The 72,089-nt window shown below is 37.3% G+C and overlaps 1 protein-coding gene and 1 long non-coding RNA gene across 3 annotated transcripts; one reads left to right on the top strand and one right to left on the bottom strand.

Moving 5' to 3' along the window:
• Positions 1-34,928: 34,928 nt before the first annotated feature.
• LOC110017254 lies at positions 34,929-54,013 on the bottom strand. Its single transcript, XR_002872412.1, has 3 exons — positions 53,196-54,013; positions 45,606-45,718; positions 34,929-38,854 (listed from the first exon to the last, which is right to left on the bottom strand). It is a non-coding gene; the product is annotated as an uncharacterized LOC110017254 (long non-coding RNA).
• A 4,253-nt stretch (positions 54,014-58,266) lies between these two features.
• Positions 58,267-66,675, top strand: slc35b3 (solute carrier family 35 member B3). Of its 2 annotated transcripts, none has more exons than XM_020712471.2 (10): positions 58,267-58,347; positions 59,748-59,981; positions 60,133-60,254; positions 60,350-60,504; positions 61,648-61,755; positions 63,073-63,170; positions 63,325-63,417; positions 63,613-63,724; positions 64,439-64,508; positions 65,723-66,675. In XM_020712471.2, the coding sequence occupies exons 1-10, from the start codon at positions 58,330-58,332 to the stop codon at positions 65,871-65,873; spliced, it is 1,161 nt and encodes a 386-aa protein (XP_020568130.1). In that variant the 5' UTR covers positions 58,267-58,329; the 3' UTR covers positions 65,874-66,675. The 2 variants fall into 2 exon arrangements, with proteins under 2 accessions (XP_020568130.1, XP_011487114.1); XM_011488812.3 differs by lacking the exon at positions 58,267-58,347 and adding an exon at positions 58,536-58,782.
• Positions 66,676-72,089: the final 5,414 nt, after the last annotated feature.

Below are 72,089 nucleotides of genomic sequence, written 5' to 3'. Positions count from 1 at the left end.
ACAATTTTCAAAATGCAAATTAGACAGTGATGTTACCCTAATCTCAGCCAAAAAGAAAAAGGAAAACCCATATTTAACTTTAACGATATCACATTTTTTTAATTTTGTTTTAATGTTGTTTTGATGGACTGAAACATGAAGCGAAAAATGATTAATTATTCTTTAACAATTAAAGCACTTAATTACTTGTAAATAAGAAAATGCAATATGCTTCAATTTTTCTCAATCTCATTAGAAGTTAGAAAATTTGCAAATAATCCAATCTGGGTTTCTGCCAGGAAACAGACAAAATGTATGACTTTAAAGAAGTGTGAACATCCATCCGTACATCCATCCTTCTTAATTTGCTGAATCCCTTTCAGGGTCTTTGGGCTCTCAGAGCCTAACCTGGCTGCTGTTGGGTGAAGGCGGAGTACACCCTGGACAGGTCACAAGCCCGTCGCAGTGCCACACAATCACACACCCATAAATGCTCACAGTCCAGAGGTGTGGATATTGACTTTGAATCAGAAGACATGTAGATTAACATGTGTTCTTTTTTTTGTTTCATTCGTTTTTTCACTTGAAGTTGTATGTGTCAAATACCAAAACCTACTAATATCAATTGATTGAAGGTGTGATTTTACAAACAAACAAAAAGTCTGACAAGTACCGGTAATGTGTACTCCTAACTGAAAATTATTAAAATATATGTTTATTTATCTTCCTGTATTTTTCTAGTTGTCTCTTCTATATGAGAGCTATCTGTGTTTGATTTTACTGTAAATTAGTGGGATGCTTACCAGTAAAAAAGTTTTGTTAAAATCACAGTTTTATTATTTACTTAGGGATCCCTTGAAGATGATCCAATACTGCGTTCAAAAAGTTACAAATTTCTTCTTTAATGCAGAGTAAAAATCACAATATTTCCCCCTAAACACCACATGGATGTTTTAAAAAGGTTTTTTATGATATCAAAATATAAATAAATGTTATATACTCATTAAAAAGTTCATCATTGAATTTGTATCCCCATCTTTAGATGAATGGGGTTTTGTAACCATTGTGTCAATTTAGAAAATACAGAAAATTCTTCTTGGTTCAGTTAGCTGATGCTGCCAAACTTTAGGTTACAGGGAGCCAGTTCATGGATGTACAACATATTTTCAAGTTGTGAGGCTACATGTAAGCAACATGTCGGTACTCAAAGTACAGAGGAAACTCTTTCCAGAAATGAGGGATTTCTTTTTTCTGTATATTTTCTGCATTGTTGATGCGGAACCTATTAGCGATATATCCGTTTGCTTTGAAAAGCCCCTTCATTTACTACACAGTGTAAGCTTTAAGACTCGATTGCTGTAAAAATTAAAATAAATTGTCCTTCGTCCAATGTCAACAAAAATCCTTTGGAGTTCTCATAAGCAACAAGATAGCATGCAATTCCAGTGTTTTTAGCATGCAGTCATTTTCACTGCTGTATTAGGTTGACAGAAGCCCTAGGCAAAGTTAGAAAGCACTAAATATATGCCATTATGGTTAATAGATTGAACAAAATCCAAGACTCTGAGATTATCTATTGACACGCTGTCAAACAGGAACAATGCATGCCATCACTGCATCCATTCACTTAGTACTACTGTACACCAATGCACCTTGGTGTGGAGAAACAGAGACAGAAACTCGGAAAAAACTAGTGGTAAAAATAAATATGGGCTATAGAGAAGCAACGGCTTCTTCTACACTGACAATCATACATTTTACATACATCTAGAATAGGATATACAGTGTGCGAGGGAATGGATGGTGTTAGAATTCTAATGCTGTTTCAACAGTTACAATTCTCCGCATTTTATAATCCATCATTCTTATAGTTGTTACAGAAATGCACATGTTGTAATTTTCCTGTCCAAAGGTCAATAGTGTAACATTCACAAAACAGACAAAACCTTCTTTATCTTTCAGTGACAATACAATGTTTAAAGTCCCCCTCTGATGAAAATTATGCTTTTGGAGTCTTTGACATGTATCATTTTTCTTACGAAAGAGAAATGTAAAAAGACAATTATTTCATTTTCGCATTTCGGACTATTTTTACTTTTAAACCACTGTCAATCAAGCAGTCGCAAAGACGCTTGGTTTGAATTAATGAGACGTTGTGATGTCACAACAGCCCAAAAGAGCAAGCGCATTGCACAAGCTTCCTGATCTGCCCCGTACAGCACGCACAAGTTCAGGTAGAGAAGATGGCCCATTGCTGCATTACGTATTCTAAGTGTGTCCTAGGCTGGATTTTGTTGTTAACTGCACATATTTAAAATGAAACTTCAAGTTAAAGCCTGAAATGCATTCTCCGCATTTGTGTTCTCTCTCTGACAGAGTTTGAAGGCTTGCTGTCCTGCATTAACCGGAGAGGGTAAAAATAAGAACAAGAATAAATCGGGGGATCTTTTTATTATTGCCTTGTTGAAAATAAGAAAAATATCATAAAGTTCAGAAGGCCTGAGCAGGCTGGCACCCCATCCCGCAGCGGGTCTCTGTCTGGCCACCAGCTCGCCTCCCGAGAGCCATCATAGTGATGGTGATCACTCCATCAGCTCTGCGACAGAGTGTCCCAGGGTATACCCGCCTTCACCCAACAGTAGCCGCGATGGATTTGGTTCAGACTGGTACCAAATCAGGCCCTGGCGCTGAAATCGCGTTGCTGCCAGACCTTTGCCTCACACCCGCCGCCCAAATCGCACTACAGGACCTCAGATCATTTTTTTACCAGTGACTTAACATTAAAACTGGCTGCCTCTGCCAGGTGGATCACATTGGGTCTGAACGCAGCTTAACTGTAACCCGTAATCTTAAACTTAACCTTTCCTCTAGGTCCATGTGGCCAAAAAAAGTTCAGAAATGGCTGCACATATTTCAAAAATTAAATGCTAACAGTTGCTTTCTTTATGGCATTTTTTTATTTTAGTTGCTGTGCAAGTCAATACAACAACTTGTATGTGCTAGCATCAAATCATTTCTGAGCCCCAGCTAGTGCTGCTGGTGCAATCTATCCTAAATTATAATATAATTCAAAGCATTTTCTTTTTCGTGTGTAATTTTATTAAACGGCAGGGTGTCATACACACATTCTTTCATCCCACGTATTGTTCAAAAAGTGTCGATTTGGACCACGTCTTCATTGCTAAAGATAAACTTTTCATAATATAGACTGTCAGTCTGTGCCGTTTGACCCCCCCTTCTGTCAAGCTCCCCACTCATGCAAGATGCAGCCTGCAGAAAGGGGGATCAAGGGCGGGGCTACTCTGCTCAGCATCGGCCAGGCCTATGCAGAGGAGATTTTGGAAACGGGCTTATTCATATAAACATGACATGTGGCTTTTTTAAAGCATTTAGCTTGTGGGATTTTGATTTAAAACCTCATTTTCATAATTAAAACACCACTGGAAATGGTTTTATAAAAAAAACTTGTCATGGGGGACTTTCAGGGTGTTTCCAGGCAGCAATAAAATAAAAATAAAGAATTACATAAATGGGCCTGGTCACTGCACAACATCTGTTACAAACCATGCAAAAACATGACGAGGTTAATTACCTGTTGTCCCCGCCTGTTGTATTGTAAGTAGTTTTAAGAAACAGATATAACGTTATCTCTGCAGAAATACATATAGCCTTTTTCTAAAACTAAAGGGTTTGGTCTATTTAAGAAGATTACTCATGTCTTAAATAATTCAAATACATAAACTTGAGAAACAAAACAGCAAAAAATATGAATTAATGTATTTTCTGCACTATATGATGCACTAGATTTTAAGGTGCCCTGTCAAAGAATGGTCAATTTTTGTACTTATGTCATATATAAGGTGCACTGAATGCATGCCCAAGAGGCCATTTCAATGAAAAGTCTATATAAACCCTATATAATATAATAATATAATTTATAATATATATATATATATATATATCATTTATCTATATAAAAATGGGCTTCTTCGGGCTTCCAAGAACATAGCTTAAGGCACATTAAACGAAAGAGTCAAAGATAAATCTGCATGTCAATTAGAATTTGTTAACTACATTCACAGTAAAACATCTTTGTAACACGCTACACGTTAGCCGCGTTAGAAGCATTAGTCGCTAAAACAACTGTCACTGTGACTATGCTAACTCCCAACCTTGTTAGTGAGACACGTTAGCCGAATTAGAGTTTTCACAATAACACCCAACCTTGTTTGCAACAGTACAACCAGAATTAAGTTACAGTACATTAAGTTATACATATAAAATTAGTTTCTTAACATTTCTATTATGAATATTGCATTTTGTAATGTGTCATCCTTGCTGACTTTCTACCACTAAAAACTGAGGTGACATATTCATTAATAAACCAGCCTCCAACAATGGCTTGTCTGGCTGCAAGTGTCCAAGCCTAACATGTTTAACCTTTTGCACAGAATTGGCCATCTTTGCGTTTAACTCAGCAGCACAGTGTCAGCCCTGTCGTAATGAAGACAGGGAAATCAATCGATTGACGAATGAAAGATTAGTCTATAGACAGACAGCTAATTAGAGCTGTTGGGGGGGCCAGAATAAAGCATGAACCTGGATAAATGGATTCCATGGCCATAATCAAGATCTAAGTCATCTCCCACCTCTAGGGACACAATAAGACTGAGTCTATGATTCTACCGTTCATATACATATGTGTGTGTGGATAATGGCAAAGGTAATGCTTGCTTTTTTTCTGCATTTATATATATATATATATATATATATATATATATATATATATATATATATATATATATATATATATATATATATATATATATATATATATATATATATATGTATTACAAATAATACTTACATAGTTGGGATTCACTTAATGCAGCAACTGTCCTTTGATGATCATGCCAGACCCATTTGGATTTAAAGCCTCTTATGCTGATGGAAACATGTACTGTTGTTGCTCACAGTTGGGGGCTATGTACTGTAAACAGCATGTGTTGAAAAAGATGATGAGAGGAACATCCATTTGTCTTCTTCATTTATTGTTTGATTTGCAAGAAGTGCAGTGCTAATGCAGTTACATGGGCGCAGGAAAAAAGCGTGTTTGTAGGAATAAAAGCGTTGTACTGTACACATTAACCACTTAATATTGTAATGTTGATTAACACAACAAAACACAGAATGACTAACTCCATGCATCCTATTGAAAGTGTGTGATTAATTAAGTCATGGCTGATCTGCAACACAAGGCTCCTTAGTGTAACTGATTTGTGAGAATTATGGCTCCAAACGGTCTTTTGACTATTCATAAATCATAAAAGTGCTGTTTTGGTAAAACAATGTGGTGACTAATGATATTGATGAAGTCTCCTCCGCTTACAGTTGTCTAGGGAAATGGATACATGACACTCGACAAAGCCCATTTCCTCAAATGCCAGACTTAAACGATTAGAATAATCATCTTTGTGCTAATAATCTGATAGTCAGAAACATGCCCCTGCTGATTGTGTGGTGCTGAGAGAAGGCAAGGATGTGCCTTCTCTGTCGCTGCTTCAGCTAATTTCCCATAATCCACTCTGATAAGGCCCCATGGTCTTCATCTACCTATGCTGCATAGCAATGTGATGCACATTAGTCAATTAATAGTGTGTTAAATGACAGAGGTTCCAGTCAATTGAGTTTCTCCAAGGAGAAGGGTTGCCATTGTCCTACAAAGCAAGACATGTAGAGATAAAGACAAAGATGGATGGAACTTGGGAAATATGTCTTTCCTTGTTCTAAATAATGATACAACATTCTGGTTTATTACTAGTCAATCCTTTTTCCACTTTTTAAAATTGCAACAATGCCACTTCATCCAGCATTGTTCAGTTGCAAGTGGGTCATATTCAGTAAGTTAGAAGTTAAGTATATAACACCTTTTATATTCAAATAGCCCAACCCCCAACCTCCATATACATCTCTGCCTCAGTCAAAAGGAGAGCAGTTTTCACACATCAAATGGGGATCTTTAGAGCCGAGCATTCCCGCTGGAGAAAGGGAAATGCTCCCTCTATTATGAGACCCTCAGACGAGGCCTTGCCTCCTGACAAGGGTATTAAAATGAAATAAATCAGCCATTAAGAAGCGGGCGCTGGCAATTGAAACCCTATTAATGCGGCAGGCAGGGAGAGGTAGCCCCGGCGTGATGTGACAATGGAGCAGCGCAGTGCCCTTTTAATTGCATTTCGGCCAGGTTTTTATTCCCAAGACCGGCTGAGGATGACAGGTGTACGCAGGAAAGGCGTGTGGACATTTACTTGAACTGTAATACACATACAGTAAATTAATGTTTTAGTGAATTTTGAAGGTTAAAAGCCCACAAGAGGGTCTCTATTGTTCCCTTTTCTGGCTCATAACTCCATACAGCTGTTAATAATGTGGTCACTCTTTCACCCATCAATACCTATGGTCATTTATTGTAAGCAGCCTGGTCCCATCAATGTTGCATAGGTTCCTTTCTCATTACCTTCACTGTTAGACTAGACACTGGGTGATGGATCATGGCCTCAACTGGACCTCATTTGGGTGATGTATCGCCAGCGTTTGCTTGCGATGTGTGTAGGTGATTATATGCGGACACAGACAAACACAAACAATAATACAAGGCAAAAAAAAAAGAAGTCAGCAAGAAATTCACAAGAATTTCATCAACTACTAAAGGAAATTTTGAGAACTAGAGAAAAGGCAGCATGAACTGACATTCATTTGGACCCTCAGTCTTTAGTACAAAAAAGTATGGAAAGTAGAAAAAACAAACATGCGTTAATGAATACCAGTATAATAGTGACTAATGAATGATGCAAGATTTAAAAGTAATATAGTCTAATGTTTCAGTAAATTATTATTAATAAATGCAAAGCTTTGTGTTGAGCTCATCTAAGAAACTAACAAGTTCATTAAAAGTGATACAGATGCTACAATCTTTTCTTTTTTATGCTACTTTCACTTTTGAAGAGAGAGCCACATAAAAATAAATGAAAACATACAAGAAAGGTGTTAGTGTTTATTTGAAATTTCATCAGAAGCACTTCTTCACCTGTCACTGGTTATTGATATATTCATTAGAGCCCCTATTCTCTTTTGCTAGTATCAGTTTCTCTTGACAGTAGCACTGTTGACAACATCACTCATTGAATCACTTTACAATTATGATTGTTGATGGTCCATGACACAAACTTGGAGGGGATGTCATTATTTGAACATTAAAGTGATACACAGTGATGCTGGGATGGGAGACCTGGTTGCTGGGAAGTTCCCTCCCCCCTCCTGTGCTTTGATGCCTTCCTTTAAAACAAGACTACTTCCTGGAAAGCTTCACAGTCTTTTTTATTAGTCATCATCTGATTCTAATTCATGTTTACATAATTATAAAGCAATTTATTAAGTACTGTGCTTTGTAGTGGTACTGTAAAAAAAAAAAAAACTACACCAATAAAAATTGACAGTAGCTTTTAAAGTCCAAGGGAACAACACTCTTAAACCTTTTTGAAGAAGTCAAGCTGCAGGAGAGAAAAGTCCAACTTTTAGTTGAACTCCAAATAAAGCAAGAACATTATGGCGATTATTCTGGTCATATTTCCAAATCAGCTCTGTACAAGAGGGGGGGTTGTCAATCCAAAGTACTATTTTGAGATCAGTGGGGAATTATACTACCACTCTGAAACACATGTTTTCAGTGAATGATTTCCATTTACACTTTAAAACAATCATTTATGATTTTTTTATGACATCAAATTTTCTATTCAAGCAAGTTGATCACTAATATAGCTCAAAATGCGTCCTTATATTTGGCCAAGTGGTTTGTTTCAGTCATATGGTTTCTAATGTCTGTTAATCCTAATTGAGCCATAAGAACATGACTGTGAACATGAAATGTTTTTCATCACACTTGAGCGACTGCAATGGCTGGGAGCCTTTTTCTGTTGAAATAAATGGTAACTATATTTTCATCACCACCAGATTGGTACAAAAAAGAACAAAGAAATTTTTTTCTTCACTGATATAAAGTATATATTTACCACGGTACCTTCTTGAAGGAAATGTCCACCAAGAAAGTACATTGATTAGTGTTTATGACATATAGATTGTCGGGAAAACCAATGTGTTTCATGTTAAAAGTTGTTTAAATGAGCCTGCATTCATCCAACCATATTTCAATGAGTTACTGTGTCTTATTGTTGCACCATGTTTGTCCGTGGCTCATGGTTTCCACATTCCTAATCTGTTTACATCCCATAATGCCCGGCTACGGTGGCCGCTACGGATCCTATTCAGACGTAAAAAAACAACTCAGAGCAAACCAGAGCTCAGTCCGATTGGAAACAAACCAAGACCACCTTGAAAGACAGGTCAGAGAGCGGTTCCTGGTCCCAGACCAGGGTCCGCTTGTGTTCATTTAGACTAAAAATGTGTTGCGGATTATTGGGAGAAACAAACTGTGGTTCACTTTAAGCGAACCAAATGTGTCCAGTCTTATATTTTGCTGCTGCTGCAAGTCCATTCAGAGTCTTATCTCATCTCTCTTTTCCCTTCTCTTCTTTTTCCCACTGTAGTTGCACAAACACACATCTAAACACACACACACACACACAGAGATAAAGACATGGCTGGCCTTGTTGCCATAGCAGACTAACGGGTTGCAGTTCTGGCAGATTTGATTGCCTGCTCTGCGCTGAAGTCAAGAAGAGGAGACAGCACTAAATGAAACTCCATCCATCTTAATGAAATACAATTATTTTCCACTTATTAATCATTGAAAAATCAATATGTCTCTTCTCAGCCCAGTGTCGCCTGGATTTGTCATTTGAGGCTGAGCTGTTATGTATCATCCTCTGTCGCCAGGACAGTCATGGGTTCAGTCACCTGTGTCCTTTAGGAAAAAGCGAGGTGAGCGCAGAGCAAAAGAGGAAAATGAAGTAGGGGATGGTTAGATGTTCAACTCAATGTTTGAAAGTGTAAGGAAAAAGTTATAAAAAAAGGAAAAAAACATATAAATAAATAAAAATAAAAAGGGCAGTCAGATGGAAGCTGCTCACTCATTCTCCTCTGCTTTCTAGGACAAATGAAAACTCATTAGTGGCTGTTGGTGAAGGTGTTTCTACACAGATCGATTTACTAAACACATTTTAATGGCTCATTATTAAACCCTAAGTTCTAGTATTGACTGCGGGAACTAATGCTAGGGTGAAAACTGAAAGACTTGTGGCCAAATACTTATTTTTAAAAGCAAAAGGCTAATATTTATTTTCTTAGTTTTTCCTCTTCAAAGTAGAAGCAGCCAGAATAAAGCAAACCATTTACTAATTAATCCCAGAAATATAGTATGAAATACTGTTACACACACATATGATAGATAGAGAGAGAGAGAGACAGAGACATAGAGAGATAGAGAGATAGAGAGATAGATAGAGAGATAGAGAGATAGAGAGATAGAGAGATAGAGAGATAGATAGATAGATACATAGATAGATAGAGAGAGAGAGAGAGAGAGAGAGAGAGAGAGAGAGAGAGAGAGAGAGAGAGAGAGAGAGAGAGAGAGAGAGAGAGAGAGAGAGAGAGAGAGAGAGAGAGAGATAGATAGATAGATAGATAGATAGATAGATAGATAGATAGATAGATAGATAGATAGATATGCAGAAGATGACTCCTGTAATTTGGAATGCATTTCTTTGTTACACCCGCCCTTCTGGATTTGTATTACATCTGAACCTCACTGTAATGATTATAAACATTAAGCAAATTGTTGCTTTATGCTGCTTCATGGTTTTACATACCCCCCCCCCCCCCCCTCTCTATAATCACCCCCCCCCCTTCTTTAACATCCCTCTCTCTTCTTCCCTCATTTCCTTTTCCGTCCGGTCAAACACAAAAGATTTTCAAATATGATAAAAATGAGAAAGTCTGGTCTAGATTACAAAGTTTATTCAGACATACCTCTGGTTTGTCAGAAGTAAAACCAGAGGTTTTTGTTAACTCTCCTGTTATGTTGCGGGTCAAATTGACCCAGGAACATCATCTCTGTTCATCACAAGTGAACATAACAGGAGGGTTAAAGTAAAATGTGTTGTTAAAGTAAAATATGTCCAACACAAGAGGCCTTCAGCTCTCATCTGTTTGCCGTTGAACGGCATAAGTTAAAAAAAAAAAAAACTTTTTTTCTTACACAACTAACCTTAACAAGAGTGATAAGGTTAAACTTTAGCCATTATGTCTTTTCAAGCTAAGCCAAGTTCAATGTACGCACAAATAAAACAAAAAAGTATTAATTTTCCTTTAGATTTATAAAAGACATTGGGTTTTAATTGATTTTTTGGAAGCAGAAAAAAGTATGAAAACATCAAGTGATTTTCAAGTAATTAACTTCTAAAAACAATTCCAAGAAAACTAAAAAATGAAAGCGTATATGATGTAATAAAAGTTGAAAGTAATATAAACAAATAGGAACACATAGGGTGTCTCTCAGTCTTATGATATCTTGTAATCAATAATGGGAAATCAGCTGAAGGGAAAATAGTTGGTGGGGTGAACAAGCTTATAAATCGGCCTTAAAAGAAATGTATCATAAACAGTCTATTCGACATCTAAACCATCTGTTTATCGCATAGCCTGCAAACTTAATCCTACATGTTTGATAAAAGGAGAGCGAACAATTATAATTTCAATTACTGTATTTAAAAAAAAATTGCTATTGCCATATCAACTTGTGAGATTTCATCACTGCAATGAATATTGTAAAATATTTGTACTATTTTCTCTTCGATGAGGTTTATTTGTTTGCAGACAAATTAAAGCACAAACATCTGATGAAGTTTTTAAAACAAATCACTTTTGCCATTTATACTTCCTTCTCTTGCAATTGAACAAATTGCATGTTTTTCTAATATAGAGCAATACTTCTTTGCCCCACATAAACTTGAATCTTAATCTTAATATACATGTAAAAGTTGTGATACTATTGGGAGAAACAATGAAAATAATACCACTATGCATAGTTGCAACTAATTATAGAGTTACAGGAAAATAAAGTAAGCATGGATATGCATTTGTTGAATTTAACTTTTGGGTTAATCATTTTAGCATTGCTCTTTCTGTATAAAACAGACCTGAAGAATAACAAGTATTCTCCTTGTTCTGTTTCTACTGTTGCTCACAAGCATGCAGGGAGGCATCCACACAGTGTCACGTCACTTCTCCAACTCTAAATATAGATAAACATGCAGATTTAAGTGTAAAAAATAATGCATACCCTGTTTTTCCACCTAGTTGGAGGAATGAAATGTACCAATCAACTATTCATCCCTTTTATCGGCTGTTTTCTCCTCTTTCACCCAAAAAAAACAAGAAAATAAACCAAAAAGGAAAGCTTTTGGTGCTGTTCTGAAAAATCTTTCAGAGGAAAAAAAATGATTCCAACTGGTTAAACCCTTTGTTTTCCCTCTCAATAAAACAAGTGACAAGGTTGGAGCTTGATGTATGAGCATCATGGGCGCCTGGGCATGCAGCAGAGTGCATAAGCAAAGCTCTGTTTGATAGCAAACAGAGCATTTTTTACAGTCACCACACCACCAGGATGAGAATATAATGTTCTATAGCACTCAAATGCTCCAGGTCAATACTTGATTTGTTTCAGCATGTTACAGAGCATCTACTCTGGAAAGGGTCTGGGGATGCATTAGGGGCCCGAAAACTGGACATAGAGATGAAGGGTTGAGGAGGGACATGGGGCTGAAGCTGATTCACAGACTTGTAACTGTAGTGTTGCCTGGGCCACATTCCTCTGAGCCCCTGAAATCATTTCCAGATATGCTGGTCTACGTTTGTGTGCAAGATTGAGATGTTTTTCAGAGTCATGTACGCACGATGTCATATAGCAAAGGAATTTAATAAAAACTTGTGAGAGTTATCAAAATAAATAGATAAATAAAAAGAAAAAAATTTGTTCGGTCTTTATGTCTAAGAATCTTTCGGAGAATCACATTCCACTGAAAGAAATGTAGCACTAATGTAAAAAATGAGGTAATTCATATTTCTTAAATTCACAGGTTTATCCAAATTCAAGTGCTCATCTAACAGAAAGCAGCTGTTACTCCAGGACTCGATCGCTGTGAGGTGTCATGAGCATCTCTGCTGCTACAGTATACGAGCTAAGATCTGGATGCTGTGTGTCACCAAGGGACAATAATCTGTGAGTGTCAGAGCACGCCCAAATAATGGATGAGGGCGAGACTAGCTGCTGAGGCTCCTTAAATATTAATGTTGTTGAACTGCAGTCCATCTCAACCTTGACACAGTGGTGAAAGAAAATCACTTGTCTTTCAGTGAGATTAAACACACTGTGGACATACCCACGTTCATGGGGTTCTATGTGTAGATAAATGAATAAAGAAATCACTTGTAATAACACGGCTATTGTTTTACCATTTAAAAACAGAAATCCAACTGAGAATTCTGATTAAGAGAAATTACTTTGTTATACTGTGTTTTAGAATTTTTGCTGTTATGTATTTTCATCTATATTGCCGCAGTTTTCGCACTATTGAGCGCACTGGGTTATAATGCACTCCCCATATGAATGGTCTATTTTTTAACTTACCGTATTTTCCGGACTATAAGTCGCACCGGAGTATAAGTCGCACCAGCCCAAAAATGTATTATAAAGTAGAAAAAAACACATAAGTCGCACTGGACTATAAGTCGCATTTTGACGGGAAATTTACTTGACAAAATCTGAGACCAAGAACTAATAAGTTCCACAACCTCATATGACACAATCATAGCAGATTGTTTATCTCATAATTTCACAGTAATTCTTTCTCATATTTATTTATTCCTTTCATGAAGCATCATTGGCCAACTAATACTCTGTTTTCATCCTGTATTTGTAGAAACAGTTGTCATTTTTATTGCATTTCTGAATCTATGAAATCATTGGAAAATAGAATATTATGTTGTTAGCCTTCAAGATCTTACTGTAAAAAAAGGTTTGCTGATTCTCTGAGTCACTTAACATACCTCATACATCAAATTGACCCAGGAACATCATCTCTGTTACTCACAAATGAACATAACAGGAGGGTAAGCAATGTATTTATTTCAATTTATTTCTAATATAAGTCGCTGCGGAGTATAAGTCGCACCCCTTGCCAAACTATGAAAAAAAGGGCGACTTATAGTCCGGAAAATACGGTATGTCATAAATAAGACGCAACAAACTATAAGGGGCATTAAGCGAGACAAAAGAATCAGAGATAAGTCTGTCAGTAAGTCAGACTTTATTAACCGTGCTCATAGTAACATTTGCTCGGTTGGCATATTTACCATACCTATAACTCCCAACCTTGTATGCAGCATGTAAAGACCGATACCACTAAAACAAATGCTAATGTTACAATGCTAACTTCCAACCTTGTTAGTAACATGAAAAAAAAAAACAGTTTGACATTCTACACGTCAGTCACGTTAGCGTGTTAACAACAACATAATCAAACACCCAACCTTGTTTGCAACTTATCAAAAAAAACAAAAAATAACCACTGAAATTGTAAGCACCATGTACCTCTAAAAATCACTTTAACATCAGTAAGCACAACTGCTCCAAATTATTTTTTTTATTTTTGATAAAGTCCTAGTCCAATCATTTATTATTCTATTTTAACAGCATTCCCAGTGGTATTTTAGTCAGGATTATGCCATTTCTAGGCTAAATCAAAAAATCTATTTTCTAGGACAAAGTTTCTGCAGAGCTGCAGTAGTTCATTAGAAACTCGCCTTTGAGTTTTTGGTGGGACTGTTGGCGGGAAGTAAGCCTCCATTCATTTCCCATCATCCCTTTGTTTACATGCTTTCTCACTAGCATACAGCCCCTTACAACCCCAATCTTAGTGGTGCAACAAAAATGGTGAACAATATTGAAGCTATCCAGCTGTACCATTTTGAGCCAGATGATAGCTTCGGTGTGGAAAATGAAGAAATACACGGACAGCAATTTTTAAATGCTTCTGATTCACCATGTTTTTAATAAAGAAATACTCAGAAACAGTTTTAATCTAAATATTATTTTGTATACACACATATATATCTATAGATATATGTATATCTATAGATATATATGTATATCTATAGATATATAGATATAGATAGATCTTTATATATCCCCAAATGGGAAAAACATGCTAAAAGAACATGTAAAAGACACCAAAAACACAATTTTCTTTTGGAGTGGGCCTTGAAGACTTTTAAGTGTGACTTATAGTTCAGGATATACATTAGCATCCCTTAATATATGTGCTAAAAAGTTTCAATTGAAAACAACTAAAAGCAACTCTATATTATGTTATTATATAATATCAACTAAGCATTAAAGTTTTGAACAGCTTTCGATTTTTTGTTTAATATGCATCATTTGTGCAATTTTAGGCGTTAAATTAATAAGCTTACCCTAGACCAAGTTTGCCTTCTGGAAGGAATTAATAATTCGTAATGATGGCTTTTTTTTTTCTCTCTCTTTCTTTTCTTTTGAATATAGCTTTTGATAGTGCTGGGCTTCAGGCTGACTAAGCCAGGGGTGGAAGTCTGTTTTTTCATGGCTTTAAAGTAAACCCCTGGGTCCCCTTGCCACATTGACCAGATGAAAGGCCCTTGCCCAGATGTTTATAGGCTGTGAAAGTGGCAGGGAGCTAGTACTGAATGTTGGCACAGAGCGCCAACAGACAGAAAACAAGGCAGTAAAGCCCCATGCTGTTTATGCAGAGTTTAGGGACAGAAAAGGGAGAAAGCAACAGTAAAAATGTTGGGAGTTGTAAAATGTGAGGCACCAACAGAAACCTTTGCCTCCTTTGTGTGTATAAAAAAAGAAAAAAGAAAGTAATATTAAAAGAACGTTCAGTATATTAACTCAACATGTTTTAATATGCTGCTGCAAAGTTTAATTTAACAAAAAAAGTTCATAGTTTAGTGATTAATCACAGCTCCTGAATGTTTAACCTTGGCCCAAGTTTGCCAGATGGCACTCACAGTTACAAACCCATACTCGGTACAGTGACCCCTGTGACACTGTGGTGAATGTGTGTGCTCTCATCAGTTTTCCTGCTTGAATGAGTCTGTGTACGTGCGAGTGTTCAAGTAAATGAAACCCTAAGAAATGTTGTCTTCTCTTGGTAGGATGACTGAAGCAAAAGCCATCTGGTGCCCTCTTTGAGAGACAAAACTACAAATATATGTGCGTGCGGAGGCCAGATTGGTGCTGCCTAAGCCAAGTTACAGCAATAGTATTCTAGAATGAGACTAAAGTTCATTTTGACATCAACAGCTGCTCCACAGTTCAGAGCAACTTAGTTTCTTATCAGAAAACACTGGTGAATTTATTCAGCCTGTCCTCCTAAATTACAAGCAGACATCAAGATAAAGTCAGAAAGAAAACCTTCAGTTTCGATTAATTTTAACAATGATTTGACTCATATCATAATTTGCGGTTGGCGATGCATTTCATAGTCAATATTGATTCATTTTGAACGATTCGATTTGATCCGATATCCAACATCTTTAGCCAAAGATTCCTCCAGTGTAACTCAGAAACAAATACCTGGGTATGGAAAAGATTCCTTGTATTGAGATTAAGATCTACTTTATTAATCATTATAGGGAAATTCATCAAGATAATCAAATGTAAATTAAATTTTGGACAGACAACCAAGTAAACAAATGACACGTCCATTCGCATTTTAGTTTCATAAAGTTCAGCCCACTGGTTTTTTTCCCACATCAAAATAATACAAACAGAACATTACTAGAACATTCTACCACACTGTAAAGTCACGTCTTGCCTCCGACAGTTGAATCGCTGAAATATAAATCAAAATACTAATTAAGTTGATTATTTGTTACACCCCTAATCTTCAGGGTATTTTAGTGTCTTATTTTCAGTTCATCCTTATCCGAATGTCTGCTTTGAAATCCTTTTGATTTCTCTCTTTTGTTTTGTTTTTTTTTTCTTGCTAAAGTTGTTTTAATTAAAACTTATGTTGCCATCACAAGTCTCATCTTTTGCATTTTGGGTCCTACACAAATGTTCATGATATTTTTGATAGTAGGAGGCACTCAAACCTTTTTTAGATTAAGTACATGGTGTAGAAAAATATTTCATTGATTGCTGTCTCTACAAAGAAATTAGCTTGTTAAGCAATGTAAATAAAGACAAAATATGTTGATCTTTGCAGAAGAGGTTATTTTACACAACCACTGAAACAGCAAAGACATCTCCACCTTTGTCAGCTACAACACCATTAGCCTATTTTGTGTTTGAATACCGAGCAAAGTTTAGCCTTGGGTTCCTTTAGTAAAGCAGAGAATTATGTAAATGTTGCCTCATTATAGTTGATTGTTTTGTGTAACCAGGATACTGATAAACGGAAGAATGATTGGTCTTAAAGAGGGTGACTGTGGCTTGAAACAAAGTAACATTTACTCTCGCCTTCTCTGCAACAACCCCAATTAGTAAGTCGCTCTAAATAAATGTGCCGTGTGTTTCTGGAGCCAAAGTGTCTCATGACTTAATCTGGATTGAGCAGAGCACCCTTTTATTAGGTTACACACGGCCGCAATGTGTCTTGTCACTTTGCAGAGACAGCGACCGATAAAGTGCACTGAACGGAATTAGATTCTTATTGATATGTCCGTAGATTGTGAGAACAACAGATCGATGGCCGAATCACCCAGTGATATTTGAAGACGCAAAAACAGGATAAATGAACAAAAGGAATTCAACGAGGAAAGTTTTGTGTGCAGCCTATGCCTGCGTCTCGCTTAGACACATACGTGTAAACACACACAGACAGGCTTTTTCTCACACTTTACCTTGAAGCGATTTCACAATGCTGAGCAACAGAGACCGAGTGAGGAAGGGAGAGAGAAAGAAGCCAAACCAATTCCAATACAGCACTAATGGGCCACATCATGCCAATACAATAAATAATGGCCCTTTCAGCTCAGTCAATAGTGAGTAAATGAAAATTTAACCTTTCATTAAATGTGGTTGTATTATTTCCCCCACTTGCTTCCCAGCTCTATTTCCCTCTGACACTTTATTTCCACTGTGTACAAGAACCTTGTTCAAACGTACAAACAATGTGCCGTACAGGTATTAAGTTTTGTACTACAATTAAGTTAAGAACCTGTTTTAAATATGATGAACTCCTCAAATTCCAAAGGCGAGTACAGTTATTCACCTAAAACAGAACAAAGTTAGCTGGTGCTCTGTAGAAGGGAAGAACCTTGTTCAAGGTTTTGTACACCGACAGTGGTGACAGACTCCAGCCTACCATCATGACCCAGAATATGATGAAGTGGACATTGAAAATGAGTTATTAAGTGATAAGCATTGTGGTCATTCATTAAATCAATAGAGAACAGACAGTTAATAAGCCCACAGGGAATGTGAAAGCCCCATTCTACTGCAAAAGCTAATTCCAACGCTAACTCACCTGTTCCTAAATCTCCACTCATTTCTAAGGGGCTTTGCAATGACACTAATCAGGGGGGAGGAGATATTTCTCTGGGCCTGCTGTCTAATGTTTTCCAGGAGATGAAAAGGCCTTGGGCCTGTTCTCTATTATGGCCAACCTGCCCCCCTAATTAATTAGTGCTAGCAGTGAGTGCAGCACTGGGGGAGAGGACCAGGGCCCTCCAGAGGACTGGACAAGGTGATAACATCCAAAAGGGGAGACCACAAATTGTGTATGTGGTGGGAGAGGAGATGCAGAGACAATCAGAATAGTCTTACGTTTCTTCTTTAACTGTTGGTCGGGCCTTATCGGGCCAAGCAAACAAGTGCCTCTGGTGTTGAGAAGTTGATGAATATAGTGGTCCCTTGGTTTTCATAGAAAAACCCACAAAATGCCAAATATGCAAAGTAGTCAGCTTTTTAAAATTGCAATTATTATAGGTTTTAAGGCTGTAAAATTCCAATATACTTTTCTCATACATGGTCATAAAGAAATATGTAAAGACATCATAGCAAAAAGAAATATGCCCACATATTCTTTTGGTTCTTCCACTGTTGAATTGATTGTCTTAGCAATACTATTGGGTCTGAAGTTGCACTTATATCCACACCGAAACCTACCTTTCACTAGATCAGGGGTTGGCAACCTGGGGCACACGTGCCAAGGGAAAGACAGAGTATTTTTTGGGGATTTGAAATAAAATGTAAAAATCGGGTTTGAGTGACAATCTCTTCTAACAATGAGCTTTTTACCCCTATGGCATCAGAAGGAAAGGGTCCTATCACGTAGTGCTGTTACTGTAAATCCCACCCACCTCTATAAATACTGTCACTTCTTTTCTTCAAAACTTTACACAATGTACATTACTTTATGCAGAAATTAGTTTCAGGAAGGAGTTTGATGTAACACCAGAGCAAAATTAATCATGCTGTGGTCATTCTTTTAGATGTTTTTGTTCCCTTAAAACTTTCTTTGGAAGGACATTTTTATCTTTCAAATTTAAATAAAATATTATAAAAAGCAAGATGTTAAATATTTCCAATGAATAATAATGCAAATATTGTTTTGAATCTATGAAATCTAATAACAAACAGATCAAATCACTGTCATACTGCTTTTAATTGACATAATAAGGTTGGCTGATTAAAATGCTTTTCCAATGATTTGCATGCCAAAGATGCATTTCAAGCTTCTGCTTGAACTATCTAGAAAGATTCTCATGACCTATGTATAGGCGTGGTGCATTTCATCTTTGTTTTGTTTGTGTGTGAGTGTGTGCATGTGTACAAACTTCACTCTCTTTTTCTCTGTGTCTCCAATAATGAGCATGTGCACCTTTCCCGCCCCGGGCCTTCATACACAATTTAGCCAGAAAGCCATAGCTGATCATGATTTAGCTTTTGACACAGCTCGCCCTGAGGCAGGGGGGACTAATACAGATATCTGACTCCCAGACCGCAATGGAGGGAAAGAGAGAGAAAGTGAGAGCCCTTTTATTGACTAAATGATAAAGAGGTTGGTAATGATAAATAACAGTCATTTTATTGTGGAAATCCCAGAAAAGACACATTTAACACAATATATATAAAGTGAAATAATAGAGGAGGAAGTTCCTGGCTAGAGACTCCGTGCTCTCACTCTTTACCAGGCAGCCCATTGTTGTTAAACTCCCAATATTCTTTTGATAGGATGGAGGTCACAAATTGTGGAAGGGAGACCTGCTGCTATGAATACTACATAAGGCTGATGCAGAGTGGCAGTGTCATTCCTGCCCCATATATTAAGAAGAAGGCCCACACAAGACAGCCATTCTTGCCAATGGGCATTGCTCACTCCCCATTCTGTGACTCCTTTTTCTTCTTAGTGGACTTGGTCTCTCCCTCAACCTTGTTCCCTCCATCACTTCCCTTCTCTCCTTGTCTGCCTCTCAGCTTGCTTCCCCCAGTCCTTTACGCTCAGGAAGATATCCTGGCTCATACTTCTGAGACAGATGCCTACCTTAATGTAATCTGCCGGAGCATCTCTACTGTCTTAAAACTATAAAAAAGGAATGTATGAACCTTGGAGAGATATTAACTTCCACTCGCCCTGTGTTGAAAAAAAAAGGAGTCTGTGTTGACCATGGAAAGAAACCAATAAACGTATCCTTGTTTGCCTAAACAGAAAATATATACAGTGGTCCCTTACTGTATCGCAGTTCACCTTTCGCAGGTTTTTTTGTACAAATTTGCAGGCTATTTTTTTCTTTTGTTTTGCACCTTTGTGTTTTGCATCCCGATTGGCTGGAGACCTTGTCAATCAATCTCCTCTATGCCTTATCTCATGTACAGATACACACTGTATACAAAATCTACATAAATCTTAGATTGTGATCAGATCTTTTTTTTCATTCTATAATACTGGACTTATTTATGAAGGTTTGAACTAAAAGAGTTTAAACAAGAGAACAGTGTGAATGTCTGTCTGAGAACAGTGTAGAAAATGTCTAGTGAGGAGTAATACAGCCTTAAAAGATCTATAATCATCTTTCGCAGGTTTCACCTATAGCTGGTTGTTTTTAGAACTTATCCTTAGCAATAAACAAGGGAAGACTGTAGATACATATATCCAGTATTATGGTCCAAGCTCATTAATCAACTGATAGTTGGTGTTTTTACATATTTGAATATCCGCCTTTTTAAATAATCCAACAAACCAATGTAAGGGCCATTTAAAACTTGCTTATTTGGTTTGGCTGCAACTATGTTGCTCCGTGCCTCCATCACTGTCCCACCCAGCTGAATGGTTAAACAGGTCACAACACAGAGAAGAACCAATCAGTGCGGAGCAAGGGTAGGGAGGTCAGAATTGGAGTCCTCACATATTGAGGAGCGGAAAAGTGTTAAGCTTTTAACTGCTTTCTTGTTTTATTTATTCTTATTGTAAATGAAAAGATCCTAACTGACTCTGGAATCTGAGTATCTTTTGTTTCTGTTTGAACTTAAACCAAAGACACGTCATTTTGTGCTGTTTGGCATTTCAACATTTTGTAATTAAGAACATTTGAGTTTTCATTCAACATTACAAGAGAAGCTTCTACAGCATTTAAACAAAGTTCAGTCTCAAAGTTTGTGTTCCAAATTTTGAAGCCAATCTTTTTATGTATGCTGTGAATGAATACCTACCACAAATATCAATTATCAACAGCCTTGACTGCTAACAAACTGCAGCCCTTAAAAAAATAGGGCTGATCACTACTTTTATAGTTATATAAATATACATTTTCTTTATGGACTTAGTGTTTCCCAGGGTCATGAGGGTTCTGGAGCCTACCTACCTAGTAGGTCTAACCCGGGTGCATTCTGGACAGATCACTAGTACATTGCATGGCCCAACAGAGACATGCAACCAATCATACTCACACCTCAGGGACAATTTAGCATCACCAATTAACCTATGAAGCACATTTCTGGACTGTGAGAGGAAATCTGAGTGCCCAGAGAAAACCCATTCAAGAAAACATTCTAACTCCACACAGAAAGGACCCAGCCGAGATTTGAACCAGGGCATTCTCGGCAGCTATTCTCACCCTACTTACTGCTAATTACCTGGATCCAGGGACTTCTGATCCTGAATTACTGCACCTTTGTTATTTGAAGTGGGAAATGGTATCTGTATTTTTATTGAGCTCAGTGAAGTTGCTGGCCACCTCCAAGAGTTTAGCAAATGACCATACACAAAACAAAAAAAGATAGCAGAGTTCTGACTTTGAATAAAGTCTGACTTCACACAGAAGAACACATTTATGTTCATGTGCGAACTGTGAGGCCTCAACTGATGTTACTTCTGCAAATCTGCAAACCGTATCAATTTCCCCTTGAATGGAAGATTGACTTCTTTCCTCTGATAATCAGTTTTTTTTTCTTTCAAAGAAACGAAAGATGACTGTATTTTACTTAAAGGGCCTGTAGTCACATTAGAGACAAATATAAAAGCATTATGCATAAACAAATGAAACCGTCAGTAGCGTTGCCTTTTAATGTTTCCCTTTATTATACACAGTGGCAACAAAATGTCCCTGGTTTTATCACACTATCTATAGCAGAAGGTTCCAACTCTGATGGTGTGAGAAACTGGTCAGAGCTGTTGCGCATTTGCCTGAGGATACCTTCGTAGCTCTGCAGTTCATGGATACTGAGTGGAAAGTGGCCCAGAAATGAACAGTCAAATCCAATTAAATTACTCAAATTAAATTGTACAATGGTTATGGAATACCTGATCAAATTACTCACATTCAGGGGGAATCCGACAGCAACCAATTAGTTCAAAGTATAAAGTTCACACGCTCAAATTAACACCAAGAGAGGACAGGGCCTTTATTTGAAGGAAATGATACATCATAATTACACCACATAGGGAGAAAAAACTTATAAGTTTTATAGCAGACATTTAATAAGAAAATGGAAATGTTAATAAGTCCTGATAAGACAAAACTATCCCTGTCAACACTACAGCATGCTTAAGTTCACCAAATTAAAGAAGAGAAGTTGTTATTGTTTTAGACAGCTTTAGGGCTTGCATGGTTTGGTTCCAACTGTGGGTACCCCAAAACATTCAGGGTTCGGAAAAAGGTAAGGCTGACATTAGTAGAGAGAAGAAGCCAGCTTCATGAGTTCCCAAAAAGTTCTCTTTCAAGATGGTATTCTGCTGCAGCTTTTTCTTTGAGATTGACTAAAACAGTTTTTTTTTCTATCAATGATAAAATTCTTCAGAAACTCTGCTTTAATTGTACGAGGGACTTTATGACCTTTTCTACATTTTAAATTTAGCTTCTCAAGGTGCCTTTCCAAGGTGAATCGTGTGAGTAATGAGATAAAAAATCAGCCTGTTAATTGACTTTCAGCAAATTTAGATCCACTAGACCAACGTATACATTTCCCTCTTTCAAAAGTGAACCATTTTAGCTAATAAAGTTATTAATCTTGCCCATACAGTAATTATCTCTGCAATTAAGCTGTAATTGCACATACATCAAGGCCACCTCTTCCACTGGGCAGCCCTGTGCTTACTGCTGATGATTTTCCTCATATCTTGTAATGTCATTACTCGTTTTAGGAGTATTAGTAGATTTTTTTTGTTGAATTTCATTTTTTTAGTTACAGATATACGTTTTCTTAAGTCTTTCTTTCATTCAGAAGCAAGTTTGAAGAGAATAGAATGAGGTATTTATTGTAGAATTTTTATTTGTACTTAAAAGCAAATATGACGGGGGTTTAAAGTCAATGGCAAATTTGATAAGAAACTAAATTAAACAATTGCATCTGAAAAAAATGTGTACCATATTTATACTTCAGATCATTGTGCATTTGGAAATAGGAACATTTGTGTTTTGCTGTTAAAAAATGCTAAAGCTTTAGCAGCACTAGAGTTTTGCAAACATGCTTCCAACTATTATCTGTCCTTTTCTCTATTTAATGTAGTGTGCACAAATGATATCATTCTAGTGGTAAATATTGAAGAATCACAATCATTTTCTTTGCAAAAGAAGTAAATGTGAATGCTTCATGTTACATTTACCAGTTAATCAGTGTGTGACCTTCAAAACTCTGTTATACTGACATATTTCAAAGAGTTATGCTATGTTCACACTGGAAACACACGTACAAGCGCCCATTTTCAATGGCAAGTTTATGTAAACCCGAAAATGCTTGTTTCGGGTTTTCGAGTTCAAAAGTCTCACGTTCGCAAAACTGAAGTACATTTTCCGGCTCTACGCACAAAACGTGCAGCCTTTGAACGTACGGCATTCATCTTACAGCAATTAAGCTTTAATTGCAAACACATCAAGGCCACCTCTTCCACTGGGCAGCCCTATGCTTACTGCTGATGTTTTTTCTCATATCTTGTAAAGTCATTAGTTGTTCTCAGAGTATTAGTAGATTTTTCTTTTTGTTGAATTTTGTTTTAGGTACACATCTACATTTTTTTAAATCTTTCTTTCATTCAGCCTTTGAGTTAAACCAGTTGAACTTTGACCAATCAGTGACTCGGATTTAGTAGTGACGGACGGGTAGGGTCCTTTGAATTTACGGAAGTGCCAACCGTTTGAAAACTGATTATGGAGGAGAAATTACTGATTGCAGTTCATGCCCAGGTGGAATTTTATGACACCAAGTCCATGTATAAAAGTAGAACTGTAAAAGAAAAAACTAGAGCAAGATTTGTACCACACCTTTTACCTTTTTTTTTTTTTTTTTTTTTTTTTAAACGGATGCTTTTTCCAACTTTGTCTTTGTGTATTTGAATTGGGTAGTGAAAGTCCAGTGTGAACACCATATGCTAAAAGCACACATTTAAGAATGCCTGTTTGAACCCGCATCAAATGCCTGGTGAGTACGTAGCTTTAACGAATTAAATATGTGCCAAAGTGCATCTTAAATCTACAGAACAGATCTAAAACGAAGGTGGATCCAATGGAAAAAAATTATAGAAGTATTCTCATCTGTTGGCTGAAACATGCCTCAAGCAAATCAGCAAATTGTGATAATTTCCCAAAAAAGACATTCAACTTAAGTGACAGTTTAACTGTTATTTTCAATAGTTTTCTGCCATTGACTGTCTCTCTTGTTGCTGCAGTGCCTGCTCAGTGTAGCCTTGCTTGCATGGACAGCATAAATCTTCAGAAGCATAAATGCTGTAACATGATAATGCTGCTTTAATTACCCCTTGGTCAGCCCACTTACAAACCTATTGCCGCTGCAGTCAATATCCCCAAAGATCCATTCATGCCTCGGCTGATGGTTAACTTGGGAGCCTTTGCAGAGTGCTTTAGCCTAATTGATATCCTTATTTAGCAATGAGCCAGTGGGAGTCGGAAGGGAGTTAAATGGAGCAGTTTACCAGGCAGTTAGCACGCTAAACCAGAACCCTGACGCCATCGCCATGGGTTGCTGCAGCCAAAGATGATTTACATCAACTAATTTACTGTTTCGGTGTGACAAATACCACTTCTGCAAGAAAGTTAGCTTTTTTCCATTTAGAAAACAATTCAAAAAGGTGCTTAAAAAAAAAACAACAGAGCAAAAGTCTCCAGACAAGACTAATCAGTAACTTCCTCGTTTGTTTTGAGACCCAGAAAACACACATGCATAGAGCTACACTACAAATGTTGTCACACTTTTTCCCCTTTGTGTAATGCAATTTATGAGACAGCTGCTGCTGCTGCTGATGCTGCTGCTGCGACCAAGCCTGGTAGAACTAAAGGATTTCCCTCACAGTTCCACTTACTACAGAAAAAACAACAGGTAGAACCCGAAGACTCATCAGAGACAGAACAATACATATCCAACAGGTCAAATAAAGCCATCGGGAGCAATTGCAGGAAAAAAAAAATCTTATTCTTCTTAAAAAGTGGGTTTGTAGGTCTCTCCCTCCTGTCAGTCTCCCCAGATATGTCTCCCTTAACAGCTCAAAGTAATTAGCAACGACCACATGCCAAAGGTAGGGTGGCTCCTGTACACAGCGAAGGCAGACCTTATCTTTAATTTGAGACATCAAGATGCTCTGTGGGGGCTTGTGGGGAGCTGGGAGCTAAAAGGTAGACGGTTAGGCTCCTCTCCCAAGGTCGCTTCAGCCATAAAAGTATTTTCAAGGAACAAAGGAAACTCAGAATATGCAAACTCAAACAATCTTTCTAAAGCACAAATTTCAGGCAGCTTCAAACTGGAAATCCACTTTTGAAAAAATGCAGCACTTGATGCCAAAGTGGAAGTGTAAAAAAGACAATCTCTAACAATATTTCAAAGTTTTCCACTTTTTTTTTTCCTGCGTGATACCACTGAAAGTCCTGCAAGGCTTCCCATTAGTCACATTGTTCAGCACAAGCCACAAAATGGCCCCCAATCTTGAAAGAGTGCCGTCAGCCCATTCTTTATACTGTCAGGATGAAGAAGAGCATAAAAACTCGGAGTCAATAAAGTCATATGAAATGCCCGAAATCGCAACATGGCATGGCAAGGTGACTGATTACTGCTTTTAAACTGTTTGAAGACCAAAAAAAAAAAAAAAAAAAAAAAAAAAAAAAACAGGATTGAAAAACGGAAAGAAAAAATACCCATAAACTAACTAAAGTATTTATCTGCATTTTTTTCTTTTAAGTTGTGTTTTTTATTAATGGAAATTTAAAAAAAAATGTTGCCTATGTATTGCAAATTATATTCACTAAGATAAAACACTTTTATTTAGCTAAATTAAAAAGTGTTAACTTCCAGTAAGATTTGAATGACCTCAAATGTCCGGTATTTCCTAAATCTAGGAAAATATGTAAAACTGAGCCAAGTCAGAAGAGAATACGTTTTATATTTTTGCACAAGAAGTTTAAAAATAAAAATAATTATGAAAATAATTATGAAAATAAAATTGTTTAATTGATTTGTTTTATATTGCCTTCTCTGAGTAACTTAAGTAAAAAAAAATCAACAACCAGGAGTTTGCAGTGATTAAAAAAAACTTTTAAACGTTGGTTTCATGATACTTTATTGTGTAAAACTACTGTTTTTTAGAGCCAGGATGAAAATAAACTGAAGCCAAAAGTATACCACAAAGTGATGACTAAAACTGTAGTGTGACCTTTGCTATTTCCTACACAGTATTTGGATACAATTAAACATCTCATGGTGTTGTGTACAAACACAATCTGTCAGTCTGCAGCTTCAGTTTGACATTAACACACAAAAACATTCCTGACTTAAGTGAACCTCCAACTTGACATAAATGTTTTTTCTGCACATGCAGGAGGAGAGAGACAAGGAGAGCGCGGAAGAGTTTTGGACAGACCGTGTTAAGATCAGTGCTCCAGGCGAGGCAGGTTGCTATGCGCTCAAATGCTAATAAGCTTCCTGGCTCTTGGAGCAGGTCGACTAGCCTGTGCCGGCTCGTCTTGACACTTCACACACGTGCTGTCTTCCACCCTTTTTAATCATTTTTGATAGGCCTCCTTGGGATGCCTTCTATTCAATTTGAAAGGGTTGAGCCACCCAAACTTTTCACCATCTATTAAATAGAGGTTTGCCTCAACTTGCCTGCTATTTGTGACCTGACAAGGTGAAAAGAAGGGGGAGTAAAACGCTGTTTGGGTTTAAGAGGATAATATTAGGTTAACACTGGTAGTGACTCAGAGTAAAGATAGATGTGTGACTCTGTAAGGGAAATGGAAAACTGTCACAGTGTGGTCATTACAGGTGTGGATATGAGAACAGATAATCCCCACTTACAGAACAGCATTGCTTTGTTTTTTCATAAGGCTACATTATATTTAAGAGGAAAATTAATCCATAAATTACATATTAAGCATAAAGTGTGCCGTTTAAAGACCCACTCAAATGAAAATGATGTTTTTGGTGTTTTAAACATGTTCTTGTAGCATTTTTCTGATGAAGGAGGATATATATCAAGAAAATTAAGATCAAAATTGTATTTCTGCACATTTCTTTATTCAAATTGTTGTGACTGAAAAAAAATGCAATTGAATAAAGGCTGGATAGCTCCAATATTGCTCGCCATTTTTGCTGCACCGGTAAAGTTAGGCTGGGGGTGTATTGGGCTGTAAAGCTAGCACGAGAGCATGTAAACAGATGGATGACGGGAGATGAGAGCGGGCTTACTCTGCCCACAACTCAAAGGAGAATTTCTAAGTATCTACTGCCGCTCTGCAGAAAATGTATCCTAGAACGGCATAAAACGGCATAATCATAAATAAAGTTGGGAATTAAGAATGCTTTTAAAATAGACCAAAAGATGATCATAGTGGGACTTTAATGCCAAAGAAATGTAAAAAAATAATAATAATAATAAACACCTTTACCTATTTTGAATAAGAGAAATTCAATATACCGGTAGCTTTTTAATCTGAATGTTTTTCTTTTTTTAGATGAACTGACAATGCATTTTCTGTAATTCAGTTAATAACCAACCTATATTTTTCCTCCAATTCTCTCTAAAAAAAATTTAGAGCCTGCAGCCAGCACAGTTTGGTCAGAAATTAACCCCAGTGTGTCGTATGATTCATAGGGATGAACAACATACTTTATTGGAGTCTGAGAGATTTATTTACTGGGCTACTGCTGGATATGTTCTTTGAAGGACACAATCACCAGGGATTTTACCATCCAATTTAACAGTGTACTTTTCTATAAACATCAGTCAGTGGAAATGGGACAACTTCTCCAGAAAATGATCATAAACAAACCATTACATCACATTCAGGAAATTGTCAGGAGACACTTTTGACAATTCACTAGTAGGCAGAATAGCCCAAAAGGCAAGTGGGGATGTCTGTGTGCCACATAACATGATAGTGACTTTCTGGATAAAGATATCCTGTATTATTGGCTGAGACTGGCAAAAAAATAGAAAAAATAAAAACTCAAAATAAGAAAGTTAGAATGAGACAGACTTATAGACTGAAAAAATACATTTTTAAATGTTTTGCCTCTAAAGAAAGACAAATAATTTCAACCCATTAATGTTATTTTATATAAAACAGCTGTGAAAAAAACACACTAAACTCCACAAACCTGCCTTTTAACTTAAAATATACAACCCCATTTCACTCCCTCTGAGCTCTTGTGGTGCCTTCTGCATTTCCCTGATCTAATTTTGTGCATTTACATAGAAATTTTGGACATTATTAAGATGCAGTAAGCAGAACTCTAGTCCTTGCTTTCATCAATAAATAAATAAATTAAATAACACAATGAACAGCATGTCATAGAGGCCACAAACCAGCATGGGACCAAACATTGAAGAGAGAATTTTGACATAAATATTAATTAGTTAATAGTGCTTCATAGAAATAAGTCCTGCATGTGGTTTCCTCCCAAGAGCATCAGTGAGTGCGGCTAAAATGAAGCTACCCGTAAGATAAACAATATTAAACCCTTAATGTCCTCTACTATATGATTTATATGCTGATACAGTCCAGGTCTTTCATGAACAAAGGTTCAAACTGTTTTGTTAGTCATGTTGTACTAAAGCCAGACATCTTCCATCAAGACCTTTAATGTATTTTACCTTTCAAAGTCAATAGGATCACATTATTTAAGCTCATGCTGGAATATTGTCCTGTTTGGATTATAAACTGGTATGTGAGACATCATTACCAGTATTGGAATGTCAGAAAACTGAATAACTGTGAAAATATTCTGATTTCACATGTCAGGAAGAAACAAGAACACACTTCTTGTGCCATTTGTGATTTCTGTAAATGTCTGCAGACAGTCCCATCAGGCAAAAACTACCACAAACAACAGCAATATGCAAAAGTTAAAGAAAAGTTACCATTAAGTGTTTCAAAACACTTTGTGTGTGTTTCTACAAAGAAAACTACACCGTCAGACATTTCACATTATCATGCCACCTGATTTTGGACTGTCTGTAAATTCAGGTTGCATGACTGTTTGATTGAACCTATAGAAAATGTTTAAGAGAAGTTTTTGGTTGCTGATCTTACAATCGTCTTTTCAACACAGGTGTGTAGATGTTGATACATGTATGTGTGGGTATGTCTGCCGTTTGGCTGCAGACAGAGTGGCAGTAGCCATATTACTGTTCTTACCCTGCCATCTACTGGCTCACATCATTCCAGGTCTCACATCTATCCCTCCTTCATATCTCAGCCCCCTCCTCTCGTCGTCCTTTTTTTTTTCCCATCCGTCTTTTTCCCACTCTCAATAAAGTTTGCCTACATATTTAGCCTTGTTTTATTTGTCTGCAGGATGTCCCGCTCCTATTTACTTCACAGCCCCTGAGAGACAAAAAGGAGGGAAAAACAAAAGGTCAAAAGGGTCGTGTTGAGATTTTAATCGAGCCATTTGTTATACCTGAAAAAGTGAGGTTTGTACTGACTTTCCTATTAAAACTATGTAACCTTAAATAGCCTCAATTGAGAAAGAGAACCCAAAACGGTAATTCCTCGCACCTTGATGGGCGCCACTAAAGAACAGGGATAAAGCTGAGAACTCCAATTAATGTGTAAAGGTCAGTCACACAAAGATCAAACTACAGTGAAAAGTATGAATAAAAGCAGTTTTTTGCATGCAAATGTAGTTTGTAGCTTCTAGTCATGCATACTTTTTCTCTCAATTTATGCACAACTTTCTTTAATATTGTCTTTGTTTCTCCTCCCTCATTCTTTCCCTGCAAAGTAATGCTGTCAACAATACCAAGCGCCAATGATTCTGCAGCAAGGAGCAGATGTCCAGTCTGTATTTCTACAGCTTAACTTCGGAGGAAGTCCACAGACAGCTCATTTGTTGTTGTTTGCTAAGGTCAGCCTTTTACAGGGTCTGCTTCCACTGAGTCAGCCAGCCCCAGCTGTTTTTTTATTGGATTTAAGATGAACCTGGTCAAGAAGGTTTTATATAAATTTCATGAAAGATCTTTGATCAGGCATGGAAGAAAACAACAGATGACTGGCAAGTTAGATCAACAATTGAAAAAGTATTTTTTAGGTTAATTTTTATGAATTAGAGTTTAGCATTCTAGAACTAGAATAAGATAATTCTTTACTTCTGCAATAAAGTACAAACAAGTATAAATAAAGGTTTAAACCATAGAATCATATTGCTTCTTAACAAAGAACCCAAAGTTCTAAAAAGGACTCGTTCTAAACTTTAAAAATAAGCACAACACTTTGAATGCGATTTGGCCTTAAATATCAGTTCCTAATTTTTCCAAGTATTAAGTTGTGTGAGGTGCACCATTTTTAATCCTTAATCATAATCTTTGAGGTTTTGGTGTTCCCTGACTCAATAAAGACATTGATCAATCTCCAATATTCAGGCTGCAACAGAATCTGTGTTTTCACCTCCACCCAAAAATTCATCACATATTATCATTAAAGATCTTCCTCTGTTCATTTAGTCTTGTAAGTCGTGTGTTTAAGGATTTCTACATTAATACTCCAAAGTTGTAATTTGTTCTTCAGTTATTGCCCATAGGCTGTTTAGGGTAAGCATACTTTATTATTTACATAACGGAATCCAAGGGAGTTTTCTTTATTATGTAGTTATGGAATATTGATGAAAGTATACACTAAACACACTTTTAACAATTAATTTAAATTCATTGAATAAGGCATTAATATTCTGTAATATCCATTGGAAAACAATGTCTCTAACAGAACACAATCTGCTCACGTGTGTTCATGAGTCATACAGTCAGGTGAGATTCCAGCAGGGTTGGTTGGCAAAGAAATGCATGAAAACTCTTGATGGGATGATAGAACTGCATTAGCTATGGTTTGCATGCACCATTGTCAGACACCATTCATTTTGCTGAGGAATAACAACCAATGAAGTTCTGAACCGTAGCCAAAAGGTTAAAAAAATATGTTTTGATCATTTTTAGATTAGTAAAAAAAACTATTTCTGATTTCAATGTATTTGATTTTTTTTCTTAATACTTGATGGAAAAACTGCATGTTGAGACATGTGCATCTATTCCAACTCATTGTATTGTCTTCAAATGATACAGGCTGTGCTAAATAAGCATTCCCTAAGCCTTAAAGGTACAACTGGAAAACAAAATATATCGACTGAGGTTTACGTACGTACCAAGATAACCTTTGTAATGGGTATATTTTATGCTATCATATTAGCTAGATTGTTAACATGCTGTGGGTTTACCCTCTTCTTAATATAACAATCCTGCTCCCATTCCACTAAAAAACAGGGCATTGTGCCTTTACTTTTCAAGCACAACAAGGGTATAATTCTAATATCAAAGTCTACATTCTGAGAAAGTGACCAAGTTAAGGTGTGATCAGTTATTTAGACAGGTTGGATGCACTTCTTCACTGCCTGAAATTTCCCCCGGGGGCTCTCTTCCATTTCTCACTGTCATTGATTTGAATCTTTTTACCGCTGAACTCGTACGATTACTGAACATTCATCACTTATACCTTCTTAGGTTCTAAGACTCTGAATGGAACCCAGAGAAGTGGGAGATACTGCTAGTGGTCTGCCAAAGACGAAATGAAACCTCAGATTCAAGAATAGGAAGACGTGAACGTGAATGTGAACGTTTCTAATTATCAATATGTTCAATCATAGAACTAATCATTTAAGTACATGGTTACTTCTTTAAGTCAAAACCAAGAATTACTGTGCCATCTCTACTTGTTATATTTAAAAAATACCTTTATTGATTTGTTTTTCTTTTTTACTTTACATAAACTAAATAATTTTACACATTTTTAAAAATCCCTAACAGCACAAGGATAAAACAAACACTAAAATCATTAGAACAATAGATTTCATTGCATGTCAGACTATGAATGTAGCAAAAAAAAAGTTGTGTGAGCAAGAGTTGTTTGAAGATAAGCTTAAAAAACTAATTTATTAAATTTAAGTGACATACCTTAACCCAGTAAAGCTTTACCAAAGAATTGACACAATTGTTTTTTAAATGTTTTTTTTAATCCTTTGACTAAAAAAAAAAGCAATATAATTTTTTATGACATATAGATAGCATCAACTATAATACATTGGATAATTTGGTACGTTTTTGCTCACAACACAACATAATGTTAGTTTAAGATACTAAAATGTATGTTTAAGAAAAAAGCACCTTGTTTATCCACTACCTTAAATTTGTTCCACATATTATTAGCTTAGTGTAGTGTATTATAAAGAACTGATGATCACCATAAAGACTGATGTTTCACACCATAAAGTTGCATCATTGGCTAAACTTTACTGTTTTTAAATTTCATGGAGGCAGCCAGTAGGAAACGTCCTTCTACTGCCTCTTGTGGAGTGATGATGCACTACAGGGCAGAAAAGATGGACCAAGGAAAGTTTTGATCATGGTAATTAGAGTCTTAGAAATGCCTGAATCAAACATGATACAAATAGGGTTAAATGCATTATGAATGTTTTTCTTCAGTGCAGTTTTTTGTATCTTTTTCTGTGTCTGTTGTTGGTTTTTTTAGGTAAGAATCAGTAGTTCTGTTCATAAAAGTTCCAAATAACTACTTTATAGTAGTAATGTGATAACAATTTTCAAGAAATGTTAACATTTCATTTTAGCAAGTAAGGCAAGACTTAGTAGCATTGAGTCAAACTAAGAAATCAAGTCTATTTGGGAACAGCCCTGATTACAAAGTACAATACTCTACAAAATAGTCCAGTTTTGACCAAGAGATTTTTATTTCACTTAAGCTGTCCATAGACCCCCTTCTCATTTTGCTTCACCTGAGCAGTAAATCTTCCGAATGATTATGTGCATCATGAATACTTCTATATAATCTAAGTGACTTACAACCCTATGGTGCTGTATATCAGTACAGCTTCCCCCTCAATAATAAAAGGGTCTGATCTGCGAGGTGAGAGGATTTGGCCCCGTAGTACTTCCAGTCACCCCCTGCAGTCCCTTGTGTTACTCAGGCTCACTTGTAGGAGTCCCTTAACAGTAACCCCAGAAAGCATAAATATATTATAATCTCATCACCTGTCCATTTATACAGGTGTCACCCTGCCACGCAACTTGATTTCCAGGAGGGCAGCAGCATTTCCTCTGGCAGCGATTGAAGTCACAGCGTTATTATCAGGCAAAATGTATTCATGATAGCAGAGGTCCGAGCACCCTGTGGGCTTTGTAATATCATACCAGACCTCTTTATCAAATTTAACAGTTTATTGGAAACAGCTTGTACACATGATTTAGGCAGCTAGTGCTACGGCAGAGCTCTGTGTGTCCTCCCAACACACATATCCACGTACACACTCGTGCTGCAACCCACAAACCCGACACAAACTCAGTCACAGTGACAAACACACACACACGCACATTTAATCACACACTCCTCCCTCACTCCTCTCCCTGTGCTGAGCCAGACTCTCCTGTCTCCATCATATCTAATGCAGACCTCTCAGTGGATGAGGCAGCGGTTTTCTCTGGAAATCTTTTGTGCGATTTGCTGTTTGTTCTCTCTAAAGTGAAGTGCGATAACAAAAGCGAGACGTGACAAATGGACTTTGTGCCCCGCAGCCAGATTTAAGTGGTAGGTTACTGCATGGGAGCCTCCCTCCTATCTAATTTTTAAATAGTATACACAAAATGGACCAATTCGAATGAACCTTGTCACTCGTAAGTATTTTTTTAAGATTTTTTTTTATCCATTTTTTTTCCTTTATATTAAAATATATCATATTTTATTGCCCACAATTGAATCATTTCCACCATATCCCTTTTATTTTATGTAGTTTTTATGTATAAATAAGTAGATAATTTCTGCACCATTCCAGTTTAAACTGTTTAATAGGTAACTACATTAAAAAAAAATAAAGTCGGTGTCATCGTATCCTAAAAATAAAATAAAACACATCTTCCTCTTCAAGATCTCCTATGAGGGCACTAAATCAAAACCATCAGTTTACCAGCTAATGATTTAAAGGGATGGTCAGAGGTCATGCTCGTCTATTAATGATCCCTCCTAACACAAAGCACATGCAGGATCCGTCCAATCAAAGATAGTCTAGACATCACCTGGGGCCTGAGCGCCTGTCTGGATGATATTACATTGAGGAAGAGCAGAGAAATCTGATGTCTGGGTATTTCAGTCTGCAAAAAATATATATATAAAAACTCTGAGGCTTATACGATCATTTAAGAAGTACATTTTTAATTTAAAAAAATAGTATATCTATAATATTGGATATTTTAACACGTTATAAGTGTATAGAAGGACTTTTTTAAATATTAAATGATGCTTTTTTGACAGTTAGACTATATTTGTAGGTGTAAACATGCAGAGCAAACAGGTATAATTTGATACTTTTTTTAAAAATAGGTCTTAAATAAACCTGTGATATAGTCAACAAACATGTCTGTTTACTAAAAAGGTACTTTAGGCTGTGACTAAAACATCTGTTTACTTCACCTGACAAATTCAAATTTAAAAACTCTGAGACATGAAAAAAAAATTACTGGGGCTCCAGATTTAGCAGCCTCTTGCCTCTGGATACATGCATTAACTCTACCCTGCTCGTATTTTTTTTGGCAACATTGCTGTATGCAGAATGCTGGCTTAAAATGTGCTACGTGTGCCACAGCTTAGAGGTTTTTGATGTGTTTAGCAACTGCAGAGCTTTAAGTGTGAATGTTCATTAATCCTTTCAGCCGTTTCTGCCCTCAACATGAGCCTTCTGCATGAAAGCAAAGGAATACGCTTCAAGCATTACGACCAAAAACTTCTGTCCATCAATTTAAATTTCACTTTCTTTTCGCAACATCTTCAACAATTTTTCCTCAGAGTATTTGCAATTGTTTTATATATTTATTCGTTTTCCTCTGACTTACATTCCCGTCAGTCCTGTGGAAGTTAATTATGGGAGCCAAGCTGTTGAGAGGTTGAAGAGATTTTTTTTTTTGCCTGAACACTGGATATACACCAACCCTGGCAACGCCACTGAGCATTGTCTGCCGTGATAAAATATGGACGGAAGTGCTGCTAGGCAAATCGTTTATCAGCCAGGTTTAGCATGCACATGTTAAAATGAAAGACTGCGCTATCTGCATAGGTTGTGTGAGCTTATTTTAGTGTAGCCAAGCCCGTTTGTTGTGTATAAATGTCATGCTGGCTGTCGCCCCTGTGGGACGTGATCAATCACATATTGCCGGCTTTGCTGTCTAACAGCTATGGGCAAATTTATTCAAAGTATTCAAACTAACATTTCAGTCTAACCTTAACTGCATGCTTTGTTGCTTTGTACTTTCTGTGCCTTCGTTTGGCGCCTGTGTCACACTCTTGAAAGCCTGATTTTCCACTTTTCCACTCCAGCTTTCAATTTTACTTATCTCTGAACTCTTTTAGCACAATGGCAAAGACCTGACCTCTTTAGCACTTAAGCACCATTTGCTCTATTACGATTATTAAATCTGTCATATTTCCTCCACCCTGGACATGCCATTATACGAAGCATGAGCTGACATGTTTGCTCAGCTACAAAGCAGACTTTAAAATAACTCTGTGTGCAGTTATGTCTTACACCCCCAATTTACCTTAATGAGCCAGTTCAAGCTGTCAGACAGTCTGAGAAAGATGCACTGAAGACTGCCAGTCTAAGCTGAGTGTAGGGTAGGACTGGAATGAAGCGATAAATGGAAGGAAGCAGGAACAAAGAAAGGTGTAAGGAGGTGTAGAAATGTTAGACATCACAGGCTGAACCAGAGCTCCAGGCAGAAAAGAGAAAATAATGACAATAAGCAGAAGGATTTTAAGACTTTGTTCAAGACACTTATTTTCTCTTCCAATAGTATTTACTTATAGATAACAGTAAAGGGGTGTGTACACATGTCAACCAAGAACAGAGGGAAACAGCAGGGAATAAATCTACATATCATTTTAAGATTTCTTAATGACTTAATCATTGACCGAAGCAATGTCATTCCCATTAAAACCTACTTTCCAAGTGTTTTCTTTTTTTTGTCAATTTGAAGGAAAGACCTTTGCAATGTGACTATTAACAAGTAATCACAAGAGGTGTAAAAATGAAGCATGACCTTCATTTCTGCAGAGGGCAAAGCAAAAAGAAGAAAAAAAAAACAGTGTCCAGCCCTTCTCTTCAGTGGAAAACACATTGGGAACTTAGGTGTTTGGTGATGCGTTTAATTCACACAGGAATACATTAATATGACAGTCAGTGGAGCGGCAAAGCCCTCAAGTAAGGTTCTCTCATTAGTATGTTTCTCTATTTCTTTTTTTAATTATTCAAGAGAAAAATGAAGAGCCGTGTGACAGATGTCTTGGCTGTGTCAAGAAGGAATTATTTGAATTTGAATTGTGCATAAAATCGTGCAATTATAAGGGCTCATTTGTAAATGTGAACAAAATATTTGCCTCTAATGAGTATCGGCTCTAAAGCAAGAGTCAAATGACAAGGTATGTTTTAATGCAATTCAAGCTCAAGTATAAGTGCTGTGTTTGAGTTTAAATAAAGGTTTAAAAATTGATTTTTATTAAGCAACTACTACAACGCGGTGAGGTGGGTCAGACAACATCTGCCCCACTTTACCTGACTTCAAAGACATACCATCAAGAGTATGCAACGTCCTCTTGCAAGTTCTGATGATCATACAAGTTATTCATAGTTCTTCTCTGTGAGTCGTTGTCTCCCTTTGTCATAACTTGTTTCACACACTTTCATCATACTTAGACACCTGAACACACAGGAACTTTGTTTTTGAGCTTTATGGAAATACATAACACAAGTCAACTTTGTAAAGACAAAATATTGGTGAATCCACAGAAATTCCTTTGACGGTAACAATCTAAAAACCAGAAGACGTTACTATTTTACACCATCAAGTAAAAAGAAATTAATACATTTAAAAAAAGTTAGTCTTTTATTTTGAAAAACAATGTTTTTGTTCTGGTATGTGTTCACCGTTGAATGAATTGAGATGTGGCAGCTCAATGGGACATTTTTCATCTCAGACCTTATAGATAGGTTGTGTTTGAATTCCTTCACTTCCCACAATGCACTATATGGTAAAGCTGTCCAAATCTATGATTCCTAGATTAAGTGCTCTAGAAATTTCCCAGAAGTTTCTGCAAGACAACACAGTGAGAGCATTGATGCTCACAAGATTAGTGAATATAAACCACAATGCATTAAGTTGAAACATTTTTTGTGAAAAAAGTTCAACTTTTATATAAACCATCCAAGTTTTTACCATCAGAACAAAGTGAATGTAGGCACAGCCTTTGTAAAATCTTCATATTTTTTAAGTTTTTACTTCTGAAAATCGGTGATGTCATATTAGCAGTTTTAAAAAAAAGTAGTGAGCATGATGTCCAATTTGCTTCTAAATTGGACACTAGATAGCCCTGTACTATATCGATTTTTAGTAGTTAGGGAGGAGGGAGGCCTGCGACAGACTGCTGACCCCGCCTTCGCTCAACAATAGCCAAGACGGGATCCGGCATCTCTGTGACCCCAAAAGGGATATAGAGGGTTGAGAAAATGGATGGATAGATGGATGGAGAAAAACCTGCTGTTTTTTCTTGGGACATTGGGTCTTTCACTCACTCGTGCACTTTAACTTTTCTTGACACTGTAACTAGTCTGGGTTATGCTACTTTGACTTAAAGTGAACACCAAGCTTTTGCAAAAAAAAAAAAATTAGGCAGTAGTTCATCGCTTGATTGGCCACACTCTGCAATTAATCATAATTAAATGAATCCCCTCACAGAACAATCATTTAGGAATGATGATTAATGGAGGCGTCAAACATTTTGTGGGCTTCTATCCTTATTGGGCAGCAGCAATACTGTGTGTCACCGACCGCTTACACAACCTTAAAAAAAAAGGGGGGGGGGGGGTCCTGTAAGTTTGTTCTTTCCCTTATTGGAGTGTTCTTATGTTTCTGTTTTCTTTCTAAAGACCAGCTGCACTACAGCAGAAGCAGGTTATGGGAACCGGTGCACATCAAAACACAGGTACAAGGTTGGGAGAATAAGCGGCACACCTTGTGGGCATGAGGGACGGTGTGCAAGATAGTTGTGTGTCAGTGCTTGTTGAGTCAATTAATTACCTAACTTGGCAAGAGATCAAATGTTCCAGAAAGGTGATTCCATTTCCAACTGGCATTATATTGAAATCGGTAACCTACGACAATATTAATCACTAACACAACAGCAGGATAATTCCCACATGTCATTAGTCTACATTTTAATTCATCGAAAAATTCACATTTTCTATACTCACTTAATTATGTGCTTATACTTAATTATAGACCCCTACGACACCTTGCTCCCTCCCTGGTTTGTTTTCACAGCCACAGATGGAAAAACATGTTTATTTGGGGGAAAAGGAGATAAAATGAAAAACTCCACCTGGGAAAGGAGCGGCAGGTCTCTGCTGAGTTGAGCTGCGTCTGGTAGGAATTTACTGGATTAGCTCAGTCACAAAATGTGAGATGAACCACATTGTCAATCACCCTCAGGGCAAAGCAAGAGAGGAAGAGCTGTCAATCAAAGCAAGTCTTCAATCGTCCCATTCACATCGCCTCCTGGAATCAGTCTCTCCCACTGACTGCTCTTTGACATTTCACGCACTGGGGCCACAAGGATGGAGAGGAAAAAACATCCTCAGATCTTCCTTTTTTTTCTTCTTCTTTCTTTTCTTTTCTCCAACTGTCTGTCTTCTATCTTTGTGCTTTAGCAGAGGTTGATATGTGTTTAAAGTGATGACAGTGCAATAGCTGTGAGAGATAACCGTAAAGCTGGAAAAAAAAAATAATAACTTGCAGTAACTCTTTTGGTGAGGTGAGAATAAACAGCGCTGTGGAACAGAGAATAAAGGGGGATATATTAGACTTGAGGAGCAGAGTTATGTATTATTTTCATCTGATAAATAAGTTATAATCTTACATTGAAAGACTGGAAACACTTTCCTTAAGAGTATCTCTTTTAGGCTTCTACTTTTCATGTGATGCATTATGAAATTCACACCAAGCTCATCAATAAAACAAATTTTCAAAGCTTAAGCAATAAATGCACTACATTTAGCCAAGAGAGTCCATAAAAACTGCATCTGAAAACTGATAATCTGCTGAACTGATAACACGGAAAAACGCAGCCAGATGAAAAATGGTGCTGAGGTTTGTTGTCATTTTTATGTGTTAGCTCTCTTCTAGTTTGTATTCCGGGGCGGTCCTCTGGCTCAGAGTGAGGTATACAGAGTCATTGCTCTTTTGGCTCCAGCTCCGACACCTCTTGCCCTCAAGTGTGGACTCCTTAGCTGCGATCTGATCAGCATCTTTATAGTTTATCAGCCTTGGGGTTCAATTTTGGCTTGGATGCTTTTACAAATGAATGCAATCACTGGTGAGCTTTCGCATCCAGATTGCATTGAGAGAAGCGGGTGGAGGAAAGTTTAGTGGATTATCGTGCCACTTGAGGATGGAGCACAAACACAACAAGGCAGCTGCAGAGGGGGCCGTCTGTGCCACCCCTCCCCTGCCTGCATGGGCTATTGGCACTTGCTGCTTGTACTCTGTCTTATTTCACTAAAATAATATAATTGTCTCCCATCTTATTGCTTGTAAAGCCATCTTCTGTCCGCAGGCTACGTGCGTGATCAATGTACTATCTAACAGAATCAATTCTTCCAAGAATACCTTGTGTTTGTGAAATGATCCCAGGCAGCTGCAACAAAAGACTTGGTTGAAAGTGGGATCCTGTGGAACTAGGATTAGTTTAGTGACTTGGACCCTCCAGTTCACTCAAATAAGATGGACCTTCTCCCATTCCTCATGTTCTTCACAGTGTGTGCGTTCGTATTTCCAAGTGCAATGTAAGCTTTCCAGGCAAATGTCACCTCAATGTATTTTTTCTTTTTAGTTTACTTCAGGACTTTGCTTAACTTAACCCCTTTTTCCCCTTTATAGGTGGTTCAACAGTGTCGGCAAACTGTATTAAAAGTTATTTCATTAATTGACTGAAAAATTGATTTCTTGAAATTTACTACATCAGAAAGTTTAAGCAGATCGCTGTTTCTATGTTTGTGTGCTTCCAAATATGTATTGAAATGTTAAGCTATGGTGCTACTTTTGTTGAGTGTTTATCAAGCACCTTGAAGAAAAAAATAGGGGTATAACAATTAATAAATGAATCTATGTATATTCCTACAATCCAACCAGATCAATCTGAGGCAAGTTGACCTATTTCATCATTTAAATCATTTTAACAATTAGATAAATATATTATAATCGATCTTGCAAAATACCATTTGGATTAAGGTTCAGTAGGTTTGTATAATTTTGACAGTGGGCTGAACTTTCTGAAACTAAAATGTGAATGGAATTGACATTCATTCTTGTTTATTTGTTTGTTTCTACACATATTTAAGTTGCATTTGATTATCTTGCAAGAAAAACAAGGAATCTGGAAAACTTCACCTGCCCTGTTCAGTATCCAGGTATTTATCTCTGAGTCACACAGGTTGATGTTTTAGATTTAAGGTCAGTGAATTGAATCGAATCGGATTGTTGAAGTGAACTAATATCTATTTTGAATTGGATCAGCAACCACAAATGATATGAATTGAATTGTTGTGAAATTGAATTGTTGCACCCCTACTACAAAAGGAAAATGCATTCTGTTTTATTTATGCAACTAACATCACTTTTGACTATATAATACGACAGAGTTTTAGGGCCACCAAAAAAAAGTAAAATTACGAGATTTAAAGTCGTAAATTTACAAGAAAAAAACTTGTAAAGTTAAAGTGAGGATACAAAGCAGCAAGTGAATGCCACGCAGCAGCAGAGCAGACCAACTAAACTCAATTGAACAGGTGAGCTCAATGTTTATTGACAACGTTAAAAAAGTTCTCTAAGTCTGTGTGACGCTTCCATCTGAGGAGGAGCACTTTCTGGCGTTTCAACGTTCCATAATAATAATAATAATACGCCTAAGACCCGATAGCGGGTAAAACACTTTAAAGCATAAAAAGACAAAGTTCAAATTCCATTCAAGGCTTTCTTTTGAGATCGGTGCTCCTTTCAGTGATTTGCACGGATTTCGTTTCTTGTTCACCACGGCCGTGTCCTGTGGCGCATCGGCTACCCCGAATGCGGTAATATGATTTGTCAAATTTGAATTTACTTCCATGATTAAAGTGAGGCTGCACCTATGATGACGACACTAAACGGTGCACAATAGTGTCCCTTGGCAGAAGATTATGTTGCCCAGTGGCACAACATAGTTGAGCCGACTGCATAACTCTTCTGTTGCTTGTTGCCAGAGATGTTGCTGAGTTGACGTAGACATCACTGCCGACTGCCGGAACTGGTACCGAGTTGATAGCCAGAACTGCCAATGTCGTACCCTGACTAGGGAGGCTCAGGGTGTGCTGACACTTGCCCAAGGTGTACACCCAAGCTAGTGGAGGGAAGGAGGAGCCTTACATCTCCATTCTAGACCAGCTCCAAGCAGAGTCTAGCCACTGCCCTAAAGTGGCAAGGTTAATATAACAGACTATTTTCATTAATCTTTCTTGTTTTATGTTGAAACGGGACATTTCATCTTGAGGAGAGGGCGTATTTAACTGTTTACACATCGGTGTTCTGCGCATGACAGGTTCATGACGTAATGAGACAAATTGACTTCTGGGTATGTGAATGAAAAAGAAAATAAAGCAGCGGTCCTTTACACCCAAACATGTCCCTGAGCTCCTTATTTTACATATGAAACTCCACTTTACCGACACCGAACCCCGGAAAGCCAGCAACACAAACAATTATTTGATTTTGAGTCGTCAAAAGGTTCAGAATTTCTTTGTTTCTGAAGCCTATTCGGAAATAAAGCTTCACAAAATGCTCCACATCTTTCATCTTCAAGCTAGGCTCAGATAAACAGACAACGTTGGAGTTTTTTCCTTGTTAATCTATGATTTTATTTCTTGTAAATTTACGAGATTTTTTTTCTCATAAATTTACGACTTAAGATGTCGTAATTTAAGTTATGACATTTTTTCTCGTAAAATTACGACTTAAAAGTCGTAATTTAAAAACCAAAAATCTGTTTGTAAACTGGCCCTAAAACTCCGTCCTAATATAATAAATTATGTTTCTCTATTATTTTTCTCACTACATGCTCCCAGGATGCACCTCCACTGTAATTTCACATCAGTGATTTCATGTGTGAAGTGTGGGAAAGGATCAGGAGGGGGAAAACGCATGGAAAATCACTGGAATATACTTTTCAAGAGGAGCAAACCAGAGTAAAAGTGGACCAAACTGAGGCCTTGGATCAAGCACAGGAAAGCATTTTGGCAATTCAACTTGTTAGGGATCTTTTCTGGAAGTCTCTGTGGGGCTGCTGGTGTCTGTGGTTTTCCAATAAAATCTCATGGTTCTAGACTCGCTGATGTGGAAGTCAGTGAACATTCACCAAAATGAAGTTGTGCATCCGAGCAAAAAGCCTGTGAAAAGACCATGAATGACATTTGAGCACGATAGTGTAACACAGTGTAAAACATTGGCTTGGCAAGCCTTCAGCGAACGCACTACATGGGTTAACAAGCAAGCACTATTGCCAGGGAGGCATTGCAGGATATTAAATTATTTTTTTCATGTTTAGTTGGAAAAAAAGGACAAAAAAAAAAAAAGAGAGTTTACTAAAAAGAAAACCTGGTACGCTTTTAACAGTTGTCTGGTTTGGTTTTGAGGTTCAGGGGGAAAGCTGGCAACTTCTTCTTTGAGATAAAATTGCTGCAGTGACTGAGTTTTGTGTTATTGCATTTGGGGTTTGAATTTAGTCTGTTTCCCTGCAGTTTGAATGTTCACCTGAGAACAGCAAGAAAAGTCATGTCTGAAATCCTTTCATTTCCTTTGGGAACCACTCGTTGTGTTCTATATTAGCTGGATAAAGGGCCTGTGAGCCTTTACGTCTTTGCACCTTAGATCTGACTGGAGATTTCAACCTCCCCTTTTTTTTTCCCTCTTTCCCCTCTTCTGTTTACTTTCCCGCAGACTCTTCGTCATGTGTCTCGTTTTGTCTTTCCCCCTCTATCTCTGCACTCTTCTGCCCCAATTTCCCCCCGTAATAGCAGGCTCCGTTTTGCCGGCCAGTCCATTCTTTGGGTAGCACAGGAAGTGAAACTGTAACACAGAGTTCACTTGTAATTGGCCACGGTCACGCTAACCAAACAGGAAGGAATCTGCAACTGATTAGAATTCTTCCTCCTGCAATAATACCGCCCCCCCCCGCCCCCGCAAAATTAATTACATTCAGGGGTCTATTCCCACTATTGGTTTTCCTGTTTTGAAGCTGCACCACGAAGAGACAAATCCCAAGACAACACAGTCTAGCGAGTTTTTCAATTACAGAGATATACTAAGTCATAAAGAGCTGAAGAAGCAAAGACAGGCATCCATCTAAACATCTCTGCATCCAGACGGGGAGTTCCTGCCTGCTTTGTTCAGTCACCGAGAGACAGACAGCTGAAAAATCTCTGTCGCACTCGCTCACACACAGTGACCTCCAAGTCTCTCCTATTTAAAACAGATTTTTCTTTGTATTTTTTAGGAAAACAGGGCCAAACTTCTACATGTTTACCTCCCATTAGTGGAACTTCTTCATTTTTAGAAAGACACAATATTCAAAGACATTAAAATAACTTTATTGGTATGAGATCAATTAAAAAAAACATTGTTGAAATCCAACTGCTGCAATTGAAGTTGAAACTTTTATTTTTTTATATCAGAAAATCAAGCCTGCAGTTTTAATCGACAAATACTAACAAGACTCAAATAGATTTATTCTTTATCTAAAAATTGAACTGTCTAGAGGTGTGTAAAATAAATATCTGTTTCAAAAAGCAATTTTAAGCTGCAGTGATCAGCTAAGACAGGAGTCTGATACCTTTAACAACCTTAACCTTAAAAGAGCCATTTGGTTCAGTTTCCTATACTGACCAAACTCCAGCGAGAAACAAAAAGTCCAACTTTAACATTTAGAAAAAAACACTTTATGTATGTTTAAACAATTTATTTATAAAATATAGCTTTTAAATGTGTGCAATATATAAAAATGGAAAAAAAAAAGCAACAAAAAATGCTTTTTTTAATCATTGTGACTTTGGTGCATCGTCATCCTTTTTGCTTTTCATCATTAAATATGAACAGCCTTAGTGTAGAAATCATTTTTTTTAAATCTGTACATGTAAATGTTTTTGTATACTTTGTCTCTGAACAGGAACCAGACACTGTTTGGCAGTAGAAGATAACACTATGGGCTACAAATGTATTCTAATAACAATAGATTAATGCTTTTGCCATCATTTTGATCAGTTTTCAGAAATATTCAAAATAAATAAATAAACTTGATTAAATAAAACAAATTAAACAAAACTATAAACCCATTATTGATTTAAATTATTAGCACTTTTCTTTAAAGTTAAGGAGTCACAATGGAGGGATAAAGGAACCACAACTCCAAAGCCTCAGGTTAAAGAGCACTGACCTAAGAAGACATCAAATCCCCTATATTAATTTAAAAATATATATAAGTTAAAAGAAAATGATCAAGAATAGGGCAACAGCCTTTGTTAAATGACGCGCTATATATTGTTTAAGCATATATGTTACATATAAGTAACAAGTTTCAGCATATACTGCATCTATATGCTGTGACACATGGGAATGGTTTAAAATACTAAATGGATCAGCTTCTTTTTAAAATAAAGTGGAAATAAAATGAAGGAGATAGATTTTCATTTCATCTTCACACTGAAGAACAGAGCACTGGGGTTGATTCAAAAATAAATGAATGCTTAACAATGTTTTTGATGTCCTATATTTAAATTTGTACGGTTACTTACATTACTCCTACTTCCCTGGTCTTGGAACTAATCCGATTGATATGGAAATGGGGTGCTCTCTTTTATGACAGAGTTGGGGAGCAGAGAAGTGAATTCATTGGTTTGCTCCTACTCAGAATGTGCTGAAAACAGATTTTTCTGAATCCTGTAGCTGGGTGCTATAGGTTATAGGGATTACACAAACCGTTTAGAGCACCACAATGAGGAAATCTTTTCAATAACGAAAAAGAAGCCTTTTGTGGTGGACATAATCTTCAAACTGAAAGGTTAATCACATAATAAGTGACTATAATAAGAAGTACAATCCCTGTTTGCATTACAAAATATGCATGTAATTTATTTGAAAATAGTATTTTGTTATTGTTTACTGACTCTATTAAGTCAGTATTTTGACACTTTAAAGGTACAAATCCCATGTTAAAAATCAAGTTATTTACTGCAAAATCTAAAAAATGAATCAATTGTTATCATGTTTAGGTTTTCAGATATTAATCTGAGAAAAAATGTAATATTTTATCTATTTTGATGCCTTTAAGTAAAAATTAAACATGTATGTATGACTCGGTTGTACATATGTAGCGCTACAGCAAAGGCACATTCAAAACAGTACCACTAAGCTTCCTGCTCTCACTGCAGACAAGTCTGGCTACAAACTTTTTTCTCTTCTTCTTCTTCTTTCTTTCAGCTTTTAAAAATCTTCACTTACCAGTTCCTCACCCCCTTTTCTTTAGGTAAACAGTCATTCCAGTCTATGTTGTTTGTCACCGAGGTTGAAAATTGAGGAATAGGCTGGAAATTGGAACCATCGAGGATGCCGTCCTGGAAAAAAAGGAAATCAAAGTTAAATGAGATCATGCATGCCAAGAGAATGTTTAACCAAAGGGGCAAAAAGGAAGCTGGAGATAACAGAGAAGAAAAGAAAAAAAAAACACTAAACGTTGTGTTACTGCAGTTTGTTTTGTGTCCTGTGTACTCCATGTATGTTTGGAGGAGAGGTAAGTGAATCTTACTGAATTACTTTTGCATGTTTGCATTTCTTTAATACAAAATGCAAAATGCGTTTGATTTCATCCATAAAAGGACCCAATCGCCAACAACTGTGAGCTCTGCATTCAAGAATTTGACATTTGGCATGTTTTTTTTTTTTTATTTCTACCTGGGATGTGAGCATAATGCGTTTGTCATTTTTAGTCAACGTGAGCATATGCAGGTGTGCTTCAATACTGAGAAAAATGGGTCTTCCAAAATCTCATCTAATAATGCGTGTCAAGAATGAGACGTTTGAAGTGGTACACCGCAAACAATTAATCTTCCGTATATGACTGTTCTGAACCTTGGTGATGCAGATTTTCCATGACAAGTTCACTTCAAAAGACTGCCCCACCCAGAACACCGTTGGTTGGATGATGGACAGGTAAATTCTTTGTTTTAACATGAGAAGACATCTGAGTTTTTCAAGCATAAACATGTGTGTGGAGGAAAGGTGGGGAATAGGGTCCTCTTAACAATTTTTTTTTTCAATTTCCAGAAGCCAAATGGTAAAAACAAAGCACTGATTAAAAAAGATAAAAAAAACAAGTCAGGTGTGTTCGCCATTCATTCCCATTGGGAATTCAAATACAGCTGACATTCAACCTGTAACACATGCTTGTGTTAATCTATGTATTATATATTTCATGAAGTGATAACTAAGGGGAACACGGAACTAGTTCAGTAAAATTACAGATTATCTGATGCCTGATGAAAGAGGTGTTTATCTCAAGAGCTGTGAATCGTCCTTTATCTGACAGCAGGATTTCAGCTAACATGTAATCTCTGTTACTTCTTCCCAATCAAGTAAATTGGCCCATAACAGAGGAGCATTAGTGGAGCTTGTCTGGATTATGGTTCTTCAATTTCAAGTGAGACTTTGTAGGGTGCATTGAATGTACGCAGGCTAAAGGAAGCAGTTTGAGAAAAGGCTGGTAAAATGTTTCCTGAACTACATTCATTCCAAATATTCAGCTAGCCTGCACATGTCCAAAATCAAAAGACATGCACTTCCAAAGAATGGCTCCAAGGAAAGAAAAAGATCTTTACATGTACCTAATTTAGCCTTAATGTATTAAACAATTAACAGTTGAATAACCCAATATGACGAACCCCCAATGTAAATAAGGAGTATTTGTTAGCAGTGGTTAGAAAAGAAAAAAAAAGTTATATAATTAAAATAAATTATGTCATGTATAAAGCATATTTGTGGATTTTATTAGTTACTTGTATTGAATCATTTGGCATATTTCCTTAATTCTCATTGCTGTGAGAAAACTTCAAAACATATCTTAAGCCTTGAAGCTAAATTTTCTGCAAGCAAAAACTAGTTCAAAGACATTTCTCTCACTTCTTTCAATCCTGAACTTACTGTCCCAGCATTTAGACAATTTCCAATTTGCAAGGACTTTTACAATATGTCTTTAAAACACTTTGTTGTCGTACCAAACCCCCCAGGCCAGAGGGTCATATAATTATTATGTGTGGAAAATGATAAGCATGTTTAAAAAGTGAAAATTAGCTTTAATTGTGGTCTACTGTTGTTAGGCACATTGGAGAAACAAAAGTTTTTCAAGTAAAACCTTTACTTGAAAAACAAAATAGGCCTGCGATTTTGGGTTTAGAAAGTTTTGTAGTATCTAATCCAGGGGCACATGAAATAAAATATATTAGTAAACCAGGTCTTATAACTAAATGAAAACCAACTAAAAGAAACAATGACAAGTTCTTTTTGTCATTGTTTATTTTAAAAACCAATTAAAAATGCCAAAGAATTTGCTCATCAAGTGTTGAATAAATTATCATTGCAAAAGGAAGTAAAACCAAAGGTTTTAAGTCTCAGTTTGCTAGTTTTTAGTATTTTTAATCAACATTATTCCCAGTTATTGTCAATAAAATACATATAAAGTAACATAATTAAATTCAGAATATTTACGAGATGTGACTATTTTTTTAACTGCACAAGAAGGTCAGTCTCCACAAAATGAGTATCTTTCTGTACTCACAGTTTGGGGACGTTCAAGTCCAGAAGAAACATGATTTTCAGGAAGCAAAAACTGTGAAGTTTTTGTTTGCCTTTAAAACAATACTTAACAGTTTAAAGTATTTTACATTTATTTTGTTCCCTTCATTTATTTCTGGGGATTCCAATAGTCCTCTTATACATTTCAGTGCCTCCCTTTTGGGTTGCAACACATTTTAATTAATCTTGTCTGCAAATATTTAAAAACGTATCAGTGTCTTAAAACAGTCTTGGTTCTTTAAAACAGTTTACAGCACTGCAACAGGAAAATTGTGTATCCGAATAATTCTATCCGGCATTTGAAAGATTAGGACCCTCCCCACAGGTCCAGCATCATGGATCTGGTGGCAGGCAGATGGGTAAGAGATCCAACATAAAGAACAGCCTCATTGTTCTGTAATCCAAAAGACCAAAATATAGTTTTATCTGAAACTTCATAGCTGTCTTACCATTTTTTTTTTCAATTTTGCAAAAGTAAAAAGTTAAAATAAAGAAGTGTTTAAGACGATTATTAGACAAACTAAAACAAAATTTAGAAATGTTCAAGGTACGTATTTGGCGTACCAGGTGGTAAAGTTAGAATACTTTAAATATGGGGCCAGAAGACTTTGGAAGGGTTGCCAATAAGAACAGCAGAATTGAAGGCCAAAATACTTATATCCAACAGTTTTTTGTTGTTATTATTAATTGTTATTATTAATGAGTTTTCCAAAAGTAAGAATTTCCTCTTGCCATACCAAGTAAACAGTGTGAATTTGGGCTGAGGCCAGGGTGCTGACGGCCACGATGGGTCAGCATTTGGTATACAGGGGCGTAAAAAATAAATTTAAGGGCTCAAGATTTCATTCAAAAATATTGCTTTCGTTATTTTTGCAATGCTAAAAGAAGCTTTGATTGACAATTTCTTAATCTTTGTCAATGACGATACCAACATTAACTCAAAAATTGGGGGGCAAGTGGGAGAGGCAAAGCTGTTGGATGGGGACAGATACACCCATCCCCTCACAGCCCCCCTGGGTGCACTGGATTATAAGGTGCACCATCAATTAATAGTCTATTTTCAAAAACATATTTCATATATATATATATATATATATATATATATATATATATATATATATATAGGGCTCACCAAACTTTGCAGCACATTAAACGAGACGAGAGTTGGCCGTGTTGGCATATTCACAATAACCCTCTACCAAACATTTTGATAGAGTGTCGTGTACCTCTCAAAATTCCTTCATCATCAGTAAACACAACAAGAATTACAGCATTTATGAGGTACTACAGATTATAAGCACACTGTTGTTTTTTTTTAAAAACATTAAGGCCTGTAAATGCACCTTATTGTACGAAAAATACTGTATGTCATTCAAATAACAGAGGATCAGGAGTCAAAGAAAACTATTAAAACACCTGGAACTTTTTCTATCACCTTCATAGTCAAGTGAGACAGATTGATACAATGTATTGTGATGAATGAGAGCCTGAGATTTGCCTGTATTTCTGGTTTCTATTTGCAGGTTGTAATAGCCAAGACACCGACTGAAGAGGGATTTCTAAAGTCCAATGTTTGAGTCAGGAGTACATTCACATGCACTTTATGTATAACACAGAATATTTGTTGTCCTTTAAACCTAAATTGTTCCATGGCCCGAGTAACAAATGCAAAAACACACAGTTCCATCAGTTTTCACTAGTCCTTAGGTTTCACTTTCACACAAGAAATGATCAGAAATCCATGCCAAAGGTAGAAAAACGGAAACAAATGTGGACAGCGTCTTTGCGGTTCAAGAAAATAATGAACCCGATTTCCTCTCTTGACAGTCTTGGCTAGTCTTAAACTGGTTAGACAGCTGACTCTAGTGCTGGTAGTTCTTATGTGGAAAACTGAAATCCAGTTTCCTGAGTGAAGTCATTTCCTCAGCAGATACTTTGCACAAACACAGAACTAATAAGTACAGAGGGCAACTTGTCTCAGAGACAGAGGCTGACAGAAAACATTAGCCTTAAAATTAAATTTCACCCTGTCATTGTTAAGCACATACAAGAGCTCCAGTAGCCATGGTTAGCTGGGAAAATATTGTGATAAATGGGTTTTATTAGTATTTTCCCCATTATTCATGACAATAACAATGCAGTGTTCGCTCGTGCGTCCGCCTGCATCACTGACAAAAGCAAGAGCACTTATTATGGAAACGGTGTGATGATGAATGACTTAAAGCAACTCAAACTTAATCTGCACTGCATTACATGTTGTTTTGAATATACTTTCACCATATTCTCATCTTTAATGTACTATTGAGAGCAGAATTGCTTTAGTCTCCAGATTCGGAGCAGCGGAGGGAGGAAAAAAAAAAGGCTTTAAAACACTGTCTGTAAGAAATGCAAAATTTATGAATACTCCCTCACATCTCAGCTTGATTTATGTGAAATAATAATACACTATTTAATGCTTAAACATAGCTAGGAGCAATCACTGGCTATCAAGATGTACAATGGAGTAATGGGGCTAAAAGACAAATCACCTTGTGGACTTGTGATGCTTATTTAAAGGTGCTCAGGCAGATATATTAAACTATATGTAATTGTACACTAACTCTGTGCTGTAGGCAGAGGCGTCAAACACAGGAGGAGGCCAGTCATGATGCAGATGGAGTGGTGTAATCAATTTGACTCAAGCATCCACAGCAGAGAGAAGACTCTTTCATCTATTATACTGTCATCATATTTGTGATTCCACCTTGCTGCATATTCATCCGATAAAGCTCTTTGATCATTAAAAAAAAAAAAAAAAAACTTGCAGAAAGTTTAATTAAATATTTTTTTGAGTTTTGTTGTGTTTGGTTTCTAAAAAAAAAAAAACTGTAAAATAACTTTCAAGTGATGCTTCACTATGTTTGAATCTGCGTGGATGATAATAAGTTAGGTGGGGAAAAAAATCACTACATTTTAACGCAAGCTGGTACAGTTTTAAAAAGCTTCAAACAGAGCTAGTTGTCATGATGACAGTGATTTACAATTCATTGATTGGCTCGTTTAATTAAACAAATGAAGAAGTCAAAGCTGATCATCTGATCTGATGAATTGGGCTGTTGTTTTTTTTTTTACCACCAAAAGCATGTCGGGTAAATAAACGGGGTAATTAGACTGTTAAATGACTCCTCTGTGAGCTAGCCGTGTGGGCTGAGGGTGGCTCACCCAGGACGAGCGGAAGAAGTGAACAACAGGCGTTACTTTCTTTTATCATCTTACCTCTGTCTCTGAAAAAGAAGATGTGCCAACAAAAACATAACTGCCATCACACTAACACCCACTGGGTGCAAGCGCACGCTCACAAACTCAGCGTCGCACAAACCGCAGCTCTCCTCCCACCTCCATCCCTGTGCATTCATGTACAATTACAGCTACGGTGATCCACAGGTGTTGAATTCTTCTGGCAAGCCATAAAACATGATATGCATGATTTGTGCAGTCAGCCAGGTCTGTAATTTCATTCTCCTTTTCTTTCATTTTCCCTTCCTGGGCCATACGATCCATTTTCCTGCTTTATGAGAGTGCAGACACCCAGAGAGACTTTCAGGATGATTACATGCCCAGTGCAATGGGGGGTCTGAGGAGCCAACATGCCAGCATAAGAACCGTGTGAAACCTAGGTGAACAGCCATTTGAATAAATCTGGAAATCGTGTAGCCCTCGGTGCTTGGGGTGCGTTTGATTTATCCAAGACATTAGCTGAAGTATCAACTTCCAGACAAGCTACATCACATGCTTTTATTAGATACTTGACTTACAAAATCAACACATACACATCTTTTATTTTTAGATATTCATGCAGCAACAGCTCCAATTTAAGATGAGGACATATGCTTGCACGGTCCATGAGTGTCTGGGAAAAGAAATCCTGTGCTTCACATTTCTTTACAATGATATTGAGATACAAAGTCAGGCCTAGTGTCCCACTATGTCTGTTGGCAGAAAAACACAAAGTCCTTCAGGGGAAAACTAAGCTAACTCCTACTACTTTTACAGCAGGGTGAAAGGGATTTCTTTTGCAGTGAACTTAAACAAACACACACCGCAGGATTTTCTTTTTCTTTTTTTGCACACCAACATTAAAGGATGAAAACTATAAATTGAGTTTGTACATATTAAAACTGAGTCATTATTATAATCCAATCTGAGATTCACAAAGGTGCATTTCTAATATTGCTCTGAGATTTACCGTGGCTTGTTGTTATCATAAACATAGTTACAATATCTGTGTAAATAATGACTTTCCGTATATTTTTAAATTAGACTCTGAGTGGGCGAATAAGGATGAATGAATGTAAAAAGCTACTTCAACTGCAGAGTAGACTTTTGTTCATTTTGAAGTTTCATTGTATTTAAGGATCTCACAGCTCACAAGTAAATAAAACTCAGTCATAAAGCCAAAAATTAATCCCGTTGTGTGACTGTGATTGACATTTCATATCAGTGACAATACTCTAAATAATTACAAATAGAAATATGGAACGGTAATAGCTTTTCAAATCCATTGAGTAGTTAAAGGTTATGTGAAAAAACTGGATTAATGCTTACAGCCAAACTCCTAATTAAATGACACTATATAATTTGCTTCTCAATCCTTTTCTCTCCGTAAGCACAGCCCAGGTTAAACGAATGGGCAACAGAACATTTACCGTCAATCTGAGGAAACCCAAACACACACACACCCGCTACCCCCATTTTTCTGTCTGTCTGTATGCGTTAGAGCCCGTGCAACTATGGCAGATTGGATAAGCAGACAAACAATTGCTGGCAAATTGTTTGCTTAATTACTTTTTCTTTCCTTTTCTTCTAAGAAGACTTGCAAAGAGAGATGCTTCCCCCTCCTGGCTGTTCACAAGAAAGTCTTTGGTCTCCTGTAATCCTCTCAATGTGATTTCTGATTTTTACAGCTCGCATCCTCAGTCTAGAGATAAGTTTCAATTTTGATTGAATGAAAATGTCAAAACATAAATTATACTTGAAGTTTCTTTAAAATAATGAACATTTTTATGTCATATCACACAAAAAAAACAACTTAGGGTAGTCTGAGTATTTGGAGAATGGAATTTTCACTCCTACATTAAAACTTTCATATCCTGCTTTTAATTAAATGTTGTGTTTAGCAAATGCTAATTCACTTTTTTCCCAATGGGACTTGGCTTTTTTGACTGTACAGCAATTTAAGTCTGGAATCTAAGAGGTCTGACCCACCGTGCACCTTTTGCCCTCAGCTGACAGAGAACAGATGAGCTGAATTTCAAACGTCCACAGTCACCATGAACCAGTCTGGCTGCTCAATCTGTCTCTGCTGGCCTTCTGAAAGACAGGATGGAGCACGGAGGGGAGAACGCAGAGAAAGACAGAGTCTCAGTGTATACATGCATGTGCATGGAGAGGACGGGAGGGGAGGGTTGCTTCGGAGAAGAGGGAGTAAAGAAAAATGTAAGAGAAGCAGGCCTAACAGATCAAAGAAAATAACATGGGAGAGGATATGAGTGCTTTGAGAAGTAATATTGCAGAGATAGCATCTGTTTTCTGTAGCATGCAGGAGGCTTGAGACAAGCCCGAGAAAAAGACAACAGACACTCAGTGCTGAGGATGGGAGTGAACGCAAATAGCTTATTAAGAAACCACTATGTATTATAGGTACTTTGTTTTTGTTTTTTTGTTTTTTTAATGCTGATGCCGATTAGGAAATAAGATGAGAGGACAGGTTGTTTTTGTGAGTTTGTCTGCATTAACTTAAAAAGGAAAAGAAAAACAAACATTCATCCCTGAATCCCTTTGGGGTCACTGGGAAATAACTTATAATAAATATTAAATATGAATGTAACTTTCACATTAATAGCTAAATAAATCTTAACTTTGATATGTCTGACTAAATACTAATTGGAAGAAACAAATCATGACATATGATGCAGCAGAACGTTGATCACAGATTATGTTTCACAGTGTAAAAAAAACATACTCAGAAGTCAAACACTTCAACGGCCTTGAAGTAAAAAAGCAAAATAATTTAAAAAATAAAAATATTACATTTTAGAAATCAAAACAAATTCAAAAGAATTTAACAAAATAATAAGCAATCTTTTCAGAAAACAAAAGTAATTTACAGAAATCAAAACCAAATGTCAAAAATAAAATACAATAAGAAACTATAGGTACTATAGGACGTCGCTGATTGGATGATCACATTTGTCCATCATTTCAACCGAATGTTATTTGTCACTAAGCAATACTGGAAATGCTGTGTACTAATCATAGAACTTGTTTTTAAATATGCAGACATTGAATACGCATTCGAAGAAATTCCAACATCAAAAAGCAAACACCATCATCCAGTCAGTGATTTCCCGTAATACCTAACTTTTCACTTTTCACATTTCACTTGGATTTCTGGTGGTTAGTTTGCTTCTTAAAAACTTTTTATTTTTATTCTGTTTCATTTTTTTGGAAGTTTTGATTTCTAAAGCAAAACGTTTTTTTTTTTTTGTTTTTTTGATTTCTGAATTGTCTGTGGCCTTTAATATGTTATTGCACTACAGGGTTTCCGTAAAACACCAATACGAATCTGTTGAACTTGGAAAAAGTCCTGATCTGTAATGCAAAAGAGCGGACCTGGATCCAAACTATAGTGGTTCAAAAGACTTATTTCCTTTCTGTCCTTTCTCCTCTCTGTTTTATCTTCTATGTTTCTTAAGCTTTCTCCGTCTTCGCTCGTTTTATTTATTGGAGGTCCAGTACGAAGCCATTACCAGCGCATATGTACCTTCTTGAATAATCAATAAATAATTATTTTATTACTTAAAAGGATGGTATGGGGAAAAAGGAAATGGGTTTTATTACATAAATCCATCACAAATGATGAATCGGTGCACTTGTAAAAGTGGGCAGGGGAGAAGGAAAACTGGTAGGACAGGCCTTTGCCTCACGCTAGGTTGTAAACATGACATTTTCGTCTCTTTGGGACTGTCAATTGGGGTGCATTGGCAACAGGGAAAGAAAAGGAGGTAGTAAATTCAGAGAGATTAATTAACCTTTTACATTTGCGATTCAGCCCTGCATTTTCTTCCACTATATTGCGGCCCCTACAAGCTGAGGGGTGAGACCTGGCCACAGCCAGCCAAGGGAGTCACGACGGCTCATTCCAAATGAGTTATTAACAGAATTTTTTGAATAGATGGAAAAATTGTAGCCCGGCCATTTAGTGTCATAAAGGCTGGCTTGGCGAGGCAGCAGGGGCCTCCCAGGGACAGGAGGCAATACCATTACAATCAAATCTGAGATGGAAGAGGGATTGAGCTGTCCATTCTGAATTTTTATACTGTTGAAGGGTTGGGGAGGAAATAATGCCATCCTGGAGTGTATTAACCTTTGGCTGGGGAGGGAGGACAGGCAAAGAGGAGGGAGGGAGAAGGATGGCGAGTTAAAGGAGGGTTTTTAGGCTGGACTGAGGAGAGAAAGAGGAGGGCCGCAGGAGGAGGAGAGGGAAACGGGTAGGGCAAGACGGGGTTTCGTGTCTTCTGCTGTGGAGGCTAAACAAGGAGAGGCAGGGATATGAGATGGCCAAGAGATAGAGCCAAAATGGAGAGTGTTGAGAGAGATATAATGCAATAAATAGGTGGGAGACAGTGAGAGAAGTTTAATGGAAAAGAAAGCCCACATAGATGTGAAAACACGGTGAACGTATTGGAAGGTAGATGAGAAAACAATAAGAGACATACGGAAAAAAAGAGGGGAAGAGAATAAAGTAAACCTGGGTATAAACTCAAATTATGGCATTATTACTGTATAGGAGCAGATTTTTATCATACACATATTACAAATAGATTCTATGGCTATGTCTGAATTCAGTCCGTAGTTCCCAAACTACTGAAAAACAATGTAATCTGGGGCTATATAGTGCTCTAGGTTTTAAAAGCTATATTTGACACCACTAAGTTTAACTTCACTGATTTCCAGAAGTAAAAACCTAACTAAAATAAACATTTTAGGAAGACTATTTATGTATTCGGAAGACAAAAACTTGGATGGTTTATAAAAAAAATATTAAAATACATTTTCTCACATGAAAAATTGTTCACACGAAAAACCTTGCAGTCTATATTTGCTAAGCTAATAATAATAATAATAATGATGATGGATTGCCATTTTCTGCACTTTTCCAGACACTCAGAGCGCTTACAATGTATGTCCATTATTCATTCACTCCTTATTCATACTTGGTGATGGTAAGCTACTGGTGTAGCTACAGCTGCCCTGGGGCAGACTGACAAAAGCGTGGCTCCCAGTACTCGCCTACTATGACCATCACCGGGACATTCATGCACACTTTTTTTTTGTTTTGTTTTGCAGAAACTTCTGGGAAATTTCTAAAGTACTAGATTTTTGAATCGTAGGTTGTGTCCGAAATCCTTCATAACTCCCTGCATAATGAACTATGTAGTGCGTTCACGATTTTGTAGTGCTAGCCTGATCTACAATTCCAAAATAGAGTACCCTAAAAATGTCCAAGAGGTCTCTTCAAAAAAACAGTGTAAAGTGACATTCACTAGATTGGCAAAAATAGACCATAATACATTGCGTTTTAACCCATTTTTTGTGAAAAAAAGCTATTTCATGTATTTTTATAAACCATCCATTATCAAACATAGTGGATTCCTAGATGGTCTTGGTAAAACGCTCATATTCTTTTGGTTTTTACTTCGTGAAGTCTGTGATGTTAAATTTGACCAGCCGATACCCTTGACAGACATCTGCGCACATCGAGGAATGGCGAACGCAAGAAACACTTATGAATGACGTCTACTGTGCATGTATCTTGAAGACAGAAACTTCATTCGTGGAAATTGCGCAAAAGGTATGTAGTGCCTGTGTGACATTCGCCTTAAAAATACAGGGCACTTATAGTCCCACACTAAATAGTTTGTTAGGAGTTAGGGAGTCAGGAGGGAACTCAGACATAGTCGTAGATTTAGACAACTCTACAGAATGGCTAACGCGCTACATAGGCTAGTGCAGTGGTTTTCAACAAGTGTGCCGTGGGAGATGGTCAGGTGTGCCGTGGGAAATTGCCCTCATTAACTGATCTAAAAACATAAACCATCACCAGGATGTCAGCTCTTTGTTCATCCAAACAGACCCTCTTAAAAAACCAAGTAGTTAGGAATATAAAACATCGTAAAATACTTTTTTCTTTGTGTTTATTTGATTCTATTAAAGACATTTTGATAAGAACGACGGTACCGAAATTTAGCTGCTTTAACTGTCTCTGCCAATCATTCTTGGAGGCTTAATCACATGTCATTAGTCTGACCAATCAGAAGTGGTTAAAGTCTTCACTTCCTTGTTCCTATTCTGCTCATAAAGTCGCTCAGTTCCAAAAAAATACCAGCTAAAGCACATGATTAGCGGTGTAGCTTTCCACAGAATCCGGTATCAGACCGTGGAAAAAGTGAACAAAACAATGAAGCTCAGAGAAGCTAGTCTTTCTGCGTTCTGCGGCTGTTTACACTACATCTCCCATGATGCATTGGGTTCAAGTGACAGCGTCTCAGTGCACGAGTCCTTGTTAAACTCTTGAAACCACAAGGAACACACATCAAACAGTTTTTAAATCTTTTAACTTAACTTTTATTTCAACTTTTAGAAAAAAACAGCTGCAACTTCCAGCTTTTTCTGCCACAGTAATGATCACAAAATGCATCTGAGATTGCGGAGGGGCTCTAGATCAATACAAACTATGAGTTTGTCCTTTTTTTTGTGTGTGAGTGGGGGGGGGGGGGGATGCTGGTGTGCCGCTGGATTTTTGTCAAGGTTAAAGTGTGCCGTGGCTCAAAAAGGTTGAAAAACACTGGGCTAGTGGAGTGAAGGAATTTGGACACAACCATTATAAAGCCAAGAACAGGTAAAATTTCATTTGGATAATAATAAATCTAAGCTTTTTTTCTTCTTCTCAATTTTTTTTCTGGCAAAGTGACAGCTAAAACTGTTCAGGAGAAAAAACTACATGTGAATAAACATTTTTATTAATTTGAAATATAATTCAATATTTTTCAATTTGGATGGTATTTTCCAAATCTTGTGGTTTAATTTGAGTCCATCGAGAATCTAAATTGTTTTTGCATACATGCTAGTTGAGTAAAACCTGCAGAGAAAAATTATTCAATTTGAATTTGGATGGTATCTTCAAAATCTTGAGAAAAATTATAGTTATGTGAGAGTCGTTATCAAATATTATCCAATAAGACGGGATGCTGTCGCACAACCGGATCTACCGGGAATTCTTGTATTTGTTTGGCGATGTGGAAAGTGGTGACAGAGCACAATAGGTTAACACTTCGAGATGGACTTTTCTACACAGGTCGGTCCAAGTTTTTCCTTTACACCCAATTATTCTTGCACTTTGGCTAATCTATTTTAATATTTTTTTCCTTTTTTTCAAAAAACACGGAAAAAGATATGTACTCACATTTCAGGGTTACTCTCGCTTCTCTTGCTAAATAATGTACACATGTCCCGTCTATGTATCGACCAATAATATGACAGTTCAAAGGTTAAACTTGTCAAGGCGGAAGTTGTTGGCTTCTTCTGCCATCCTAGCAAATCCTTGTAGCCTTTAGCATGCTAGCAGGCTAGTCGTACTGTCTTCGTTGTTGTCATTATAAAGTAAAGGTATGATACGCTCCGGAGTATACCAGAGATGAGGTCGAAACGTCTAAGGAAGTTGCTTTTAAGAGCTTGCCTCTAATATAGATGACAAGCGCTTGGTAAAGAAAAACCGGAAGTGCCATTGAAGGTAACACGCTTGCAGTAACTTGTAGCACCCTTTTATTGACTCAAATCCTGAGTTGACGCTGTTAAATTTGAACTTGACAACATTATATCAAATATGTCGGTGAATGTATGAATCTAATTTAAAGCAGTTTCCATTTATAAGCTCTGAATTCTGACTATACCGGGTTCTCAGTACCAACCTTCGGCAATTTCCTACACATACTTCAAATTATACTATACTTTTCACATAATTTGCCTGATTTATGAATAAAATGTAGAAATTCTTGGACGCTTGTGTATATTTTGGTGTAAGACTTGTCTTTTGTCTCGACTTTGTTTTTAACGGATGCATCGTAACCAAAGTAAATACATAATTTCATGAATAAAAAGTCCTCATATATGTATGTTGTATATATTCTCCCAAACAAACTCTTCAACTGAAGGTACAGGGCATGTAGAATAACCAGCATCTTTATCATTTACAATGCCAATGTTTTAATAATAAATAAACCATTCATTTGTGCCCATGGGGACTCTTTCAATAAATATTTAATTTTGAAGTTTACCTATTGGCTTCACCATAAACCGTGTTTGCACAAAATTAATACTATTTTGCCATATTGCATAATGTTTTCAACCCTTATATTTTTCAAGTAACTTTTCTGAGTTTTTTTCCAAGCAATCAGTCTTTTTCTATTATGTGGTAATCAGTGATCGTTTTATCCCTTGCTATGTATTTTTTATGTTATTTTATTTTATTAATTTTTTCCTGGTCGAACGAGCGGAAAGCTTGTTTCTTCTTTATTTCAGTTAGAATTATATAACAATTTTGTTTTGGTTTAGCAACAAATTTTTGTTTTTAAAGTATACAAACTCTAGAGAACCAATACTTTTTTATTAGGCTGTTTTGGGTGATTTTCACTATACACATTTTATTCATTCTTCTTCTTCTTTATGCATTTTACATATTTTCTCAATTTTCCACAGCCTCCAGGTGAAGACACAATGAGCGCCAAATATGGCCTGGTGGGCTACAATAGTTCCCGGAAGCACATTTCAATCTCCATCCCGTCCTCCACAGAGGTGATGTCCCCACACATAAAGTCTGTGGAGGAATTAAGGGTTTTAGGAATCAACCTGAGCAGCTTCAGTGCACCAGTGCAGTTCTTTATCTGTGTGGCTGGAGTTTTCCTCTTTTACCTCATCTATGGGTATTTGCAGGTAAGAGAGAAAGGAAAAAAAAAAACATTTAACCCACATCTATAGTTAAATGTTGTCATACTTAGTTCAATATTTTTGGGGATTTGTTTATTTTAATGGATGATACATTACAGGCTCTTTTCTTTTTTTCTTTATTTGAACTTCAAATTAGGAATTAATATTTTCTGTGGAAGGCTTCAAACCTTTTGGCTGGTATCTCACTTTGGTCCAATTCGGCTTCTATTCAACGTTTGGACTGATTGAGCTTCAGCTTACACAAGACAAACGCAGAAGGTACTCAAATGTAGACTTTGTAGCTCCGTTTTAAAATCTTTTTTTCCTGATTAAATGCAAATATCCAGACAATTCCATTTGTTTTTCACTTCCAGGATTCCAGGGAAGACCTATATGATTATAGCATTTCTTACAGTGGGCACTATGGGCCTATCCAATACCTCTTTAGGCTACTTGAACTACCCCACACAGGTCATCTTCAAGTGCTGCAAACTCATCCCTGTCATGATTGGGGGAATCTTTATCCAAGGTCAGCTGCTTATTGTATTGTATGATTATATGATTTGATGTGCAGAATCACACCAGTTGCCTTTTATGTCCTCAGAGTTTCTTTATACTTCTCTTTCCATCTTTAAAAATAACATTGCTTGTTTTTCCTTTTGTTTCCTTCTGTTTTGTTTCTTCTGATTTCCCTTGTTAAACCTGAATTTCTAGTTCCAAAGTGGGTGATGCCATGACGGTGAAGCCTTTTAATTCTTTTTAGAAAAGGTTTATTTTATGTAACAGGAAAAGTATTTTTTACTAAATAAAATACTAAAGATATAATTGAGTAATTTAATCTTGAATGTTAGAGCAAATCTTGTGTACTTTTAACACTTGAACTACAATTAGCTAAACTTTAGAAACATTTTTTTTGTGTATCGTTTCCGTTGGCACAAGATTATTTTTTTTTTTAAAGCCGTGTCCACCTTTCGACTTTCAGATCCTTCTTTTTCATCAACCTCTGTTGTTTTTGGTCATCAGAGTGCAGTCGGCAGCTCTCACTCTTTCTCCGTGCTCATGCTTGTGTGCATTCTTTCATCTTCTCACTGGCCTTCTCAAGGTTCTGCGTCCTGAACGTCAGACAGATTTAGCCCCTTTTCCCCTCTTCCTGCATCTCTCTTTCCCTTAATGAGTAGACATGAGAACCACAGTGGCTCAAGGGGAAAAGGGGAAACATTTGTTCACTTAGAATGCGAACAGGAAAGAAAGTTGTTGAGAAAGATGGATGGTGGGAGTTTCTTTCTCTTTTCTTTTGGGCTGCATCTGATGCGAGGCCCTTCAAAGGCGAGTGGGGGGAATCAAAGCCGACCACGGCTAACCTGATGTTGCGTCCCCTTGTGAACCTTAAGGCATTCATCTGTCAGTCTGTTTTCATGTTTTGTTTTTCAGCCCCACTTTTTTTCCTCTGTCTTTTTGCTGTTTTCATGCATTGTTTTATGCACATCCTAACAACTTTGAAAGATGATGGATATGTTTTTTGAAAAAAAAACTTTTATTTAGTGTCTTTTTTTCAAAAGTTCATGAGCACTTATTTTCTTAATTTGTCTTTTTAACATGTTCTTTGTGCCTAATAATTATACACGATTCTAAAGCAGCTTTCTAATGTTCTAATGTCATTTCTGTGTTTAAGGGAAACGTTATAACTTTGCTGACGTAGCAGCGGCTGTTTGCATGAGTCTGGGACTCATCTGGTTTACGCTGGCTGACAGCACAGTGGCACCCAACTTCCATCTCACAGGTAAATTCCACCCATCTCAAACTTCAGTTCCTTTCACTGAAATCGTTTAAAGTCCCCCTCCAATCCTCTACGGATGTATTTTCAAAGCGTTCCCAGTGGCCTTTTAAAATTTGATTATGCCATTTACAGCCTAAATCAACAAACCTGTGCCATTTTCCAGGACATAGTTTCTGCAGAGTGGCAGTAGTTCAATAAAAATTCACCTTTGAGTGGTTGGCAGGACTGTTGGCATGCACCAACCCCCCCTCCCTGTTGCAGTGCAGAGCAGGGAGCTTGTGGCCTAGCCTGTGTATCTTTTATGTAACAAATAAGCTCTTTTATTTTCAAAGGACATTTTTTTTCTGCTCCTGAAATACAACAATTTGAACAAAAGAAATAGGTCTGAAATGCAATTTTAAGATGCTGCTCTTTAGTGTAACATGTGCTTCTAAAACTTACAAGCTCAAAAGGAAGAAATATTGGTTTTTATTTCAGCATCACTTCATTCAAACTCAAATGGCATACCCAAATAGCCCACCGTTGATTGACATACACTGTTATCCAGCAACTGTCAGAGAGAAGGGGGGCGCCGGCCACCCGCAGCTCTGTCCCAACTCTGGGTTGTTACAATATGTTTATAAAAATGTATACTAAAACGATGTGTGGATACTAAACTAAGGAATACTTGTTATAAATAAATAATTTGGTTAAAACAGAGACGGCGCTGTAAGGTAATTACTATATAACTACTACTAACAGGAAGCGCAGACGCAGAGCCAGGGCACGCTTTGCGCACGTGACATGAATGTAATCTTCCCTCCGCAAGCCCGCATCTATTTTGTTTAGGTATCCCCGATATGGAGCAGCAAGAAGTCGAGGATAAACTTAAGACAGAGGAACTGAAAAGGCAAACATGCACCAGTATTTCTCCGCGTAATTAAGCGAGTGCGCATCAATATCTCTCTTTCACTCTCTTTGTCTGGCCTCTTATTCTGTGTTCCAGCGTTATTTCGTTGTGCAAATGCATTTATCATGATCATAAAAATATGTAGATTATTTTAACCTTAAGAAATCTTGCGTTTTTTTTCTGCCAAAAATACTATGGGGTAAATTGAAATTTCGGGTTTGCTCCGGGCCATGGCCTGCAAATCAAGTTAATTGGTCGGGTTCGGGCTGGGTTCGGCTTTCATGCGCGTGGGCCTGGGTCGGGTCGGGTCGGGCTGGATTTTTTTAGGCCCGATCTTACCTCTAAAATGAGCGCTTCATTTTAGAACCGTCCCCCCCTTTGCTTCTTCATTTGTTGGATTAAGTGCAGTTGCAAATGTGTGTGACATGCAGGTGTCCTCCTCATTTCCTTGGCTCTGTGTGCGGATGCAGTGATCGGGAACGTGCAGGAGAAAGCCATGAAAATCCACAACGGCTCCAATTCTGAAATGGTACAGTCATCAAACATTATTAAAGTTTTTACTTTACAAATTAAAGCAGGAAATGCAGCATTGCTTCCTTGTGCAGTTGCGTCTTTGTTTGGACTGTTGAAATGCCTTTAAATGTGATGTCACTGGTATTACCATGTGGTTTTTGTGTTGGCAGGTGCTGTACTCGTACTCTATTGGTTTTATCTACATACTGGCAGGCCTGCTCTGTGTGGGTGGCCTGGGGCCAGCAGTAGCTTTCTGCTCAGAGGTGAATACACCTTAAGATGAGTATTAATTCAATATTCAGTCTTTTTAGGAAAATAAAATGAATAAGTGCCAGTTTCAGGTATGATCATTTTGCATGCTGTTAATTTTTTTTATTTTTTAAACATAAGGCATGTTAAGGATTTGAACCTGAATAGTTTGATAGATTTTTTTTTGTTTGTTTTCTGCTCCTTTCCAGCATCCTGTAAAGACATACGGTTACGCGTTCTTCTTCTCTCTTACGGGTTATTTTGGGATCTCCTTCGTTCTTGCCTTAATCAAGCTATTCGGTGCCCTTGTTGCAGTAACAGGTAAGTAAAGCTAGAAATATTCAATATTTCCATATTAAATTTACTATTTGACATCTTTATTAATATTACCCCAACCTTAAAGACCTACTCTGATGAAAATAGTGTTTTTAACATGTTTTTTTTTTTAATATATATATAGAAAACTAAGCTTAAAACTGCATTTTTAAGTATTTCTTTATTCAAATCGCTATGAAATGGGAGCAGGCAACCACAAAAAAAGCTGTTTGACAAGGGGCATCATTGTGACATAGAAAATATACAGAGCGGGCCACAAGCGCCCTGCTCCACTCAATTTTAATGCATCCACTTGTAGACGACTAGATCCATGTACGTCTTTGTTTTCCTCGTCTGAGCTGGTATCTGGCTCCAAATTGTACAGCTGGACAGCTCTCATATCGCTACAACATTGCTATTTGTTGCATCGCTAATGTTGGGTTGGGGTGTGAGGGGCTGTAAGCTAGTGGGAGAGAGTGTTAATCCATCTGTTAACAGATTGATGATAAGAACACTGGGAACACTTTCAAAATAGATCAAAAGATGATCAGAGTGGGACTTTAAACAATATTATATTTTACATTCAAAAGAACTCCAATAATCATTCTCAATCCCTTAAAATAATTAAGATTTAACCTTAAACATGAGTATTTCTTTGTTTCTGTGTATGAGGAAAGCAGCTGGTACTGGTGATGCCCTGAACATGTTGACTTTTTGCAGTGACCACGGGGAGGAAGGCCATGACCATCGTGCTTTCCTTCATGTTCTTCTCCAAACCTTTCACTTTCCAGTAAGTACACTCACCTTTTGACTTCGAACACTTCTCTCCTAGTTTAAAGCAAGTTCGCAGCGTGATCACTGACCTGCTCTTTGACTAATAAAGCTGGATTCATCTTCCCTGGCTTTCATGTCCTCAGTCCACGCTCAGACCCCAGCTCCTCCTCTGCTCTTTCTGGTTGTCCTTCAGTCCTCCGTCTCCCACCGGCTTGCCCTCAAACTCGGTTACGCTGTCAGAAGGGACTAGTTTTTGCTCGTACCTCCCCGGCTCTGTTTCTCAGATGTACACCTTTGACTTGAATGTGTGTATTTTTTTTCATGCTATAAACTTTTATATTTTGTGGCCAAATCCATCTCCCCTGCAGCTGATGCATGCCCCTCTGCCGTAACTGGACTCTTTGATAGCTCTAACCAAACGCTTCTTTTAAAGTAAACTTTTTGTGTGTTTTTAATACTTCAACTATTTTCTAATCACTGTTTTCACAATGATATGAGGCTCCGACATCGAGTGTTTGATAGTACAGCAGCATTAGTCTAAATATTTGCTGTACATTTGGAGCTAAAAAGGATTTATATAGCTTTTTGATACAGTAAATTTAACTTTGAAGGCTGTTCTATAGGGTTCTCTTTTCTTAAAAAAGTTTTATAAAGTTTGGTTGATAAACCCAGAAACTTTTACTTACGCACACATTTTTATTTTGAACCCCCCCCCGAAGGATGACTTTTGTTATACATTTTCACAATATAGCTAAATGTGCATTAATTGAAATTGTTGTACCTATTTTTTTATTTTAATCATCCCAGCTTGAAGTTTTCCCCTTTCGCTGACTTTAGTGAAACGCCATATTTGTTAAATTTGGCATAATTTGATCATTTTTGAATATTAAAGTTTCACTTGCGTTCAGAAAGCCCCAACATAAGAATGGGCAACTTGTAAAAATGACTGATTTTATAAGACTATACAGAGATTAAAAAAGTATCCAAACGAAATAATATTCTGCAGTTTTACCTCAACATACAGATTTATGATTAAAAAACAAGACTCGTGCAATCAAATTAGCTGAAATCTTGCAGAACAGGAAATCCAATTTAAGCCATGTAAACTATTATTCATTAACATTCTGTCAAAATATGACTCTTCTGAACAGTAGTTATAGATTGATTCACTAAATCAGTGATGACCTTCTCTCCTGAAAATATCTCAAAGTTCCGTCTTGCTTTTCCTAGGTACATCTGGGGCGGCCTTCTGGTGCTCTTCGGCATCTTCTTGAATGTTTACAGTAAAAATAAAGATAAGATGAAGCTCCCCTCAATCAAGGACTTCAGGGGTTGGCTGCGAAGAGGGAAGAAAGTCCGATTTCTCTCGCAGGACGTGTAGGAGGGACCCACTAGTGTGGCAGAAGTCCTGCGCAGGTGGACGGTTTCAGTCCGCTGCTCCAGGTGTGGTGTTCGCCCCTCGCTTTATAGGAGACGCGCTGAAGCATGGGCCTGAGCTATGGGGGCTACTGTACCATCAATGCTGAGCCAAGGATGGGTATACAGGGTTTGACCTCCAAATCAGCCTCTCGGCCTGCTGACACGATTAAACTGTGGTTCAGGAATTCCTGCATCATGTGTGTAAGTAGTGGGACATCTGTAAGTGAAGTTTTCTGCCGCAAAATGAAGGGAGTGTTAAAAAAAAGGGTTGTTTTTTTTTAAAGGGGGTTCATGTGGGATTTTCTAAAGCACCATTTTAGAGCCCCACAAAAACATTCCCAAGTCTGAATATGTCACTACAGATATATACAACTCTATCTGAACATTTGCACTGAAACACTCTTAAGTCTCGAATCGTGAAAAGTTCACACGAAACGTGAAACGGTAAAGAAAAGAACAGCTTCATGTAAGAATCAGTTATCATCCACCCCAAAAGGATTACGTACTTTTTAATAAAATAACATTTTCCTCCAATTGTGCCAGACGGATGGACCAAAATGGTGCGTTACAGAGTTGATATCTTTGTAAAAGTGGCTTTTCTTTTTAACTTATTGGTAAGTTGTATCTGACTGCAAATTTGATTTGTGGTGTGTGTTCATGTGATGATGTCTGGGGGAACAAGGTCAACTGCCATTGTTTTGCTAAGCATATCTCTGGGTGGAAGGGTGTAATTCTTACAATAAAATATGTATTTGCTAATTGCAGAGGTTTGTTTGTGTGCTTAAGGATTGTCAGACAACCCTGGCTCATTCTGCTTACACCACTGGAGACGAGAGTTGAAATGTTGCCAATATTTGAGGGGTTCTTTAATCCGTCAAGCAGCCTGAGGCATGTCTGAGTAGGAGACTTGAAAAAGTATTACACTTTTAGACAATAATGATAATGAACAGCAATCTTTACAGTTTATGTCCAATGAGATGTTTTACTGTTTGGAAAAAGAAAGTTACAATTTATTGATTTTTATCCAACAATATGTTCTCAAAATCTTAACCCTATAGAGTGATTACACCATAGAAATGGACAGAAATGTATTTTTTTCTTCAATTTAAAATGTATTTTTAAACCTTTGAAATCAACAAAAAAATTGCAATACATTTTTTGTATAAAATATAGATTGTAATAATTATTTTACGTTGGATTTGGTAAGTTTTTGCTCACTACAATGTTAGTTTAAGATGCAAAAAATGCACCTATTTACCCACTGCCTCAAATTTGATCAACATTTTTAACATGGTGTAACTGTGTTCTAAAAAATGATCAGCCAGATTAGCATCCTTTTAATACAGTAAGTACTCGTTTAAAAAAATGAATACCAATAGATGAGATATTCTTTTGTTAAAGTTTTGAAAATTTCCAAAACTTTTCCAACCAAGTGATTTCACAGAGGCAGCCATTTTGAATTGAGCAGGAAAAGTCCTTCTACTGCCCCTAGTGGAATGAGGATGAACTACAAGGCGGACAAATGCACCATTTAAGGAAAGTTTGGATTATGCTAATGAGATGGGAGTAAAATATGAAACTAATAGTTATATTGGGTTAATCAAGCAATGGTCTGCGTGTTTTTAGGACTTTTTTCCCCCTTTATTTTGTGTGTATCCATTTGTGTGACTGCCATGCTGTTAAACAGCAGAGCCTTGCCAGCACTGCAGGACATGAGCCGAGTGTTTCTCTCTGTGATCCTAATAGAGGCCTAGATTTTACAGTTTCACTTCCAGGCGAGAAACCCAACGCCAGTAGTAATTTGGTATTTTATGAAATTTGCCAGCTTCTGCTTGATGACAAAATGACGAGAGATCTTTTCTTTTCATTTTTTTTTTTTTTTTCCCTTCAGGGCCTCTCTAAGCAAGGCGGTTCACACACACACACACACTAAAGATGGTTTCCCAGCTAAGTTACACAGATGGTAACAGAGGGCTGCACAACTCAATTGAAAGCATAAAAAAATAGATGCTTGTTTTTTAGCTTCAAAGTTCACAACAACAAAATGAGAAAACGATTTTCTCCGAGATGCCTTTTACCTTTCCACCACTCTTTTTGTCTGATTGATGAACGGCGAAACAGTCCATTAGAGGTTGAGAGGTCATACTGCAGTACTAAAGACATTAGTTTGCCATTACACACATTTGATGTTCAGAACACAATACTGCTTCATCGCTATGGGAACTGCTGTTCTCTTCCAGCTCCCTGAAAGGTCATTATGGGATGGGAAAGCCCAGTTGACCCAAGGCAAAGTACATCATTTGTCTTTTAGCACCAGGAGAACACACCTAACAAAGCAGACTGACCCCTATTAGAACACAGAGGATTTGGGCCATTTTTCAAAGCCACATAGGAATTTGCCATCCACTGAATTGGTCATTTAAGGCAAACAAATTCTGTTTTCTTATCGTTCTATCTTCGGCAAGGCTAAGCGGACACTCGCCTTTTACATTTTGGAAAAGCTCCTTTTGAAATGTGGAAGTGCTTGGAGATTTCAGATGTTCCATCTCTAAACTGATATATGCTTACCTAAACTCAGGCCTCCACCTGAGGCTTTACTCTTTTATCTAGCCTTCCTTTTTTTCTACATCTCTCTTTTTCTTTTTTCGCTAACTTGGGTCATCCAACCTCTGGTCTCACACGGCTGTGGCACTACCTTTATAAATAATGGAAGGTGTCCGGAGCTCATCATTCCAGCAAATAGGCTGCTCCATAATATGCGGTTCACTCCAGATAGGTTGCCATATAATATGAGGTCAGACCTCGGATGGCCACAGCGGGGAGGCATGGCAGCCCATTCATAATGGGTGCAATGGGTTTGGTGGGGGCAGTAATGTAGTTATGTGAGAGATATGCAGTTTATCTGAAAGGTGTGTAAGGAAGGACACACTTGTTCTGTTTCCCACACAACCCTATTTGGCTAAGTAGGACATACAAACAAATGTGGGCTTTGTGTGGTTTAATACACCTTTAAATAAAAGTATATTACATTTTTAACAAATGTATATTTTTTTAACCAGTTAAGTAGCAGTCCACGCTCACACCAGGCATGTGGCACTACGCGCTAAATCCGGGTTCTTGAATGTGTGTTTTCAAGTGGTTGGCACTTCAGTGAATTTGAAGGGACACCCTCCATACGTCACTCCAAAATCCAAGTCCAACTGGTTTAACTTTCAACTCACTTTCATTGGCCGCACGTTTCGTACGTAGAGCCAGAAAACGGTCATAGAAAATTACTTACTATGTGTGAGCGAAAACAATTTGAACGCAGAAACCAAAAATGTGCTTTTACCATCTATCCATCCATCTTCCTCCGCTTATCCGGGACCGGGACGCGGGGGCAGCAGTCTAAGAAGAGATTCCCAGACTTCCATCGCCCCCGCCACTTCCTCCAGCTCCTCTGGAGGAAGTATGCTTTTACATAACCTTTAAATCGGAAGTGGTCGCTTGAACAGGCGTTGCAGAGGGCAGTGTGACTAGCTTTAGAAGTTATTTAGGTATTAGCTGAGTTGCCTTTTTGTCTTTGTTTATATATATTTTTTTAGAGGTTTAACTGGTGTTGCCTATAACGTCCCACTCCAATCATCTTTTAATCTATTTTCAAAGCGTTCCCAGTGGCCTTTTGATTGTAATTATGTCGTTTTAAGCCAATATTTTTAAAAACTGTCACTTTCTAGAACATAGTTTCTACAGAGCAGCAGGAGTTCATTAGAAATTTGCTCAGAGTTATGGGCGGGACTGTTGACACGGAGTAACCCTCCCTGCCCACACTTCACGAACATCTATCTATTTACCCCCTCTCCCGTTAGCGTACAACCCCAACATGACATTACCATTGCACCAAAACGGCGAGCAATATTGGAGCCTTACAGTTTTAAACCAAATCGTATAGGCGTATATGGATCTTGTCGTCTGCAAGAGGATGCATCAGAATGGAAGGGAGCAGGGAGCTTGAGGCTTGGTGTAGTAGGTTCTACGTCTCACCAGCAAGCTTTTTAGAACAGAATTTTTTCTATCTGCTCCTGATTCACAACGATCTAAATAAAGAAATGTTCAAACATTAAAATTTTGAGTTTAATTGGCTTTAAATGTCCTTCGTCAGAAGAAAAACAGACAAAATAGCTTTTTAGAAATATATTTTCTTTTAAACGTATTTCAAAATTTCCTTAAAAAGGTGCGTTTGTTAACTAGTTACATAGAAAATGTTGAAAGCTCAAACTCAATGTACTCACTTTCAGCAAGTGTTTATTAAAAGAAAACGTTCACTGGAAACTGTATTTATTTGGACATTTTGCAAGCTTTGCTGTACTTTTATTTTCCCTTTGGTGACTCAAATTAGTTTTATTTCCCTTTTTTTCTACTATGTGCTCTACTCAGCTGTCTAACAGAAGCTTACTTCATTTTTTCTGTTGTTTTTTTTTTTATTATATTGAGAATTTTAGTTATTTTGCTTCCTTACCCTTCTCGCTTTCTCCTGTCACCTACTCCCTTTCTTTTCCCTCCTTTTCCACAGCTGTCTCACTCCACGTCTTCTGCTGCCTCAGACTCATTACACCCCACCCACCCTCACCCCCAGCCTGTGTGAGAAGCTCTCCACATATAATATGATGACCATCTGCTAGGCTGAGCCACGCTTCCCAAAAGCCCCAGGGCGAGATGTTTATCTGTTGTCCCCCCTCTCAAACTCCTTTAAGGATGCAAAACATATCAGCAATCACTGCAGCTACAATTAGCACAGGTGTGGCTGAGCTGTAAAGTGATCAGGAGAAATGGGAGGAAACATAATTGAAGTGGATTAGAGCGGAGAGGTGGGAGGGGGGGAAATGAAATAAAAATTTCAGAGGCTTGGACAGAAGCCCTTGTCTATGCTGCTGTTTGAAATTCACTGGGCTGTGATTAAAACTGGTGCAGAACGGTGGAGAAAGTCTTGGCAGGGAATAAAGGGGTTTTAACAACTTTGCTGCATTTTTTCCAGCCGTTTATTTCTTTAAATGCGGTTCTGTCGGACTGAAACATGTTGCTGACGAGTGTTAATGTCTGTTGCATTGCTGAAAGTTTCTTATTTTCACAATAAACCTCGTCACCCTTCATCAGCTTGTTCTAAGGAGCTTGTACAGCAATGGACTATGTATGTGAACAACGGCAACATCTAGCACTTGACAAAAGTCCTCTTGTTGTCATCATCCAACAACATGGCAGCATGCGTTTGCACATGCACATGCAAAAATCAAAAAAATATTTCCCTCCACCGAGAGTCCCACCCTCACACACACACACACGCGCACCATTTTGGTTTGCTGAAGCTGGTTTGAAATATTCCACAGCAGTCACTCATGAAGAGAAATTCTTAATAATAAATATCCAGCCAATAATGAATGTGCTGCTGGCTGCAGTTGTCTTGGGGGCATAATATCTAATTTCCTCCCAATGTTTCATATCCCTACTCCTGCATGTCGACACAGTCCATCATTACAACCCAATGCAGGTTCCTATCACTTTTATTTATTTTTCAAATCAATATATAAATCAAACATTGGATAGATGAGATCCAATAAATTACAAGAGTGCCAGACAAATACAGAATGTTAACTGTGTACCAGTGAGGAGATTTCTGTGGGTGGTTCCTGGTAAATGGAGAATATGTAGAATAGTGAAACAACAGCAATCGTAATTATTAAAAAATAAAAAAAATGGTAAATATTTAACGTAATCTACTATATAAACATTTGGTGGAACATCTCGGACATTTGCAGAAGTAATTAGACATTAACTTTAAAGCAAAAACTCAGATGTTGAGGAGTGATCTTATTGGAAGGACACACCCCTACCACTTTTTGATGTGAGACTTTTGTTAATGCATCTAATTAGCCACTTTATAACTTTAATAACTTGTACTAAAGAAAAGAAGACATCATGAAAAAAGATTTTGTATTAACAAGAACATGTTAAAAAGGTAGCAGAGCAACAATGATTAAGCAATAGTTATTTCTCAATAGAAGTCTATGGGATTATAAATTCTTGGAGCTGGCAGGTACTTCCTGTTTGGTACGCCAGAGGGGCGGGGTCACTCAGTCCAATTCTTATCAATCTCAGTCGTTCTGTACTCAATCCTCATTTAGGACTCATGGGGTAAAGGGGA

Source organism: Oryzias latipes, chromosome 20 (genome assembly GCF_002234675.1).
Source record: "Oryzias latipes chromosome 20, ASM223467v1".
NCBI lineage: Eukaryota > Metazoa > Chordata > Actinopteri > Beloniformes > Adrianichthyidae > Oryzias > Oryzias latipes.
Note: the sequence above shows the minus strand (reverse complement) of the source record. Positions and strands in the feature narration are given on the sequence as shown.

What these genes read in the sequence shown, in the direction of transcription:
- slc35b3 (XM_020712471.2), top strand. An exon ending in TGGGGGAATCTTTATCCAAG is followed by an intron (nt 60,505 to 61,647) that starts GTCAGCTGCTTA and finishes TCTGTGTTTAAG; the next exon opens with GGAAACGTTATAACTTTGCT. An exon ending in TGCCCTTGTTGCAGTAACAG is followed by an intron (nt 63,725 to 64,438) that starts GTAAGTAAAGCT and finishes GACTTTTTGCAG; the next exon opens with TGACCACGGGGAGGAAGGCC.